This window comes from Lycium ferocissimum, chromosome 9 (assembly GCF_029784015.1).
Source record: "Lycium ferocissimum isolate CSIRO_LF1 chromosome 9, AGI_CSIRO_Lferr_CH_V1, whole genome shotgun sequence".
NCBI lineage: Eukaryota > Viridiplantae > Streptophyta > Magnoliopsida > Solanales > Solanaceae > Lycium > Lycium ferocissimum.
This window is the reverse complement of record NC_081350.1, coordinates 18,466,111-18,529,465: the sequence shown is the minus strand read 5'-3', so window position 1 is coordinate 18,529,465 and position 63,355 is coordinate 18,466,111. Positions and strand designations below refer to the sequence as shown.

Below are 63,355 nucleotides of genomic sequence, written 5' to 3'. Positions count from 1 at the left end.
GTCTTTAGTTCCTAAATGGCTTTTATAGGTCCCACATTCTTCATCTCTCGATGACTACCAAACACCACCCAACCCCCTCAATCTCCCCTACCGCCCTCCTCTTCCTTCGTTCATTTTCTTCTTCACCAGTAATAAAGTTTTTCAGATTGTCATATATTGTCAAGATAATAAAATTCTGATGGAGCTTTAGCAAATTGGAAAATATATAATTCATTAGAGTAGGGAGTTCTAACTATTCTCTATATAAGCACAAATTAAAAGCTACAATAACAATTCACGTGGTACCATTTTGAGATTGCGGATGAGCCATTTGAAAATATTCATTGTGCGGGCAGGGGCGCTCAATTTAATTGGTAGCCTAAAGTAAACCTTTACTAAGACGTTTTAAATTTTTTTATTAAAAAAATTATATATTATTTGAAATCTATATTTCTTAATTTTTTTTAGAAGGAAATTTCTTATTATTCCTTCCTGTATATGCTCTTACAATCAACTTCGATTAGCGACTTGTTCATATGCTAACGAGGAGTTAGCTGAGATCATACTCGGCTTCTCTTGGCCTACCTAACTAGGAGGGCAAAAGACATCAAAACCCCCCCGAACTATACCCGAAAAGTCGATATCACACCTAAACTATACTAACGACCTATTACACACCTTAACTTAGTAAAACTGAATTAAACTACCCCTCGACATCAAAACTCGGCGCGTTATTATCCACATTTTTGAGCGCGTTGGAGTCATTAAAAGACGAAGATAATTTTAAAAAAATGGAAAATAACTTGCTAAAACCTAATTAACATTACCGTTCACACCATTTTCATCCACCCTACATTTACTTCACCCACCCACATTTACCATACCCGTTTAGAACCCTAGGCCAAAGAACTCTCCTAAATTTGGTGAAGAACACGCCCAAATCGGAGCAAAAGACCAGTTGTTTTTGAATCAAAGGTAACTAAGTTCAACTTTATTTAGCTTGTTCTCTTGTATTTTTGCCCGTTTTCTCGTCTCTTTTTTTTTTTTTTTGTTGCATTTGTCTGTACTCTTTAATTTCGTATGGAGCACTTGTTAAGTTGATTTTTTTTTTGTTCTTTTTTCTGTTAAAGATTGTCATACAATGGCTAAAATAGGCTTAAGTAAGTTTTGTAAGCAAGAGGATGATCATGGTGTAAGTGAATTTTATTTCAAAAATTGAACTTTGAAGAAGTGAATTTGCCTTTGAAAAGTTGAAAGACTGATTGTTTTTAATTCATTTTATTACATTTTAGGGTGCTAGATCATGTGATTTTTATCTTTGGAAGGATGCTGACATTGATCCAAGATCCAAATTTGTTATTCCTAAATTGGTGGGAAGAATTGGTGAACTTGAAGCATCATTGGAGTCTTTTGGAAAAGATGATTACAAGCCTTCTCTGTCAACAAACTCCGTGGAAAGCAAAATTGATATGAACAACATAGAAATTCAACTAGAAAATTTTGGAGAAGACATTAAGAAGATGAAGGAAAAAGAGAAGAAGTGGAAGAGTAAGTTGGCTAAGTCCAAGAAAAGGAGAGAAAGTTCTTTTGATTTCATTATTGTGTATTTGTATTGTAGTAGTAAGTTTTCTATTTCAAAACTTTTTTTTTAGAGGTGTTTCAATGAAGTTGCCCTAAGCTCTTGTTGTAGTTTGGCATGTCGTTAGCGTGCACTTGTTAGTGTTGTAAACAACTTGTTAGTGTTGGAATTTTGTGAAATGAAATGGCAATGTTGGCCGTAATGTTGTTGTTGTGCAATTCTTAGTCTTGTGCAATTGCGTCTCAAAATTAGTAAGTATAAGGCATATAACGTGACAACATTTCATTTAACATTGAAAGAACTTTCATTAATCGAAGGCATAAAACATGAAAATAAATAAAGAGACCTATTCTATGATTACGATCTCCGTGCCTTCTTATTAACGAAGAAGCATATCGCCCGCCGACCTCGCAAGCTTGAAATTCCAAAACATTTCCTCTTTGCGGTCCGTTGTCATCAACAAACGCCTTCCATCCTTGGCAAAGACGCTTGTATGCACCCACTTTATATTGCATATAGTAGGCGTGAGCATTGTGAAGAACAACCGCTTCACGGTCATGGTTTGGAAGAAATTCGAAAGTATGGAAAGGAAATATGAAGTCATCCTTGTCCACGTATGATTTTGTTAACTTCTTCTCAAATGTTGTTAGGATGGTAGTCATTTTTGGTTTGAGGGGTTGTAATGAGAATTAGTGGAAGAAGTATGATTTAATAAGAAGCGATTTGGGTGAAGCATTAACCACCAACCACCTCACTTAAAGAAGCCAAAAGGAAATGGTCAAAATCTTGAATTCTGAAAACAGAGTACAATGACTTCAAAAAGTGTACCAAGACTTGACCAAAACTGAACAAAATCAGTGCCATTCGAACCCACGCGCAGTCAAAATTTTAAAAAAAATTCGCAAGGCAAGTTTAAATTTTATCTTTATTCCAAGATATACTGTGTGAAGAAATACCAAAGTTATCTGGACCGCATACTTATGCCTTATGGGCGTACTTGGCATAAGTATGCTGCCCGACATAACTTTGATAATTCCTTCACAAGTTTATATCTGATCCGCATAAAAGTTTGCCCTTTAAAAGTATTCCCCCATCGGCATAAACTTGTTAAGGATTTACCAAACTTATGCCGACGGGGGCATACTTATGCCTTATGGGCAAAAACTTTGCCTCAAGCATATATATGTATTTTTTCAAGCATATAAACCAAAGTTACATGGAAAAGTATTATGCTGCAACCAAATGTCCATCCCGTATACAAATTCACACTTTGCCGGCAATACAAAGTAGTTAGCAATTGTTGATAGACTTTAGAAATTTGGCATTCAAGTGCCACCTGATTGCATCTTCTCCGGCGTACCCAAGAAACATTTTCCCATCTTTATTTTGAATGCTCCATCACAAAAGGATCGTGGTATATTGTTGGTATGGCTTTAACTTTGTGCTGTAAAAGTTTTTTGGATGGAATAAAATAGACTTAATAGACTTTCAACAAAAAAAAAAAAAGTTTGCCTTATAAGGCAAAATTTAAATTTTGTATGCCCCCTCCGGCAGACTTTTAGTTATGTTTAACTAAAAGTCTGCCGGAGGGGGCAGACTTTGTCTTGAGGGGCAGACCCAAGAAACATTTTCCCAACCTTCTTTTGAATGCTCCATCACAAAAGGACTGTGGTACAGATTGTTGGTATGGCTTTAACTTTGTGCTGTAAAAGTTTTTTGGATGGAATAAAATAGACTTTCAACAAACAAAAAAAAAGTTTGCCTTATAAGGCAAAATTTAAATTTTGTATGCCCCCTCCGGCAGTACTTTTTAGTTATGTTTAACTAAAAGTTCATTTAGGGGCGTACTTTGTCTTGAGGGGCAGACTTTTAGTTATGCCGGATCCGGCATAACTTTAACTTTTTTTTAAAGATTGTATGCTGGATCCTAAGTAGATATGAAGGGTAAAATTTAAAGACCACAAATTTGAGGGGCAAAATTTAAAGACCACCCCAAACGAAGGGCAATCCGTGCAAAAAAATGACAAAACTGCCAACAATTAAGGCTAAAGAACTAACGTTAAATGCAGTCACAGCTGCATACCCATTGATCAAAAGAGAGTGACTTTACATAGACAAGAACTAACGTTAAAGTGCGATCCCACAACAATTCACCAATTCAAGTGCGATCACAATACCAAAACAAACTTAAATGCGGTCTCATATCTACCAAAACACTACATATAGTTAAGGCAAAATACATCAAATCACAACTTAAACTGCGTACCCAAAATATAGATTTGATGTATTTTTGCCCGTAGGTAACCCCAACCAAATGCAAATACCGCTAAACAAAGTATTTAAAAAACTACATAAACAAATTCACAAAGCAATCCAAAAACCAAAAACAACATGAGATAATGGTCAAATTCACAAGGCAAAGGTCTTTGGCTCATTTGTACAGCTTTAGTCCTGGTTTGACTCTGCTTTTTGTTCCTTCCTTGTTGAAGCTGCCTGGAGGTCATAGCTTGTCTTCCTTGCCCTAATTCTTTCACACAATCAAGCAATTCAATGTAACAAAATCTATCTAAATCCATACGTGTAAATTCAGTTACTTGTCCACCAACGTAGGGTTTTTTGCCAGTCGTTAAATTACCACCATGGTAAAATCGCAAAGTAATCAGTTCATAAGACATATTTCCACCTGAAAACAGTACAAATACTTCAATTTCATAGTCAATGAAATACACAACAACCAAATTGACATTTACATTTTCAAGCATTTACCCAGTCATTTACACTGTAAATTTGTAGAAAAATTAAAGACGCAAAAAAAAACCCTAGTTCTAATCGCACAATACAGAAACAAAATGAGACAATGGACTAACCTTTTAGTAGCACAAGGATTTTTGCCCTCCAAACGTCAACAAAAAACCCAACTTGGAATCGTCCAAGTTCGTACAATCACCAACACTTCGATTAAAGGTTTACGATGAAGAAAAACTAAAAAACTGTATGAAATCCGACAATATTGAGCAGGTAAACTATAAAAATAAATGATTTAGGACGAATATTGAACGATTTGTTGTTTGTGCTGTCGTTTGATTTTCTACATTTGGGCGTCTGATGTGTGTGGGTTTGGGTGGGTTAGGGTGATGAAACGGGTTTGGGGGTGTTAAAATGGGTATGGGGCGTTAAAAATGGGTTTGGGTATTAAAATGGCTTAATTATTTTAAATATATTATTATGACGTGATTATAAAATAAATTAGTTCATTTAATACGTGGCTTCATCCCGGGGCGAGCGTTGCCCACGACATTCACCGATTGGGAGTTTTGGTCCGTCGAGGGGTAGTTTAATTCAGTTTTACTAAGTTAAGGTGTGTAATAGGTCGTTAGTATAGTTTAGGTGTGATATCGACTTTTCGGGTATAGTTCGGGGGGGTTTTGATGTCTTTTGCCTAACTAGGAGTTAGCTGAAGTCACCAACTCTATGATGATTGATGCGGAACATGGATTAATCCCAAGTGGAAGAATTAATATGTTTGTGGGCCTGATCGACGCGGGGGTTAGGTGGGTGATAGGCCAAGGGCAATTCGCGGTGCCACTAATCTTCTTTTTGGGGTGGTCTTTAAATTTTGCCCTTCATATCTGAAATCTTTAAATTTTGCCCTTCGCTAAATCCCATAGGTTTCGAAGTTCGAACCCCCACAGTCAAAATTTAAAAAAAAAATTCGCAAGGCAAAGTTTAAATTTCGCTATGCCCCCATCGGCATATACTTGTGAAGGAATTAGCAAAGTTATGCCGGACCGACATACTTATGCCTTATGGGCAGACTTGGCATAAGTATGCCGGTTCCGGCATAACTTTGATAATTCCTTCATAAGTTTATGCGGATCCCATCCGTATAAAAGTTTGCCCATTAAAAGTATGCCCCCATCGGCATAAACTTGTTAAGGATTTACCAAACTTATGCCGATGGGGGCATACTTATGCCTTATGGGCAAACTTTGCCTTGAAGCATATATATGTATTTTTTCAAGCATATATACCAAAGTTACGTGGAAAAGTATTATGCTACAACCAAATGTCCATCCCAGATACAAATTCACACTTTGGCCGGCAATACAAGGTAGATTAGCAATCCGTTGATAGACTTGAAATATTTTCCCATCTTCGTGCAAGTACCCAAGAAATATTTTCCCATCTTTATTTTGAATGCTCCATCACAAAAGGATTGTGGTACAGATTGTTGGTATGGCTGGGTACACTAGAAGAATAAAATGCAAGATGAAATCACATGGATCTCACACATTGCTAGACACAAATCGAAAGCACGCTCCATTACTTCCGCATTTTTGGTATGCTAAGGGCATTGGTTTGGAGAGAAAGGAACCTACTCGATTTCAAAATACTCGCTTCTTCCCGATAGACTGCAGAGAGATTGCACAACATATTCACATCCAAGGCAGGAACAATTTCAAATGGCAGAGAGCTCTTGCTGCTATGAATTGCTATCCCTAGCTAAGTGTAGTTGATTAAAACTGGCTGTTGTTTTTTTAATGTAATAGTTGCTCCTAGTTTGACTTATACAAGTTAGTGAGTAGGAATTTTACCATGTACAGTTGAAGGTCAGCTTCAACTTTGTGCTGTACAAGTTTTTTGGATGGAATAAAATAGACTTTCAACCAAAAAAAAGTTTGCCTTATAAGGCAAAGTTTAAATTTTATATGCTTTTTTTTTTTAGTTATGTTTAACTAAAAGTCTGCCGGAGGGGGCAGACTTTGCCTTGAGGGGCAGACTTTTAGTTATGCCGGATCCGGCATAACTTTAACTTTTTCTTAAAGATTGTATGCTGGATCCGGCATACACTCCCCTAGTCCTGCTTGCGAAATTATTTTTTTATTTTATGCTTGAGCGGGGGTTCGAACCCGAAATTTCATGTATTCGCTCATCTTTCCAAGCAAAGGGCAAAATTTAAAGACCACAAATATGAAGGGCAAAATTTAAAGACCACAAATTTGAGTGGCAAAATTTAAAGACCACCCCAAACGAAGGGCAATCCGTGCAAAAAAATGTGATAGACCCCTGCAAAGGACGAAGCAAGTGTTTATGGTTCATTTCCTACTTGAAAAATAGCTTGGAGGACATCCGATTACTACTGAGTTTAGGGTCTTTCGCAGTCTATATATACATGATTTTTCGCATAATTATGTATCCTAAGAAACATCGGGTTTCCACGTAAAATTGTTTGTTCTTCTTTTTCGTCATCATTGCTTTAATTCTCATTGTCTCACAACAGTATATGTTAAAGAGAAGTTATAGCGTTATAACTAATATCATATGTCATGCTGAATAAGTATTTTATGATTATTCTCTGTACATTTAAGTAACGGAAAAGGGTCATATTTGCCCCTGTACTCTAAAAAAAGAGCTATGTTTGTCCTTTCTTATACTTTTTTGATATGTTTGCTCTTTCCATCCAATTTCAGGGCCAACTTTGCCCCTGAATCGTTTGCTCTTTCCATCCAATTTTAGGGCCAACTTTGCCCCTGAATCGTTAGTTCCCTTGTTGGATGGGAAGGGCAAATATATCAAAAAAGTATAACGAAGGACAAATATAGCTCTTTTCTCTGGGGCAAATATGGCCCTTTTCCGTTTAAGCAAAAACATAACAATGTCTAAAGAGGGTGAGAACGGAAACAAGATTAAAGCTGAATAATTGCAGTGCACATCAATCAGCATAGAAAGAAATATATATTGGAAAAGGATACTCTTTATATATGTTTAACTGTAGACACATAGAACTTGACAAAATGCTTTAATCCAAGGATGGTTCAATATCAAATTATAACCAATATCCAGTACCAAACATGAGCATTCTAACCAAGCTCCAATTGATTTCAATGATATGACTTTGCTCAAATAAAAAAAGAAATGATACACAAAAGAGTTCAAATCTGACTAAGCTTGTGCTAGAACTGATACCGTGGGAGATCCCAAGAGTCAGAAGGGCGGAAAGACAGCAAAAGAGGGAATTACGGTGGGAGTGTTAAAAAGGGAAGAAAATAAATGAACGCTGAAAATTAGGATGTAACAAATTAGTAACCAACCATTGCCAGCAAATCTATATCTATATATAATATAAATCGAGGCATAGACAAAGTGATGTGCCACCTCTCTATGACCACCATTCCTATTTATCATTTTTCCCTCCCCTACATCCTATTAATTTTAATTTTAACTTATATTAAAAAACCTAAATGTCTCTATTAAATTCCCTAAATGTAATGTTCTTTCCCCTTCCCTCTAATTAATTTGTATTCATGTATAGTAATGTGCAGCGGATATGAGATTAAAAAAAAAAAAAAAAAAAAAAAAAAAAAAACGTTATGGTTCATCCCACTTCCCCCTAATTAATCTTTATATTAATGTGTTAATGAGATAAAAGGACAAGAACTAATTAGTAATTACCTATGCATATTTTCTCAAGTAACCTCGCTCTTTCTTTGGATGTAAAGCTTTTTTTTTTTTTTTGTTAAACATGTTGTTTACTTTGCGACTGATGTATCTGCGGAAAATTTTGCTAATTTAATTGTATATTTCTGAGGATTATACGTGTTGTAGCTCGTAAGACTACTATCCATTTATGATTCATCCATTGTAGCTCCAAAGGTGCATTAGGAAATTCTCCATCATGAGGTTCACTGTACTATTTTTTTTTTTTTTTTAACTATGTATAGTAACAATATATTTTGTGAGATTCATGTGTTAATGGATATTTTATTTTGGTTGAGCTTATTTTTATGTGCTATCTTCCGAGCAACTTCAAATGTACCTGTTTCTTTAGAGGAAAGGTTAGCCAACGGTTTGGTTGAAAAGTATACACTTTTGCATCTCATAATTTTTTTATTTGTATTTATTAAATTTTGGTGATTTGTGTTATGCCCGCTGCATCGAGGAGCCTGGTACAGTCGGTATTATTTATCTCAACGTTGGATGCATTTAAGGTAATTATATGCACTCTAAATTCAGAAACTTTTTGTACTCCTATTAATTTTTTAAAAATTTCTTTTACAATGCATAGTTTTCTTGATTAGATTTCTTCTGAGAAACCAAAAATGAAATAAAAATTACATTAACTTTACCCAATCGCTCTACTTATTTTGGCTCTCCAAGATTTTGTTTAGCAAACGAAAATTATATATGTAGCGTTCTATGTTTTAATCACATCTTATCTTTTTTGGTTGATACTTGATGAAGACTGATCTTTTTTTATTTTATATTATATATGGGGGAGAGGGATTATAAGGGCTAGTAGCTCAGTTGGTTGGTTACCTGAACTCTCACCTTATTGGTGAGGGTTCGAATCCCCACATTGTAATCCCCTTCCTCATTTCTCCTTCCCCTACCCCCTATGTAATAAAAAAAACAATTTGAAAAAAAGGAAAAGAAAAGGGAATCGAATCTTCACAAAGAAGGCGAAAGTTTATATCGACAACAATCAGGCGATTGAGATTTCAATAATCTCACACTAAGTCATGCCTCTAAGTTTCTTCTTATTATTGTTTTGTCGCATGAATTGCTCTACTTAATAATTGCTTTGGCACTCAATAAAAAAACATTACCTTCATGGATGGTTATTCTTATGGTCTTTCATAAATATTGAATTTTCTATGGATCATTTTAAAAGTTTTGTCTTCATTATTACATCCAATAATATAATCATCAATCAAATACAATTCATAGTATATGCAATGAATAAGAACCAAAAGCATATAGTAGAACGAAAACTTAGAAAAAAAGAAATACTGAGGTGATAATTTCTTTTAATATATATCTTTCTTACTTTTAGTATATGTTCTATTATAGTTTAACTGAAATTACATCGTTGTTACCTTTTGTTGACTCTATCTTTTGCTCGATATCAGCTCATTATTTGAGAACCGTGAAAATTATACCATCGTGTAAATTATTTTGGATGCAAAAGAAAATACAAAATAACGAGATGCAAAGCAACAAGACTGATTGGTAGTTTTGAAACGAGTCGTAAAGGAATCAAGATTGTTGACATCATTAAACTATACGAGCAATCATGGAGTTTTGGTTTTTGCATTTTTCTTTCACTTGAAATATTAATGGACATGTAATTTAGAGGCCATTGTTTTTCGGTTCCAAAATACATATTAAAATTATAAACTATTTTAAATTATTTTTTGAATGACTAACTAATAATAACTTACTTTAGGTTTCGGAAACATAGTTTTGTGATTATTTTAGTATTCATGTAACTGAATTTTTTTTAAGAGAGAGACATCATTTCCCCCTGGAACTTGGCAGCAAAACTCACTTTAGCAACTAAACTTAACTGGTAATTATTTACCCCCCTAAACAACTTAACTGATAATTATTTACCCCCTTAACGGGTGACGTGGCAAGAAAGTGTACTCAATCTCTTAAAAGCGCGTGGGAGGAAAAAATAAACACTAAAAGTGATCCCAACCGTACGATGTCATCTTCTAATTGGATGATATATTAAGATTTTCTTAATATTTTATTTTCTATTTTAAATTAACTTTTTCCTTTTCTTTCTTATTCTTTTCCCTTCTCTTTCTGCGTTCTACTTCAACAGTTCCCACTATTTTTTCTTCTGCTTTGTTTCTTTGTATATAGATTTAATTTATGGGTTTGATTTGACACAAATAAAGAGATTAAATTTGTTGAGTTAACAAACCCAGCTCAAATTCGACCACCGTGAAACAGCTCATTCAAATGCATAAAGTTGACATTTGCATAAAATTGACATTTGCTTTGTTGCTTGTGTTGGTTCTCTCTCTAGTGTTGTTCGGGTTTTGTTATTAAGCTCTAGTTACTTTAATTTCTTATTACATATTCAAGGAACAATCTTCACTGTATGAAATTACAATTCTTGTCTTCCAGCAAAATATTATTGTTATCAATTGAATGCACCCACTGTCTGAAGAAGAGGGCGGGACGAATGGTTTACTATTGTTATTTGTGTTAACAATAACAATGACAATTGTTATTGTTATTCAAACGGTGGATTTGGAATTATGGGTTGCATTGTCTCAAAATTTGAATTCATACTTATGTTAATTGTTGTTAATTTGTAAACGAGATTAAGCATGTGAGTTGGAACATTATCTGCGTAAGAAGATTAAAATGCAAGCTCGATCCGAGGCATACTTTCTTAGAAATGCAAGTGAATATCTTTGGAGAGGGGACTTTTAGTTATATTTAGTTATGCCGGATCCGTGAGACTTTTAGTTGTGTTTAACTAAAAGTCGCCGGAGAAACACTTTTAGTTATGTTTAGTTATGCGGGTCCGTGACTTTTAGTTGTGTTTAACTAAAAGTACGCCGGAGAGAAAATGAACTTTTAGTTATGTTTAGTTATGCACATACGTCTCTCATATCGTTTCTTATATTCTTGTATTGTCCGGTTATTAGTATTAGGAAAACTTAATACATTGATCCGTGTGGTGATTTTCGAGTTCAAGAGGAGTTGAGTATTTTGGAAAGGAAAGCATCAACCGATAGAGGAAATAACAAAAGAAAATATGAAAATGCGAGTTAGCCGGATATCCTTGAATGCTTATTGCTTGGGTTGCTTGTCTCAAGTCGAATTCATACTTATGTTAATTGTTGTTAATTTGTAAACCGAGATTAAGCATGTGAGTTGGAACATTATCCGCATAAGAAGATTAAAATGCAAGCTCGATCGAGGCATACTTTCTTAGAAATGCAAGTTTTGAATATCTTGGAGGGCGATTTTTAGTTATATTTAGTTATGCCGGATCCGGCATACTTTTAGTTGTGTTTAACTAAAAGTCTGCCGGAGGGCAGACTTTTTAGTTATGTTTAGTTATCTGGGTCCGGAGCTTTTAGTTGTGTTTAACTAAAAAGTCCGCTGAGGAAAAGGCGATTTTAGTTATGTTTAGTTATGCTGTCATTTCTCATATCGTTTCTTATATTGTCTTTGTATTATTCGGTTATTAGTATTAGGAAAACTTAATACATTGATACGTGTGGTGATTTTCGTGTTCAAGAGGAGTTGAGTATTTTGGAAAGGAAAGCATCAACGATAGAGGAAATAACAAAAGAAAATATGAAAATGCGAGGAGTTAGCGATATCCTTGAATGCTTATTGTTTGGGCTCCTTCTACCGAAAGTTAATTATTTATTAGATTAGCTCATTGGTGGAGGAGAAATGAATCTACTCACTCCCCTATACTTCCTAAAGAACAAATGTAATGGAAGTTTGTACAATGAAACGTGCTTTCACCACAAGGATAGTTGTATTTCGTTCTTTCACTGTTTATGGCATTGCTAAAGAAGACGCAGTTAATGTACTTGCCTCGATATCCTAATGAAATTGTGTGTATATGAAGGCTTCAACCTAATCAATTTCTTGTTTGACACCTTAAGCGAGTGAAGTTCTGTGATGTAATACGGTGGACTTCGACTTCAATATGGTGGTGGTGGTGTTCTTCAATAATGAAGAAATCACAATGCAACAAGGTGGGGGTGGAGGGGAAGGAAGAAGGGGGGGCGGCGGCGGTGTTGGTGGCGGGGCGGCGGTGTTGGTGAGAATGAGGAGAAAGTAGAAGAAAGAGAAAAAATAATAAAAGAAAAATAAAAAATGAAGAGTTGGTAATTTTTGACGTGGCAATGACACGGCAATGATGTGGCAATGACGTGGCGCGAGTGTAATACACTCAATCGGTCCAGGCCGCTAAGGGGGGTAAATAATTATCGATTAAGTTGTTTAGGGGGGGTAAATAATTACCGGTTAAGTTTAGTTGCTAAAGTGAGTTTTGCTGCCAAGTTCCAGGGGGAAATGATGTCTTTTCTCTTATTTTTATTATATACTTTTAAAATATTTTATAGCCACGCGAAGCGCGAACAAATTCACTAATATTAGGATCTGACTGTGTAATAGAACTTTACGGGGTATCAGTGTATATATGTTAAACTTCAACCACTAATATGATTTGATTTTTTTAGCTACTTGTTTTGGTCGAGTTTGCTAAGTTTTTGGTGGTGGCGGTGCAGTTTGATTGATTAGAATTTGATGGATTGAGTTTTTTTAATATACTTTTTAGAAAAATTTAGGTACTTCCTCCGTCTCAAAATATTTGTCGCATATTTCATTTACACGCCTCTTAAGAAAGCATTTATAAGGATAGCATTTTGACTATTTTACCCTCTTGACATATTTCATGTAATTTTTCCTCAATAAATATCTATTCCATTAATGGTGAGAACCTCTTAAATGTTGCAAATTAATACAAGGGTAGAATGGGAAAAAGTTACTTAATTTTGTCTTGATTAAATGAAAACAAATATTTTAAGACAAGTATATTTAGTAAGGACGAAAAATATTTTGAGACGGAGGGAGTACAAGTTGAATGGTGGCTGACGACCAAATAGGGTACCCAAGTTTTTGATAAATTTTCTCATGATGTGGCTGCAAATAAGCCCAACTTTCAGATGAGCTGAATTAATAAAGGGATCATAAATGGATGGATCATTAACTTACTGAAACTTTGACAGATTATACGATTCATGGTTTTTATGGGATAAATTTAGGGTGGCTCAATGAAGTTGCTGGCCTAAAGCCAAATTTTAAAAAGAGGTTTCGAATATCATCTCGTGCGTTGCACGTGCATCTCGTATACTACACACTCATGCGCCACGTGCATCCGTGTATCCCATGTCAAAGCGTAAAAATTTAAAAGAAAAAAACACGCACATGAGAAATTAATAAAGAGGAGTATGGTTAGTGTTTACCAGCAAAATTGGTACCTCCATATAAAACAAAGATCAGAGCCTCCAAAGAAATCCAGAGCAGATACTGTTAGAACAAGGATAATAATATCTTCCAACTGCTCGAACTGAAATATCATCAAATTGTTAGAATACACGTGATATTAATACTAGAGAGCCAATAACGAACTTGCTTGGCTTAGAGGCACGTTAAAACGTTTCTTGAAGATAGTTGAAGTCTCACACGAGCAAACGGAAGAATAAATGACAACTCTATCTTCGGGATTCAGCTAAGCCACACAACAAGTAGCATTCAAGAATGTTGCTTTTCTATTCTTGAATCTGTGATTTCACCTTTTGATCAATGTTTTTCAAATATTTTCAAGGAAAAGCTTCTTGAAGTGCTTATATTCAAAGAAAAAACCACTATTTATAGGATAAAAGAATACATAACATAAGAGCCTTCATTAAATAAAATTTATAATAGGTTCATGAATTTTGAAATGAAAATGTATCTTCCTAAAGAACCTAAAACGTAAAAAATCAAATGAAGTGAAACTTGTGTATTCACACTCATTCTGAAAACTCTTATCAAATTTATTATTTCAAAATTAATTGAAACATTTGTTCCAACAGATGCAAGGACCTTAAAGAATTACAAATTGAAGCTAGAATAGTAGTGCATTTGATTCTGACTTAAATTTGTAATTCGTTTAGGTCCTTGAATCTGCTCCGAATTTCTTTGAAGGCTCTGATCTTTGTCATATATGGAGGCACATTTAAGAAGGCGGCCCCCACAGCCATCAAGGAGATCTGAAAGTTTGCAATGAAAGCAATGACAGAAAGGGGAATGATAAAGATATATCATGCTATTGTAATTTATTTTTCTTGTTTGAGACTGATCAATTTTGTTAGGAAACTTAATTCGTTTTTTGGATCATCCAAATTGCCACCTGTTTAAATGAGTCATTTGAAAAAAAAAAAAAAAAAAAAAAGATAGCTCAGTAAGGGGACGAAAATAGAATATTAAATACAAGTTTTCTTAAGAGATATGATAAAAGAAAAAGAATAATTTGAAATATAAGATTACCCTGAATGTATATACAGTCAAACCTCTCTATAACAACATCGTTGGGTTTAAAATATTTTGGTTGTTATAGAGAATTGATGTTATACACCTATAGCATTATTTGACATTTAAATAATTGTTGACTGTTATAGGCAAAAAAGATGCATAAAATCAAAAAAATTATTTTTTAATGTTATAAAAAATAGCAAAATATTTAAATTTTAAATCTCAAAGATATGCATAGTTCACTAACTATACATTAAAAAAAGTTAATACAATTTTAATAAATTCATAACTGAATGTATAAAGTTTTATAGCCTGTCTGGCCAATCTCAAAAGTGCTTATTTTTTCAAAAAGTGCTCATTTAAAAAAAAAAGTGAGGTGTTTGGCCAAGCTTTTGGTAGAAAATAAGTGCTTCTGAGAAGTAGTAAAATCAGTTTTTCAAAAGCTAAAAAATAGCTTTTGTCCAAAAGCACTTTTGAGAAAAATACACTTAGAAGCACTTTTTAAAATCATGGTCAAACACTAATTGTTGCTCAAAAGTGTCTTTTAAATTAATTGGCCAAACCGTAATGACCCGTTTGGTTGTTATAGTTCTTTCGGTGTTTTCGCCTGTTCTCGAGCATTGATTTAGCTCGCTTTTGACCCGAGGGGACTGCTGATATACTTCCCGGGGTGTCTAGACCGGATTCGGGCAACTTTGGTAAAATATAGGCTTTAAGTTAAAAAGGGTTGACCCGAAGTTGACTTTTGGGCAAACGGACCTTTTTCGGAGTTTCATCGATTTCGAGAGGTCCGGATGGTCGTTTAGAACCTGTAAGTGTATTGGGTTCGGTTCCCAATGCATTCGGATGCATTTCAGGACATTGGATGGGAAATGGGAATTAGGTATCGGGGGTTGACTCGGTCAACGAGGCCTCCGTTGGAAATTCTGAGACCACGAGCGCGTTCGCAGCATATTTTTGTATGGGTTTAGGTGGTCGGGTTGTGAGCAGATGACCTCGGGAATAACCCGGAATTTCAATTGAGGACTTAGAAAAAGGGAGGAAATCTGGTGTCTGGTGACCGCAAGGGCGGCACTAGAACCGCCCCAGCGACACCTGTGGCGGTGTAATGACCGATGGGGCGACTATGTGTAAGGTTGGCCAAACCATCGTAGCGGCGCCGCCGTAGCAAAAGATTCCGACCGCCGTGGCGGTGACGGGCAGTTGTATTTCATTAAATGTGTCTTAAATAAGTCTTAGACTCTCATTATTTCATATCTCGATATTGGAGCTTAGAGAAACTGTTCTTGGAGATAAATTGAAGAAACTCTTGGAGGTAAACCTTGCCTAATCCCTTACTCTCCCTTAATCACAATCATTTTAGATTCTTCCCTTTAACATTCCCTTAGAGATGGAATTTGGAAGAGGGTTTTTGGAAACTTTTCCTAAGGGTCATGTATGATTAATTGATGATATTAATGCTAAAATTTGATGAATCTAAGCCTATTGATCATATATTGTCCACTTTTAACATTGAATTTCGGATTTGGAGACTTAGGGTTTATACCCAATTTAGGGGTTTTTACTTAAAATCAGATTTAGACCAATTCTTGAGTTAAATCAACAATTAGTGGTTGGATTATGATCCCCTATTACTTAATTTGGTATTTTGCCTGCGAATTTCCCGTTTTGCCCTTGTGCGCCTGTTTCCCCAATTTTTAGGGTTAAAATGGACGTAGTTGATATCATAGCAATCTTAGTATCATTCTTCATGATTTCTAATATAGAATTCGATTATGCTTAGACTACTTTGGTTCTGAGCTTCAGAGGAAGGGCAAAGCAAAAGAGTAACTTATTGGTATTGTGGTTCGGCAGTCCAGGTTGGTTACGGTTTACCTTTGGTGAGACTTTGTATAGTGAATCACATATTTAGATTATGATGTCGGAGATAGCATGTGAACCTTCGGGTATGAAGTTGGGATGGCTATTGCCTTAGGTTGGGCTTTGATGTGTGTTGGGACTAGCAACCTCGTTATGCGTGCTTGATTGTTTGATTGTGTTGGCTTGACGCCATGTGTAGTTGGTAGATATCGAGTTCCGTTTATCATTCTGATTGAATAGAATTGACATACTATTGTTGGTATTTGTGCTCAATATATGTTGGCGTACCCACTGTTGGTACTTGAGTTATAGATATATGTTGTCGTACCCATTGTTAGTACTTGACTTGATATATGTTGGCATACCCGCTATTGGTATTGTGATGTGATGCGTTATTGGCGTACCCCGTTGAGGTACTTGCAATATTGAACTTGATTGTTGATGATTAACATATGCATTGCAAGCATTTCTCATATTTATCATGCATGGACGATACCCGGTGATGATTCGGTATCGTTAATTGAGCGAAACTAATATTTGATAAACTCTTTTACTTGAGTGATTATGAAAAGGCCGATGCCCGAAGATCTATTCCGAAATCGTTGATTTTATGAAACTAATATTCGATGAACTCTTTTACTTGAGTGATTGTGAGAAGGCCGATGTCTGAGGTTCAATTCCGGAATCGTTGATTTGTGAACTGATATTTGACAGACTCTTTTATTTGAGTGACTGTGAGGAGGCCAATGTCTGATGGTTATATTCGGGCATCGTTGTTGCATGGCCGATTCCGATGTTATCCCGGAATCATTGTTAGTGCATGGACTCCGCGGGTCCTCCAGGGTGGTGCCGGTGAGACTTCCCCTGTGAGCAATTAGCCAGGGTCCCGTCTGTCTATTGGGCAAAGATCCGGGACAGGTGGCACTTATACTTCGCGAGTCATGCTGGGTTGTGCTACCGAGTAGGGGTGGGCATAAACACCGAAAACCGAAAAACCGGACCGAACCGAATTAATTCGGTTTTTCGGTTTCGGTTTTTCGGTATTTCGGTTCGGTTTTCGTTTTTTTTTAATGACAATTTCGGTGTTCGGTTCGGTGTTCGGTTCTGGTTCATCGGTTCTTTGGTTTTTCAGTTAAACCGAAGTTTTTTTTTTTTTTTAAATTTACTACATGAATACAATTTTTTTTTTGGGAAAAAAACATAAGTAGACAATAATATTATAATATTTACATACTCTTAGCAACTAAATGTTATTAAACATTACATGACAAGTTAAATGTTTTATAGTAAATCAAATTGCTATATATAAGGAAACCCTTCGACGTGAATAACTCCAATACCTATTTGTTGTTCATAGTATAACTCGCTTTTATACAATTTCATACTTCCTCCTTATTCTCGCAAGATTTTTTTCCAAACTTTTTTTTCTTACCTTTTCTACTTCCTCCTTATTCTCAACTTCTTTCATTGTTCCATAAAAAATAAAATCTCGCTTTTCATTTAACACTATAGGATATTGAATACAAGTATACTAATAATTTGAGTGTTGATTTTTATTAGATATAGTATAATAAAAATGTTATACATAGAATAATATTCATATAATTTATTTCACCTATTATAATAAATTAGATATAACTCACATAATTTGGTTATACACTATATAAAATTTTATATACCTCGTATGATTTTATTATACGTTGTATAATACATTATATTTTGTATATAGAAGATATTATCTTGTATGTGTGGATGATCACTATGGTTGGATTCTAAAGTCATCAAACCTTCAAACATTTAGTCTAGCGTAAACCTCCGTAACTCGAAGCAATCAAGAAGGAAAAATGGAAATAAATGGAGAGATGTGTAATTGCTAAAAAAATCGAATTAAAAACCGAAACCGAACCGAACCGAACTTCAAAAAACCGAACCGAACCGAACTAATTCGGTGCGGTGTTCGGTGTCCACTTTCAAAAAACAGAAACCGAAAAACCGAATCGAACTTTGAAAAAATCGAACCGAAAAACCGAACGCCCACCCCTACTACCGAGACGTCGTATTTCCATTCGGAGTACATGTGTACACCTCATTTGCATGGCATGGCATGACATCGCATTCATACCATTATTGCACTGCATTGCAGTTTGACTTGTTTGAGATGTTGTGATGATTCTGTTGTGATGATTGTATTGTGATGACTCTATTGTGGTGATTGGTTGGATCGGATATACTCAAACTTATCCTATTTGGGTTTAGATGTTGCATAGGTGATGACAGATACTTGGTTGCGATTATATTGTCTCATGCTTAGTTGGTTTATTTGCTTATCTGTGTTATTTTCTTAATTGTGTTAACTATGCTTACTCGGCCTATGATGCCTACCAAAGATCGTTGTTTGTACCGACTCGCACTTGCCGCATTCTTCTTTATGAATGCAGAGTACCAGGTCGGATCTACTTCTGTGACCCGTAGCTGATCGACACTTCAGCTTCCTCTCGAGTTTCCAGGGTGAGCATGGCATCCGCTGACCTTGAAGACTCTTCTATTACTTATGTCTTACCTTCCATTCCGAGACATGATTTGAGACTTCTTATCTATTATTATTCAGACTTTTAGTATTCGGATTTAGATGCTCTTGTACGAATGAACCGAGCTTTGATCAAAGTGATTTCATTTACTCGCACTTGTTTATATTTTATCATATTGTGAGACTTACGTTGTTTTACTTCCTTCTGCTATCTTCTATTAATTGTAAATGTTGAGTTAAGGGTTCGCCTACCGAGGTGGGAAAGGTAGGTACCCGCACGGCTTAGTAAAATGGGTCGTGGCACAAACACAAACTACTTTCGCCAAATGTACTTTTGAAAAAAGCATTTTTTGAAATAAGCTAATTTTAGAAGCTTGGCCAAACATGTTATTAAGCTCTAAGGCACACATTTTAAATCTACTTGAAAATTAAATTATTTCAAGATTGATGGAAGAAATTTATAATCGTAGCTTGTTTCGTAGATTCCAATCTTTTAGTGGTGATGACACTTTTTTTCCATTTTGAAATTATTTATAACTAAAAATAGAAGACAATGATATTTTTAGATTACAAATATGTATTCATATGTAATATTCTGTCATTCGATGTCTTACACGTCTTGTTCGACCCAGCCGAAGCAGCTTTCTTTCTTCAGGTAGTGAAGTCACTCCGGTTCGTGTATGACTTGACGCTCTAAAGTCTGTATCTTGCCCCTAGTTACAACATCGTATTCGACTTCTATGGGGGGATAAAGTGGTCTCTTCATCCACTTGGCCCTTGAGCCGGCACGGTGTATGAGACCTATCTATATCTATATATAATATAAAGCTGGGAATGGATACGGTGATGTGGCACCTCTCAGAGATCAGAATTTGCATTTATCTTTTTTGTGGTTTTTTTGCCCTTTTCTCCTAATTTTTTTATTCAACTTATTCTTAATAACTAGTGAATGTATCCGCGCTTCGCGCAATCATAAAAGTAAATATTATTAAATTATGTTGTATTAGGAATTTCGGGATAGAGAAAAAACTATTAGTAATTATATATGTAGTTTGGAAACAACATTATTAGTTATTGCAAATAATAATATTTATTACTAATTATATTTAGAGACTTTTGGAATATACTAATGAAAAAGATTACTAATTTTATATAGAAGTAATTGTCGCCTTGTCTTGTTCAAATCCAACCAAGTATTGATTTCATAAATAAAATTAAATAGCATAAAATGTGAGTATCATTACTTATATTTAGATGGACTTTAATAAGAAAAGAAAAAAAATAGAAGTCTTTGGTCTAAGAAGTGCCACTTCAACTCTCCAGAATGAATAAATTCCATCGTGAAAAACAAATTTAAAAAAATATTTTTACTTTTCCTAAAACACAATCACTAAATTTTAGTACATAAAGTAATCTTTTGACATCCAATTTCCATTTCTTACCCTTATTTGTATCTTCAATTTTAAAAGAGAACTTCAATAAGCAAATTGGTTAGCGAGTTTATAATTCAAATTTCTTATTACGATTTTTAATATGGGACTCATTAATATCATTATTACAATTTTCTTAATTTTCTTTTAGCTTCAGTTGAACTTTTTAGAGAGCATGATTAGTATCCCCCCCCCCCCCACACAACCCCCCCCCCCCTTTTTTTTTTTTTTAAACCTTGGTTAAGCACTCCCCCAAAAAAAAAAAAAAAAAAAAAAAAAACTTAGGAAGCATATATATTTTTGCCAATTATCGAGGCTGATCCCCTTCATATAGGGATTTCTTAAAATGCAATAATAAACTCAAAATTAGAAAAAATGAACAAAAAGATAATGGAACATATTTTGCTAGCAAATAATTGCAATTTCAATAATGCTAATATAAAATGAAAAAGCATAATCTTGTTCATGTAAGAGACCGTAACTGCTTACTACTTCACATGTGGATTCAAAACCTATGCACCTAATTTCTCTATCTCGATTGATAATATTCTGTAATATCAGTAATATAACCTGTAAAGTTGAAATTCTGGTTATGCGACCGATCTTCAATCTTTTGGAACACTTCTAATATATAGTTACACAATAGTTTTTGTTGTAGTGCGGGCGCCTTGGAGCAAAGAGAGTTGATCTCATCATTTGGCAAAACACCAAACATACGAAAGAATTATTTGGATAAACCCAAATTATTTGTTGATTCTTTATTTCTTGCAACAGCTTTATTTAGCATCAAAGACTTCTATCTTCATCCCTATAAAGTTGGAAAAGAACCCACAAAACTCACTCAAAGAGAAAAAGAAAAATAGAAAGATTAACACAAAAGAGGGATTGAGGAGTCACCCAAATCCGAGAGAGGTAGAGCGTCTGAAATTGTTTATTTTTTTGTCTCTTTGTAGTCCAATTCATCAGCCCGCTTTCATAGGCATTGTTATTATCCATATGTCTTCTTGTTTCTCCTGTGATTAAAGATGAGAATTTTGTGAAGAGGAAGAAGTGCACAAGCAATAAGAAACGCTAGAAAAAAAAAAACATGTAGATACAACAAAAGATAAGGGAAAAATTATCGACATCCCATTATGAACTATAGATCAATCATTTTATTCATCGTTGACACGTAACTATATGAAGGTTATCTTGATCCAACAATTAGTCATGTCTTCGTACGAAAAAATGTTGAGCGAAAAGGACATTTAGTCTACTGGTATTGGTGAAAAGTGAAAACATAGGCATGGAGAAGAAAAGATGAGAATGAACCTAATAGTATATATTAATCCATTAATCCTCCACTATCACATTATTGACATTGATTAACAGTAAATAAAGCTTCAATATATCATCGGTTATCAGTTCTTATGCATTCTCTTACTAATAGTTATTGATCTTTCATTTCCTAAAAGTTTTTTTGCATTTACTTTAGTAATTGAGGAGATTATCTTTGAGAATTATTTAATGATATAAATATAAAATAGTATACAGTTACAATTATGACGCAGAGGACTAAATGTGCTCCTCATTTAGTTATGCAATTATCTCTTCCTCATTTAATAATATAATTATTTAGCCACTTTTAGATTTTTAAAAATAATTTAAATAAAAGTATTTGGGAAAAAAGGCAAAAAAACCACAAAAAAGATAAATAGCAATGATGGCCTTAGAGAGGTGTCACATCACCTTGTCTATGCCTAGCTTTATTATATATATAGATATCAAAGTGGCTAAATCTCTATTAAATTAAAAAGAAACCAGATTTTTAATTAAATATTAAATATGAAAGAGAAACAATAGAACCATTTAAATTTTTTTGCTGAAACCTTGCCTTATTGATCTCGTACCTCATTATTACCATAATGGTAACACAATAACTTCCTCCTGAAACGTTTTGTTTTTCATTATTATCCTCCTCTCCCCTCTTTAAATTCCATTTTTCTTCCTCATTTAACATATATATATATATATTTCCTACCTTTACTCTTCCTTTTTTCCAGTTTTTCCCTACTAAGATCTCCACTTCTATATTTCATTTAATCACACCTTTATGCAATTGTTTGCATAGACAAGCAACTTATTTTCCCTGTCAATCTACCTTCATTCTTCCATTTGTTTTAACAAACTCTAATATTTGTATTATATGATAGAATAATTGTTATTGCACATATTCATAAGCATATGCTAACATATACTTGGTTGCTTTTCGTGTTTGAAAGGCAAATAATTACAGCTTGAAATTTGGGCGTTAAAAGAAGAGGATGAAATTATAGAAGAAGATGAGATGGAGATCCTCCGGATGTAAACTGCATAAATATTCGTATTTATATGAGATAGTGTATTATACAAATTTATTCAATTTTTTTTAATTTATTCAAAAAAATTTATAAAGACATATTAGAAGAAGAAAAAGGAGACTTATCTTACTGAAGTAACAAGTTAGATGGGAGAAGGAAAGGGGAAGAGAAACGAAAAGAAAAAAAAGAAAAGAAGCTATTACGTGTTAATTTTCTCTTTTTTAATAATTTGTCAAGACAAAGAGAATTTCTTAATGATGGAAGAACTAGGGGGACAGAAGAAAAAAATGGGAAAAAGAAAAGATTTTTTTTTTTTACTTACTTTTTTCTTTTCTTAACCTAATCTGTCGAAGCCCTTTGATTTGTGTCTTCTTATGTGTTTCATCTTTTTAACTTCCTCTCTTTTCCTTATTCTTTTTTGTTGGTTTATTTTCCATTTCTCTTTTCTTTATCATAACTACAAGAAAACTTTAAAAAATACAAGGTCTAAATGTGTAAATTATATGTATGTGTTTGTGTGTCTGTGTGTTCCTCTTTTTTTCATCACATTAACTACCTAAAGTTTAAAATTATCTACTTTAAGTTTATAATATCTAATTATGAAAAACTACATCATATCTAAACTAGAATTTTAGAAGTTTCTGTCTATAGTATTTATGACTAAAAATGATGAAATGGGAGATGGAAAAAACTTATTTGTCTAAGGATCAGTTTGGTTATAAACGCATCGAGTTTCTAGAAAAAAATTAGATAATAAATATAATTCCTCATCCTACCATTACTTGAAATGTAGACATTGCGAGTGAAGTATGAAGAACACTGAAATTACCTTCATATTCCCTCTGTTATGGAATTGTCTTCATATTCTCGATTACATTTGAACAACATCACACACATGTAAAGACTCATTAAAGTTAGTAAAATTTCCTTATAAAATGGGATCCAAGTTTATCATGCCAGAAACTTTTTTGTTACTAAATGATTGTACATAAGTGAAATTATTAAGTACATATCGTTGTAGTCATAATTTTTTTTTTTTTTTTTTTTTTTTTTTGCCTTCAAATTAATTTTTTTGAAACCGATTAAGGAATTTTTAGAATTCATTAATTTGTTTTTCGCGAACAAAAATTCACTGGTTTGAAAGTAATCGGAACATGTAAACATGTTTCTTAAAAATTAATCAACTGAAAAGTACTTAAAACCAATTTGTAAAGACTTTACGTAAAGACTTTACAGGAAAACTAGATAAAAAGAAACGAAATTGAAAAAAAACTCACTATATGCATGACGCATTTAAAGCGATAAAGTCTTGATTATTGGCCAACTACATAAATGACCACTTAAATTTGGCTTCAACTTCTATGTTTACACTTCAATTAAAGTCGGTATCTATTACTAGTAAACACTTCAACATAATTTAAATTGTCACCTTTAAACCCGTCATACATATGTGACATACCAAGTTATTTCACTCAAAGAATTAATTGCTATCACTATCTCTCACCAGATTTTGTTCCTCTAAATTTCTTCTCCGAGTTATCTTATACATTCATCCCAATTTAAACAAAAATTACCTTTATCAATTCATTTTAAATTTGAATTACGTGCACGCCGAGAGGAAGAGTAAAACACAGAAATGATCTATCAAGGGAGAGTTGGAGAGTAAAGGAAAGTGTATTAAAAAATAAAGTTTCTTCTAGTCTATTTTCTTCTAGATTCTATGAGTCAATAAAAGAATCACAAAAAAACATAGTGGAGTAGTAAGTACATTTTCATTATTAATCAAAAGTCTCATATTTGAATCACATAACATAAGGCTATTCATGGTTTGGTTTTTTCTTGAAAGAAACCAAACCAATTAATAAGTCGGTCTTTCATCCCTTCAATTTTGGCGAGTTTGTCATTTCCTAAAAACAATATGTGACATACACTAGCAAACACATCTTCCAACTATGAACTATTATATTCCATCATAAACACGACTAAATCAACTATTTCCTCTGTTCACTTTTACTTGTCCAGTATTCTAAAAATAAATTTTCATTTTTACTTATCACTTTTAACGTATCAAGAAAAGACAATTTATTTTTCTTGTTTTACCCATAGTATTAAATACTCACTTCAAATCATTTTTCAAATCTAATAAAAATATGCGCCAACTAATATGGGTACATTGGTAAATTATGCACTTCATTTATTATTTTTAAACAGCGTGAAAAGTCCAAAGTGGACAAGTAAAAGTGAACGGAGAGAGTACTCTTTAGGAAAGGTTGTTATTCACTAAGATATCTTAATGATAATTCAATAAGAAAATAATGAATAATTAAGAACTCAACAAAAATAAGTTATTTTGAACATGGAATAAATGTTTGAACTTATCAAAATAAAGATTATAAATCTAGAATGTAAATGTAAAGAACTAAATTAGTGTAAAGGCAAATAAGTAAACTACAAACCAAGAGTGCAAATGATCAATTGTACTTAGGGATGGCACAATCAGCCCATGAAAGCATTTGAACCACCAGAAATCTTGTCTAAAAATTTTTAAAAAGATAATTTTTTTAATTTGATAGATTATATATAGTCATAATAAAGAATAAAATAATTTTATTAGGTACTAAAAAATTATAAAAAGACAAATAAAGAAATTAAAACTTAGTAAGAATTGGACGGATTAGGTTATGACCTGCTTTTAGCCCATTTTAACCATACCCATTTCAGCCCAAGTAACTTCTGGGCGGTCAATAACCCGTCTATTTATCAACTCAACCCATCTTGTTCCGCCCAAATTCAGCTCAACCCGCCCATTTGACACCCTTAATTGTACTATAAGATTTCAAAATAAATTAGATAATAATATACATATAGATGTGTAATTTAAAGTTTTAAATAGGCATTTATCTAGTCGGTTTGGCTCGAATATTATCGTTTATTTTTTGCTTAAAATTTATCGATTTTAAAATTAAAAATCAAATCAATTAAAAATTAATATCACCTTTTCCTCGCTTTGATTCAATTTTCGATTTGATTTAAATTTTAATACCCCAAAGTCCCAAACGAAATGTAATCGCCTTTAATAGAAGCACTTTAACCTTCAAAATAAGATTTTCGAAATATTCAAATTAATTGAATTTCAAAATAAATATCAAACAAAAAAGAAAGAAAAATCTAGAAGTCAATTAATTGCCTAGCTGCCCCTTCCCCACCAACACATTTATTCACGTTTGGAAGTACCTACCAACCAATTTGCAATCCTTACGGAAGTGCTAACGTCCAATTTCCCCTTTCCGTATTATTTTCTATTCGTTTTTCTTTTCCAAGACATACCACTGTAGTCACATGAGTCGGTCCACTAGTAAATATTACTCTCTCCTTGTTCAAAATAATTGAAATTTTAGAAATTGACTTATTTTTAAAAATTAAGAGGTGAATTTATTAAAATACTTGTAATTAAGAGGGTTTTGAAATTATAACAAATATTAAATTTGTTTATTGAATTAAGAATGCTTCAAGGATAAATTTGAAAAAACAATAGAATACCTTTTTGATAAACTATCACCTCAATTATTTTGGATTAAGTTTTAGAAACTAAATTTTAATTGTTTTAGACCGGAGGTAGTACTTGTTTATTATGGATAATAACGATAAGTCAAAAAAGAGTTTGATATAAGTTAGATTATGAGTAGATTATAACCGTGTGTGCTATGACGGAACTTATTTGCTAACCAAATAAGAAATTTCTAAACAAAGTAGTAAGAAGAATAGTATATGATAAAAACTCATAGTTTTTGCTAACCAAATCTCTCAAAAAAAAAAAATACTCTCTCCGCCTCAAAAAGATTATTTTATTTTCCTTATTAGTTTATTGCAAAAATATTGGCACATTTCTATATTTAGTAATAATTTAACTTTATGAGATGATTTACCGTCGCATAAATATCTAAGACTTGTTTTGAACCACATATTTTAAAAATCTTCCTTTATTTTTTTAAATTTTGTGTCATGTCAAATTAAAACAATATTTTTGTGACGGAGGGAGTATATATTTTGAAGAAACGTGATTCTCATTGCACTAAAAAGGTGAAAAACTGGCGGCTCAAAACAAGGACCCCAGACCTACATGTGGAGTATAACTAGGAGTGTCAAATGGGTGGGGTTTGTTTGGATTTGACCGGGTTAAAAATGATTTGAATAAAATGAGTTGTATTTCAATCCGCTCATATTTTATGTGGGTAAAATATGAGTTGGGTGATAAATGTGTGGGTTGGTCATGGTTTAACCCCATATTATATAACTGTAATATTATTTCATGTGTAATGTTTATAATTTTTTCATATATTTACAATTAAATATTATGAAATAGAAAATTCTGGAGTGGGGGTTTTGGAGGTGGGGGGGGGGGGGGGGGGGAGAGGTGGGGTTAAAAAAAATTCTCACTTTTTTTTTATTATTATTTTTTTTTAATAAAAGTAAGATAAAATATATGAAATATAGATAAAATATATGAAATAGAAAATATGGGCGGGGAAGAGGGTAGACGGGGTAAGAAAAAAATTCTCACTTTTTATAATTTTTTTTATAAAAGTAAGATAATATATATTATAGAAAATGTGCTTGAGGGGTTGGGGGGAGAGGGGGCGGGGGTGGTGGGGTAAGGTCGAGATTGGAGGTAAGAAAAAAGAAATAAAATATATGAAATAGAAAATTTCGGAGGGGAGGGGGGAGTGGTGGTAGTGGCGTGGGTGTGGGGTGAGGGGGAGTAGGGTGGGTAGGTGTGGGTGGTGGAGAGTGGAGTGCGTTGGTGTGTTTTTAATCGGTTCGGAAAAAATATTTTCCCTTAAATTTTTAAGGCAAATATTTTTTTCATATTTTGAGGAAAATGAGTTGTTATTGGGTGATTGGATCTAATGAGTTCATATATGAGTATCCATATTTTACCCATATTTGTCCATATTTTTATGGGTTAAAAAGATAGTTGGAACTCATATTTAACCAAATAAAAATATGAGTGACCCGACTCACTAAAATATGAATTAAATTGGCTAATTTTTTAAATATTGGTTGAAATTGCCACCTCTAAGTACAACTATAGAATCCCAACAATTTAATCCTTTTAAATGCAATCCCAATTTGCAGAGTGTATCACTCTTTACTTATAAATAGTGTGATCACTGTACCAATTTGAATACCATTTCCTCACTCACTCCATCTCTCTCAAGCATAGTGAAGTTGTGTATTCTGCACTGGTTAAGGTTTGTTTTCCTTATCTTTACTCTGTCTTAAATTGTTCTTTCTTAGCTTTTTTCAACTGCAACAACCACGACAACATACTTAGTGTTATCCCATAAGTGGAGTCTGATGAGGTCGAGAGCCTGTTTCAGATAAATCTTCGGCTCAAGGAATATTCTTAACCTCTTTTAGTTCCATAAATGGTTGTTTTGAGATGGGTTTTTCCTTCTTTTTCTCCCAGCTTAAAATTTTGAAATTTGTTTGCATGTGATTTACTGACACTTTTTGTTTCAATACAGTCAATTTGACTAATCAACAAAAATTTAAATATTCAAAAATTAGACTTGTACTTTTTCTCATGTCAATACTATAAAAAATACATTTAAAAATGTTCGTAAAAAAATATAGCTTGAATCTCGAAAGTGAAAAGTACCATATAAATTGTGAGAGAGGGAGTAAATGCTAAGATTGAGTGTAACTTTAGCTGTTGTACGTGTAGTCAGATTGATTGAAGTTTATTGTTTTTTTTCTGCAGGAGGTTGTTTGATTTTCTGTTGCTTTTCCTGAGTTTGTGGTGAGATATTCATGTGAAACACTCCTACTTGTTCTTGACTATTCTTGCCCCTTTGTTGTTGAACAACCTTAGGATATTGTAAAAATTCAATCTTGACAGCTCATACAAAACTGAATTTTTGGGAAAAGTCAACTTTATTAGGTAACCATCCAATCTTGTTTATAGACCCTTGAATTGTTGATTTTGGGTTGTCAGAATTTCATAAAGATGAATGAATCTAAGCCAGAAACACCGGTTAATCCACCTTCAAGAAAGCTTCCTGATTTCAAACAATCTGTGAAATTGAAGTATGTTAAACTTGGATACCATTACCTTATTACACACGGAATGTACCTGGTTTTATCACCTCTAGTTGTTATCCTTGTTGCTCAACTCTCTACATTTTCACCCAATGACCTTTATGTCCTTTGGGATCAGCTTAGGTTCAATCTCATTTCTGTTGTCATTTGCTCCACCCTTTTAGTCTTCTTATCTACTGCGTATTTCATTACCCGTCCTCGCCCGGTCTACCTCGTCAATTTCTCGTGCTATAAACCGGAAGATGCAAGGAAGTGCCCAAGGGAGAGTTTCTTGGAAATGTCTAAATCCGTTGGAACATTTTCGGATGGAAACCTTGAGTTTCAAAGGAAAATTGTTGAGAGGTCTGGTCTTGGTGATTCAACTTACCTCCCCGAAGCGGTGACTAGAGTACCGCCAAATCCTTGTATGGCGGAAGCAAGAAAAGAAGCCGAGGCTGTAATGTTTGGAGCCATTGACGAGCTTCTTGCTAAAACCGGAATTAAACCTAAGGATATTGGAATTTTAGTAGTGAATTGTAGCTTGTTTAACCCGACCCCTTCGTTGTCTGCAATGATTGTCAACCATTACAAACTTCGCGGGAACATTGTTAGCTACAATCTCGGTGGAATGGGTTGTAGTGCTGGTTTGATCTCTATCGATCTTGCGAAAGATCTTCTCCAAGTCCATCCCAACACTTATGCCTTGGTGCTTAGCATGGAAAACATCACTTTGAACTGGTATTTTGGTAATGAGAAATCCATGCTCCTTCCGAATTGCTTGTTCCGTATGGGAGGTGCTGCTGTGTTGCTTTCAAACAAAAGATCCGATCGAAGAAGATCAAAGTACCAGCTTGTCCATACTGTCAGAACCCACAAGGGTGCTGACGATAAGTGTTTTACGTGTGTTTACCAAATGGAAGATTCTGATGGAAAAGTTGGAGTTTCGCTGTCAAAGGAGCTGATGGCAGTAGCTGGCGATGCTTTGAAAACCAATATCACTACGTTGGGTCCGCTCGTGCTTCCTATGTCCGAGCAGTTTCTTTTCTTTGCCACTTTGGTGGGGAGGAAGCTATTGAAGACGAAGATTAGGCCTTATATACCTGATTTTAAGTTGGCATTCGAGCACTTCTGCATTCATGCTGGTGGAAGAGCTGTACTGGATGAACTAGAGAAAAACCTACAGCTTTCTGATTGGCACATGGAGCCTTCAAGAATGACACTTAACCGATTCGGGAACACTTCAAGCAGCTCCCTTTGGTACGAATTGGCCTACTCGGAAGCCAAAGGAAGGATCAGGAAGGGAGACCGAACGTGGCAGATAGCATTTGGTTCAGGATTTAAGTGTAACAGTGCAGTTTGGAAGGCTTTGAGAAGTATAAATCCAGCCAAGGAGAAGAATCCCTGGATGGATGAAATTCACCAGTTCCCTGTTGATGTTCCAAAGGTTGCTAGAATCTAGTTAAAAACTCAATGGAACTTACATTTAGTTAAAGTGTTTCTTAAATGTGTAAAGTTGAATTCATTAGTAGTACTATGGTTATAGGAGGCATGTTTAGAGCAGTCGTTTTGTTGCCTCCAAAGATAGTCATTAGCTGATCCAATTTGTTTTTGAGTTTCTAAAATATTTATGAATACTGGAGTAGTTGTTTTCAATATTTTACGAGTATCTAAGCAAGCATACTTCCCATTACTTTAGGGACAGTGGTGTTTGTTCGATATCTGTTAATTGATATTCGTGAAAATTTCTTATCCATCATTGTTATCCTGGATTGAAGAACTGGGCTCATGTTAATGGGATTCATTTTGTAATGTTAATTATTTTGTTGAATTATTTCATCAACGTGTTTATGTTGGAGAACAGTTGCGGATATGATTGATTTCATAATGGTTTTGTTCCATTAATCATTTAACTCATCCTACCCCACGAAAAAGAATCTCCAATAGGAAAAATAGAGAAAAGGATTCTAATTGTTTTCGAGGACAATATGATATTGTCGTCATATACCAAGAAAATAATTTTCTTTCTTCCTTCCTTTTTTATATAAACCAATTGAAACGTTTGTATTTCCCTTGTTTACTAGCAAGTAGGGGTGCAGGGATGAAAAGGGAAGTGCTTACCATATGAAAGTTGCAAGTGAAGATGGAAATGAAAGTTGCAAGTGAAGATGGAAACGAGAATTTTAGGCTCTATTCACTTCCTAAAAGAAACAATGAAATATGTCAAAAAGTATTAACTTTGTTCTTAACTTCTTATTCTTCAATTTATGTACAATACTTTTGGTTCAAGAAGACAACCCGAAGAGTTATGATACTTTATGTTTTGATGATTTGACAAATCTCATTCGAGAGGTGCCTTGTGTTGTGATAATTTGACAAACTTTATTCGAGGAACCAGATGCGATCGGGTTCACTCGATAGGGAAATTGATGAGTTATGACACTCTGTGTTGTGACGATTTTTAATCCCTTGAGCAAGGAGTTTTTCATGTAAATATCTTGTGTTATTTACTTCTGTCATACTCAAGGGAATAGATAGAGTACCTGGTTCTCTATACTGTTTGGTGGACTCGTATATTTTATCACAACCTCTCTGGGAAAAAGAAATATTCTGAACATAAGTAGTTGCCGACAAGCCAAATTTCAACTCTCCCCGCCCCCCACCTAATATTGGTATGGGTTATTTAATAGCTGGTTTGGAGGTGAATTCTGCAGGCATTAAATTCTGCATAAGTAATATTCTCTCCGTTTCAATTTGATTGTCTTCTTTTCCTTTTTAGTCTGTTTAAAAAAAGAATGTATCTTTCCTTTTCGACAACTCTTTAGTTACAACTTTCTGCATTGCATGTTTAAGATCACAAGATTAAAGGGTATTTTGGTGCATTCTACATATCTTTAATTTAAAATCATAAGATGAAAAAGTTTTTTTTACTTTTTTAGACTTCGTGTCAAGTCAAAACAAGACAAATAAATTGAAACGGGAGGAGTATACCACATTTGGTAGCTGGTTAGGAGGTAAGTTATTCATGTATAAAATTAATATGGTGTTTGGTTTTCAATTTAAAAACTCTCATAATGAATAGTACTATCAGTTATGAGGGAATCTATGTATTATTTTATGCAGGATAGAAGGTGGAATAAGTGTTATATAAAAGACTAATCTTTGCATACGATAATATATTAAAAAATTTCATAACTATTCCATATATTACTAATACCTTGATAACTCTAAATGGCTCCCAAATGATCCCTTAGTATAGATGGATCTCGAGAGCTTTGGTTCAATAAATGCACTATGCAGGAGAAGAATTAAGCCCTTTTTATCTCATTCTTATGTCTCAATTTATGTAGCATCATTTGACTAGGGCGGAATTTAAGAAAGAAATGAAGACTTTTGAAATTTGTGGTAAAAAACAAGTCTTAGATATTTGTGTGGCCATAAATTATCTCATAAAATTAAATTATTTTTTAATGTAGAAATGAGACATTGTTTTTGATGCAGACTAAAAAAAAAAAAAAAGTGTGACACATAAATTGAAACAGAGATAGTAATATTATTTATTAGTACAATTTCTAAACCATAATTATAGAGGTGAATATGCTCGCGCTTAGCTAGAACGTGAAAGGTCGTATTAAATACTATACAAAATAATATTTTTTTCAGTATTGTTAAAGATTAGTTTTAATTTTCTAATTCAAATATATTATATTTCAAATTTTAATCCATATTATTGTTAGCATTTAATTTTACACTTTTCTCTAAAAAATTTATTACTAAGAGTTTTTAGTCTTTTAGATATACTTGATTTTGTATAATTTGTATAGGCAATCCGATTTTTTATATTTATTTTTGACATGTAAAAAGGGGGTAAAAATCATTTCTCCCGTCAATTTTTATCTTGCTTCACTTCTAAATTTTTAAATCTTTTTCTCTTTTAAATCTATATTATCGACTTGCCTATAAAACAAATAAATCTTATTAGGCTCTTAGAATGAAGAGGGGAAAAAAGCATTAGAGACTATCATAGAAAGCATTATTGAGATGGGGCAATTTGCAGGATTACCCTTCGCTGGGGTGATCTTTGATTTTTCCCCTCAAAATGGTAGTCATTAAATTTTGTCCTTCAGGCAGAATTTGGGCCTTAAGGTAGAATTTGCATGGGCAGAAATTCTATTTGTGCCCATGCAAATTCTGCCTTAAGCATGGACAGATTTGCAAAATTCTGGCTTGTGAATTTTTTTATTTTTTACTGAGGTGGGGTTCGAACCCACAACCTCGGGGTATTAGGCGAAAGGAAAAACTTAAAGACCACCAATTTGAAGGACAAAAATTAAAGATCACACCAAATGAAGGGCAATCCGCGCAAAAAAAAAAAAATGAGATGTTCTTCAAATAATTTAAGCGTCTGAAACATAAGAGACGAGAAAAGGGGATATATATCTTTTGTAATTGTAATGTTCACACGGGTTATTTATTATCTTCTACCAGCATAAATATTAAATGACTTTATCCACCAAAACTTAAATAGATGAAAAGAAATTACATAATATTCTGAATAAAATAGACATCTTGGTCATATAAAGGCATATATCACGTCACCTTTGTAGACCAAAATTATGTATGATTGTACATACGAGTGCACTAAACACGCATCTGTAGAAAGATTAATTGACAGAGACAATATGGAAGTGCAATTTCTTGTAAGAATTGGTGAAATGCCTTTCCACTTTTGTCACCTTCTCGATGGATCATGATTGGACTTTTCCTTTCATTTATGTTCAAGAAAGCTTCCGGCCCTCTCCAGACTCCACCTACCATAGTGGATATCTTGAATGAGAAAATGACCATTCTAACTGTTACGCGGCGCCTTCCTGAGACTTCTTGGAAGGGCGACGTAAGGCTAAACCGATAATTCCAAGGTTCTTGTCCGCCAACCGGGTCCCCTCCGCACGCTAGACGCAGAGCCCGTCGTCGCCGTGCGGGAAAACCAATGTCAAGAGCAATTGAGAGAAACAGAAAAAAGTGAATTGAGAATGAGAAAGAAAGAGAGCTTGTTTGCATTAACGAAAGCTATTACAATGAGAGCAAGCGGTGTCGAGGAGAGACACCAGTACAGAGAATTGATTGCTTGCTTGAAAGTTTTGATTGCTTGATCCCCCCTAATAATGCTTTAAAAATAAAAACCCAAGTTACAGGACTAGACATAAATTTGCTAGAGAATCACAACCAAAAATACATAAAGTAAACTATTCTATATTTACAACAAAAGAGATATTTACAACAAAAGAGACCTAACTAGAGCAGGTCCATGTGCACCCTCGGTCGTGGCACTGTCGTGCGCGCAGGGCACAGGGCGCGCGCACACTGGGGCGCTGGCACTGTAGCAGGGCTGCACTGTCACTGGGCGCTGGGCACGCGTTGGGGCACGGCCAGCGTAGGGGCGCGAACGAGGGACATTGATGGGGTGACATAGGCAGAAGCAACCTTGTCACTTGGGGCGTCCGAGACCACGGGGCCGTCTATGGCGCTGGGCGCTAAGAGGCTTGTCATGGCACCATGGGGCGCATCCAAAGGGTCATGGGGCATGGCTGGAAGCCGCCCATGACATTCTCCCCCACCTGAGTTGGCGACGTCCTCGGCGCCTTACTTGCAAGATATTCATCGATCAGGTGCTTGTAGGCTTTGAGGCTGGTGCCCCTCTCCCACGTATTCTCTTCTGCATCACATCCCAGCCATTTCACCAGGAACTCTTGGTGATCTTTCCTTGAGGCATGTATGACTCGATCGTTGAGGATGGCTTCTACTACCCTTTTCCCAGTTGCTTGTGGGCCTCGAATGCTGGGTATTGTGAGTTGGCTTCGTGAAGGGTCTTCTGTGTCTTCTCGAAAAGGCTTTAAAAGATCGACATGGAACACAAGATGAATCTTCCACCAAGTCAGGGGTATCCACCGTATGCTACCTTTCCAATGCGCCTCTCAATGGACAGAGGTCCAATGTATTTTTAACGTGAGTGGGGGTCATGGACCCCTGCAAATAGGTATCTCTTTGGGATCTTCACCATCACCTTGTCCCCAACCTGATATTCCACAAAGCGACGATTCTGATCGCCATGTCTCTTCATCCGTTTTTGTACCTTCACCAGATAGCTCCGCATTATCTCTAAATTCTGCTTCCATTTTTTCGAGAAGCCAGCTGCTCGTGGAGATTTTGCCATGTTTGGGGCATTCACAGTGTGTGGGAGTAGCGGTTGCTTTCCGGTAACAATTTCAAAAGCGCTCTTGTTTGTGCTAGAGCTCTTCTGTGAGTTGAAACACAGTTGGGCCTCATCCAATAGCTTCACCCAATTCTTCTGCGAGCCGGTAACAAAGTGCCACAGATATTCCTCCAACATGCCATTGAACCGCTCCGTCTGACCATCGGATTGCGGGTGAAAACTCGAGCTGTGACTCAGTTTAGACCCTAAGCACTTAAAGAGCTGGGTCCAAAAGTTGCTGGTGAAGCGAGAGTCGCGATCACTAACAATATCCTTAGGCAGACCCCAATATTTGACAACATGGGCAAAGAAGAGTCGAGCTGTCTCCTCTGCTGATATATACTTGGGTGCCGCAATAAAAGTGGCATACTTAGAGAACCGATCAACCACGACCAAGATTGTTGTGAGATCTCCAACCTTGGGCAAGCCGGTGATGAAATCCAATGAAACGCTTTCTCAAGGCCTCTTTGGGACAGGTAATGGCTCCAACAGGCCCGCTTGTTTTAGGCGGTCAGACTTGTCTTTCTGGCATACTAGGCACGTCTTCACATACTGAGCAACATCATCTGCCATCTCACCAATAATACGCACGGCGTACGGTGCCATGGTACGTTCTTCTCTGGGTGGCCTTGCCCACAGTGTCGTGACATTCCATCGGAGAGTCCTCCGTATCTCTCCTTTAGGAACATAAAGGCGGTTTCCTTTTGCCTTCAGGAACCCATCCTCCATGTAGAACTGGCGGGTTTTTCCTTGACCTGCTAAGTCGACCAAGTACTGTGCAGAAGGGTCCTTGGTGAGAAGGTCCTGGATTTGATCTTTTATGGTGGTAGCCACCTCACTCCCCCTAAGGGTGGCAAGCAGGCATACCGATGCTAGATCAGCCCTTCGACTTAATGCATCCGCAACATGGTTGGTCTTCCCGCTTCGGTATTCCAGATTGAAGTGAAATTCCGCTAGGAGTTCTTGCCATCTGGCCTGGCGGCCATTTAGTTTTGGCTGGGTCATGAAGTGACTGACAGCCGTGTTGTCCGTCTTCACCACGAATGGGGACCTCAGAAGATAGTGCCTCCAAAGGCGCAAGCAATGGACGACAGCCAATAATTCTTTCTCGTGGGCGGCATAGCGCCGTTCCGCATCCTTCAGCTTTCGACTTTCGTATGCCACCGGGTGCCCCTCTTGTAGCAAGACTCCGCCCAAGGCGTAGTCAGAGGCATCTGTTTGTACTTCGAATGGCTTGGTCAAGTCGGGCAAGGCCAAAACAGGGCTGCTAGACATAGCCACTTTTAGTGAGTTGAAGGCGTCGCTCTCTTTGCGATCGTCCCAAGGTGTGTTCTTCTTGAGGAGCTCTGTCAGCGGCAATGCAATAAGAGAGTAGTTCTTGAAGAACCGTCGGTAAAGTTGCATAGGCCAAGGAACGCCCTCAAGGCATGGATGTCCTTGGGTGCCGGCCAATCTGTAACAGCCTTGATCTTTTGTTGGTCCATCTTGATGCGACCCTCTTCAACAACATGCCCGAGGAAGTCAATCTGTTTTTGGGCAAAGGAGCATTTAGATAACTTCACGTACAATTCATGCTCTCGCAACCGAGTTAGGACTTTCCTCAGGTGCTCCAGGTGTTCGCCCAACGTTTTGCTGTACACCACTATGTCATCCAGGTATACCACCACAAATTCGTCAATGTATTCTCGAAAGACCTAGTTCATTAGAGTGCAAAACGTGGCTGGAGCATTGGTCAAGCCGAACGGCATGACCAGGAAGTCGAACGAGCCATATCTTGTCACACATGTCGTCTTGGACTCGTCTCCTTCAGCAATGCGGACTTGCCAATAACCTGTCTTCAGGTCTATTTTGGTGAACACTGTGGCACCGCCCAGTCTGTCAAACAAGTCCGCCATTAGTGGTATGGGGTATTTGTTCTTCACGGTGATCTTGTTGAGAGCCCGATAGTCAACACAGAGCCTTAGGGTACCATCATGCTTCTTTTGGAATAGCACAGGTGACCCATAAGGTGACTTGGAGGACACAATGATCCCCGTATCCAAAGATCTCCGTCAACTGTCTCCGAAGCTCAGTGAGTTCGGGTTGTGACATTCTGTAGGGTGCTCGGGCAGGTGACTTCGCACCCGGCACCAGTTCAATTTCATGATCGATCGTCCGCCTAGGCGGGAGTCGCTTCGGCATGTCTTGCGGCATAACATCCTCAAACTCCTTCATGAGCTCCTTCACAGGCGTTGGAATGGGGCCTGAAGAGCGCTCAATCTCTTCAATGCAAAGGGTAGCTAGGAACGTGGGTTCTTGTCGATGGACCCCCTTCTTCAGCTGCAGTGCAGAGATATTTCCTGAGGCCATCTTTATGGTTGTGCATGGGACAATGCGTGTGGTTTGGCCCCGTTTGCTCCCATCATCAGAAGCACATCCGCGTAGGGTATGGGAATGATGTTAGTTTGTCTCATGAATTCCAACCCCACTATCAAGTCGAAGTCGTCAATGATCACTTCCCGCAAGTCGAACTTTCCTTCATATGGACCCATCTTCACCGGCACTCCTTTGGCTATTCCACCCACCAATTGGGGCGGTGAGTTGATAGCTTTGACACGACCCTTGCCCTTTCCCACAACTAGGCCAAGGCGTTCTACTTCTGTGGTGGCCAGATAGTTATGCGTAGCACCTGTGTCTATCATGGCCTTAATAGATTTGCCGTTTACCCTCAAGTCGACAAATATCAGGGTCTTCTCCTTTCTGGGAGGAGGCCCGTTGCCTGCCTTTGTCTTTCCTTTCTTGGCAGTTAAGCTTGGGTCTTTCTCTTTGCATATGCCAAGACCGGTGCCCTCTACGGATTAGAAATGGAACAAACAAGTGCATCAAGGCACCTACTTGTTCCGTTCGATCCGCATCATCCTCATCATCGTCCGTCCCATCATCCAGAATTTGATGTGCGTTCATCTGTGCCTGTGGGCATTCGTTGTTCCAATGTGGTCCGCCGCAATGACGACATCCTGAGGGGGGCTTCCGCCCCCGATCATTATTATGAGACGCAGCACTATTGCTGCCTGAGGAGGAACCTTTAGATTTGGTTGCACTACGATCTCCTCCACTTTACGCCGGGGCCGGCCGCTATGAGCTTGGCTCCTTGAATCCCCCACGGACTGGTGGTTGAGGTCTATCCCTTCGAGCTTCCACTTGGTAGTCACCAAGGCATTCCGCAGCTTGGATAGCTTTGGGTAGGGAGTCGACCCTCTGTCTTTGTATCTCCATACGGGCGTAGGGCTTCAAGCCCTCCATGAACGTGAAAAACTTGTCTTTGTCACTCATGTCCCTTATGTTCAGCATGAGCGCCGAGAACTCTCGCACATACTCTCGGACTGACTTCGCTTGCCTGAGTTCCCGAAGCTTCCTCGTGCATTATACTCGACGTTCTCGGGAAGAAGAGCGTAAGCGTATGGTCGCTTAGTTCCTCCCATGTCTCAAGAGTATCCTCCCCCCGATGGCTTCATACTTCACACGCCACGCAGTTTGGCATCGCCTTGTAAATACATGGCGTTAGCTTGTTACCTTCTTCGACTCTTCCGGTTCTCCCACGGCGTCGAAGTGCGCTTCGATGTCGAAGATGAAATTTTCAAGCTCTTTGGCATTTCGAGCGCCCTGATAGGGCTTTGGTTCAGGAATCTTGAGTTTCTGGGCCGCGGCATTGTTTGCCACTCCCCCATTAGGATTGCCCCCTCCTCGGAGGAGGCCTTGTAGAGCAGCATTGATTTCTGTAGAGCCGTTTGGGCGGCTGCATCCGTGTCACCAGCAATATGTACAATGTCTTGTTCGGCCTGCCGCATCCTGCGGTCCAGGTCATCCAATCTATCATTCACGGGTCGTAGTCTGTTAACCGCAGTTTCCAAAATCAAGAGGCGGTCTCCATGGTTCACCATGGTCCGAAAATGATGACAATAGCAATTTGTTCCCTCGTCCGATGTCGAGCCTAGGCTCTGATACCAACTGTTACGCGGCGCCTTCCCCGAGACTTTGGAAGGGCGACGTAAGGCTAAGCAACCGATAATTCCAAGGTTACGTCCCGCCAACCGGGTCCCCTCCGCACGCTAGACGAGACCTCGGTGCCGTGCGGGAAAACCAATGTCAAGAGCAATTGAGAGAACAGAAAAGTGAATTGAGAATGAGAAAGAAAGAGAGCTTGTTTGCATTAATGAAAGCTATTACAATGAGAGCAAGCGGTGTCGAGGGGGAGAGACACCAGTACAGAGAATTGATTGCTTGCTTGAAAGTTTTGATTGCTTGATCCCCCCTAATAATGCTTTAAAAATAAAAACCCAAGTTACAGGACTAGACATAAATGAAATATTTTATATCTATTTCTGTAACAGAAAATTAGTTTATTTTAATTTTAAATTAAAATTTGAATAAATAGATGTGTCTGTTCACGAAATAAGGTGTTTTTTCTGAATAGAAAATTAGTTTATTTTAATTTTAAATTAAATTTTGAATAAATAGATGTGTCTGTTTACGAAATAAGGTGTTTTTTTTGAAAGGGTCTGATTTGATAAGGTATCTTTTCTGAAAGGGTTTGATGGTTGCCCATATAAACAAGAATTTCCAACGAAATAGTATAGGAAGATCTGCAAGTATATTTTGGGTTTGTTGTATCCTCAAGAGAATCGTTTGTATTTCCTCAAATCAGTATACGAGCGATAACTCTTTAAGGACAATCGATTTTCACTCAAAGCCGTTCTTTGTTTTATTCTCTGTTAATTAATTTTTTCTTTCATTTACGTGGCTTTATCATAAACACTAGGATGACATCAATGTATCTTTTTGTAAAATAATTAGAAAACTATTTCTTATTTTAGCTTATCAACCGACGTTCTTGTTCCCTGTATTGCACAAGTGATGTTAACTTGCAACACCCATTTTTCAAATAAAATAAATACGAAAATATCAGAATATTGAAAATAAGTTAGCAACCTATAAATGATATTTTTGAACAATTAGAAGTACGTAATTTCTTCTTAAATTTCACTTTTACCATGTGAAAACAAAATGCAACAAAGAGGGTCCATTTTAAAATCTATGAAGAAAGATTGCATAGACTTGACTTGAGGAAGGATCCTACTTGCATATTATACAGTCACATTCACTCCTCTAGCCAACTCTTGATCAACCTACATATTGGTAAGATTTTTAAATGTCCAAAAATGCATCCACAGAAAGCGAATAATGTATTTGGAGCTATCATAGTAACTTTAAATTTCATAGAGACGTTGTATTATAGGAAAAGGGAGTATTTTTCGATTTTAATAATGGCAGTCCTTAAAGCTTGAATGGAAATGGTTTTTAAATTTCCGAAAATTGATATGGTTAAGTTCCCAAATTATTTTTTCAGTTCCCCATCTAGAGGTATATTTCAGTTTATAATTCTTTGCAAACAACAGGCGGGGATAGCTCAGTTGGGAGAGCGTCAGACTGAAGATCTGAAGGTCACGTGTTCGATCCACGTTCACCGCATAATAATTCTTTTGGATTCTATTTAACTTGAGACAGCTGTTTGTTTTATATTCAGTGCACATTTACTAAATAATAATTCTTCAATTTTAATTAATCCCTATACTTGGCAATTTGATAATTTTCACCATCTGCACGATCTTTCCTCAAAGAGGAGTGATGCACTCTCTGCTACGTGCTCCCTTTTAATGTATCTTTTTATATTTTTAAATTTACTAGTTTTTTTTAATCATATATTTAGGTCAAACTTATAAAAAAAAAAATGTAGGGATAAACTGCATTATTTAGGTTAAATTTGTTTATTTGGATACACATAATTGGGTTTCACCCAACTTTTGTATTTACATATTCAGAGGGAAAAAAAAAATATAGTCTAAAAACTGATTTATTATTTTGACCAAAAAAAAGTTAATTGTATAAAACTAATGGAGTTCTGGGAATTGCGGACGTTCTACCAAAAATAATTTTACCAATTTTTCTTTTTTACCATTGGCAATATTATTTTCTCTACCTTTGTTCTTTTTATTAAAATGATTCTCCTGGGTAATATCGTAGTGGCTAATAAAATACAGGTATCCAACATTGTTTCTAATGAGCTATTATAAGAGTATTTTAAGGGATGAAACCTCCTCGGAAGATTTGAATAATACATTCAATTATGTTTTTACTAGAAGAATTTCTTTTGTCAACTTTTACCTTAGTTTTGATTTGTACTATTGTTAATTTATAATAAGTGTCTTTATGATTTAACTAAACATTACTAGTTTGACCGTCCTTTTTGGTGTACCCAGATTTTTTATTTATATAAATACCCTCTTCAAAGTTTGAGCACCTTAGTGAAATTCTGGCCACACCACTAACATGAACGCCCCTAATTGAAATAAATAAACAATTATATATAATTATATGACAATTAAAGATTGAAAAATATTTTACCGGAAAATTGATTTGTCTGTTTTTCGGCAACCTCACGAACCTAATTTTTTTAATCCATGCTCGATCTTTATCAATTATCACGTAAATGTCGAAGGAATGAAAACTATCAAAGTACCAAGTTTTAGTGAATAACTAGGATAAAAAGTAATTTAAATATACACCAGATAAATAATAAATTCAAGGTATCAAAATATTAGATCCGGCTCCTCTCCATTTCTCTTCTCTCCATTTTCCCCAAGTTCTAGCTTAGATTAGGGACACATGACATACATAGGTTAAAATTAATGGCTAAGATTTCATTAACTAAAGCAAGATTCTAACCATGATTAGAATAATAAATATTTTCTTTATTTACTTTCAAAATTTTGACAATCCCACAATTTTAGCTAAAACATTATCTCTTCCATAAATATATTAAAAATCTTTTCTCACTCTTTCCTACTTAAGAACATCATCTGTTTTGTTGGTTAAAGGCTTAAAGCACATAACTTTTATATTTTGTTGTTAATCTTCAGTGTACGTTCGTAGTTATTTAATAATAAGAATATTGGAATTTAATTTTTACTTTTAATTTTACAAATATTATGTGTTATTCTTCTAAATTTTCTTATATCATACACTGGATTTATTTTTAAGGGACATCCATTAATTTAATTTGCCCACTAAATTTACGTATAATATATCTCCTTTTTTTGGTACAATAATATCTCATGTTTGAATGGGAAGAGAAGAGCTCGTATGTTGATAAATTTCTTTTGGGACACAGAGTTAATTTAAATTTCCATGTTTGAATGAGAAGATAATTTATATTGGTGGAAGAGATAATGTTTTAGCTAGAATTGTAGGGTTGTCGAAATTTCGAAGTAAATAAAGAAATAATTTGTTATTCTAATCATGATTAGGATCTTGATTTAATTAATTAAATCTTAGCCATTAATTTTAACCTATACTATGTGTCCCTAATCTAAACTAGAGAAATGGAGAGGAGCCGAATCCCAAAATATTAAATGAATCATCTTTTTATAATCCAAAATTGTCGAAGCATATCTTAACTTGTTAGTAGACACTCCAAGCGATTTCATTTGCTTTTGAAACCTTCACGTGTCCAAGCGATTTCATTTGCTTTTGTGTTAGAGTACAGAAACCCCATGTCAACCATGAAAAAGAAAAGAAGAGAAGAAATGACGAAGAGAGAAAGAGAAGATGCGGTGAAGAAGATGAACACAAAAATGAGTCAAACTACTCAGTTCCCACTTCAAGATGAACTAGAATGTTCTTATCCACGTGGGGATATCTCAGCCACACATAACACATTTGATGGATCAAATTTCCACCCTTGGATGAACAATACACAGCTGTAAATATACTCACATGACCAAAGACGTGAGGGAATAAAGTTTGTTACACATTGAACAAATTAGACTAGGACAAATTTTATGAATCGATTTTCTATTTTTCCTTATTTTCTTATTTATCTCTAGTGTATAAATATCTGTACAGTTTTTTTGATGAAGGATATACAGAAAATTTCCCAAATTGGAGTGTCTTCTTCTTCAATTTATTACATGGTATCAGAGCAGGTGTAAGCTTGATTCCAGATCTGTATCAAATATCAAATTCACCTTCAAATCCTTAGTAAGCCGAAATGCCTGAAACAGAACCAACTGAAGGGTTAAATACTGTTGTAAAGGCAATCACATATGATAATAATCATCCTTATCACTTGAACAGTTCAGATTCACCTGGTATGACTCTAGTCAACACTGTTTTTTATGGAAGAGGATACCTAGGTTGGAGGAGATCCATCCTTCTATCCTTATCAGCCAAGAGGAAACTTGGTTTTATCAATGGAGCATGTAAAGCTCCAGATCTGAAATCTGTAGAGTATGAGCAATGGAGCTGTGTTAATGACATGATCATATGTTGGATATCAAATGCACTGTCAAAAGACATTGCTGACAGTGTGATGAGCTCTAAAACTGCAAAAGAGCTTTGGGACAGCCTAGAAAAGAGATTTGGTAAGTCAAATGGTGCCAAGCTCTATCACTTACAAAAGGAACTATCAGGTCTAGTGCAAGGTAACAGCGACATTGCCGGATATTTTACTAAACTTAAGAGACTATGGGATGAACTGGATGGTTTGAATGTTATTGTTTGTTGTACATGTGTGTGTGTTTGTGATGGAAAGGAGAAATTAACTAAATCACTAGAGGATCAGAGGCTAATCCAGTTTCTAATGGGTTTAAATGACGTGTATGCTCAGGCAAGGGGAAACATACTTATGATGAATCCCTTGCCTGGAATAGATATTGCGTATTCTTTACTTTTACAAGATGAGAACCAAAGGGAAGTGTATGCAAATGCACATTTCACCTCAGATTCTGCATCTTTCATGGTGGCTGGACAACCTAAGCAGCCTAACAACCAACTTTTTGCTGAGTTTGCAGCATTCATGGCTAATGGACAGGCAAGAAATACACAAAAATTCAAAAACCAACCAGTGAAAACAACAAACACACCTCGAAATTCAACAAGATTTACTAAAGGTTTGTTAAACCACAACAGAGGTTCAGAAACAAGAAGAAATATAATCCCAATGTATCTTGCACCTATTGTGGGAAAACAGGACACACACATGATGATTGCTATAGATTACATGGATACCTTGAAGATTTTGAGTTTACTAATTCCAAAACCTATCAAACTTCAATCAAGGCAAATGCAGGGTTGACACATGAGGAAGGTGAAACCATTGGTGGACAGAATTTTGAGGTGAATGATAACAATTTTGGAGACCAAATTAGCAAAGAGCAAATTGCGAGACGATGCGTATGTATAAGCACAAGAAATGACACAAACAGAAAATCAGAATTAATGCAAATGCAAGAAAATGTACCATTCTTAAGTACTCGTGATCGTTGTTCACTAGTATTAAGTCAAACACTTGGATCATTGACTCAGGCGCATCAGAACACATGTGTTTTGACCCTAATTCTTTCTTGTTTCTTATTCCACTCCCTGAACCTTTGAACATTAGTTTACCTAATTCTTTCAAGGTAAGTGTTACTCATATAGGGAGTATTTCCATCCTACCAGGTCATGTCATAACTGATGTGCTTGTGTACCGTATTTCAAATACAATCTCAAGCTCATAAATTTTGTGTTCGGGCCTAAATATGATATTCTATTCACCTCCACCGGTCGTTTGTTGTTCGTGGCCTTTCATTGAAGAGTCCTCAAGTTTTTGGTGAAGTTAGAGAGGGACTTTACTTACTAGAGCCTAATAGTACTAGTTCTAGGAGTACTTTTTCAAATGATGTATTTTCAATTCCAAAAGGAAGAAATTCCATTTCGTAATGCTTTCTACTTCTATTCCAAAGGCATGTTAATGCTGTTCCTAATGTAAAGCTTTGGCATGTAAGGTTGGGTCACCTACCTTTTTCAGCAATGAAACATTTGAATTTCCTTCATTGTACTTCCAATTCTGATTTTATTTGTGATGTTTGTCCAAAGGCTAAACAAACTAAACACCCTTTCCCCGTTAGTAGTATTAAATCTAAGCATATATTTGACCTTATTCACATTGACACTTGGGGTCCTTACAAGTCTAATACTTACAATGGTTTTAGATTTTTTCTTACCATAGTAGATGACTACAGTAGAGGGACCTAGACATTTTTACTGAGTACTAAAAGTAATGCGTTTCCTGTGCTAAAAAGTTTTTTCCATGGTTGAAAGGCGTTTAATGTGAAAGTTAAAGTGATAAGGTCCGATAATGCTTTCGAATTGAAAGGGACACACGTAGTGCCTTTTCTTGCTTCACAAGGGATCCTGCATCAATTGTCTTGTGTAGGTTCCCCTCAACAAAATGGAATTGTTGAGAGGAAACACAGACATCTCTTGGAGATTGCTAGGGGTTTAATGTTCCAATCCAAATTACCCATATCCTATTGGGGAGAATCTATTTTAACTGCTACCCACATCATTAATAGGCTGCCATCCAAAGGTGCTTAAAGGAAAGACCCCTTATGAGGTTCTTTTTCAGCAGCAGCCTAGCTATGCCCACTTAAGGAATTTTGGGTGCCTATGCTATGCTTCGACTTTGACACAGGGAAGAACTAAATTTGATGTAAGGGCAAAATCGCCTGTGTTTTGCTCGGTTATCCCCTACAACAAAAAGGGTATAAACTGTTGGCTCTGATACAAGGAAGATGTTTGTATCAAGGGATGTAAAATTTCATGAATCATATTTCCCCTTTCGCCATCTGATACTTCAGCCAACCCAATTTTTCCAAATTCTCCTCTGTTTTCAGACCATCCTTATATCCCCTCATCTCACACTGTTTCAGACTCGAAAAATCAGGTTATGCCAAATTCTCCTCTGCACTCAGATTCTCCCCCCACACCTATTTCACATTTATCTCCAGTTTCAAGTCCTACACTATCTCATTCCCCACTACCCACTCCAACACAAACCAGTTCTGAGCCTATTCCTACTTACCCACTTCAAGATTCTTCTCATCACAATATCCCAGGATCTTCTACACCTACTTCTACTTTTCCTTCTCTACCAATTCCTTCTAATCCAACTAGACAATCCAGTAGATTATCTCATCAGCCTGCTTACTTAAAAGACTACATCTGCAACAAAGGTGGTTTTCACTGATTTAGATAATACTTGTTTTGTTCAACCACACAAACCTAATAGTTATGCTTTTTCTTCTTTGACTCCTAACAATCAACAAATTGTTCATTCTCTTTCTACCATTAGTGAACCTAGCTGTTATAGTCAAGCTTGTCAACATCCGGGATGGAGAGCAGCCATGGAATCAGAAATCCAGGCTTTAGCACACAATAAAACCTGGGAGGTGGTTGATTTGCCTAAAGGGAAAAAGGCCTTACCTTGTAAACGGGTTTACAAAGTGAAACACCTTTCGTACGGTAGATTGAACGGTTAAAAGCCGGGTGCGGTGGTGGTAAGGGGGGATGTTCAAAGGGAAGGAATCGACTATGGTGAGACCTTTTCACCAGTCGTGAAGATGACAACTATACGTTGTTTACTTACAATTGCAGCTAAAAAGGATTGGACAGTTTCACAATTGGACGTCAACAACGCATTCCTACATGGTGACCTCCAAGAAGAGGTCTTTATGAGATTTCCAGCAGGATTGACTCCCCCCAGTCCCAAACATGTGTGTCTTTTGAAAAAGTCCCTATATGGGTTAAAACAAGCTTCACGGCAGTGGTATGCTCGGCTTGCAGGGGATTTAAGCTACAAGGGTTATTCTTCATCATTAAATAACTATTCTTTATTTTTCAAACAAACAGGGCCTCTCATTTCCATTTTAGCAGTATATGTCGACGATATTTTACTGACAGGGGATGACTTGGGTGAAATTAAGGATATCACATGCTTCCTCAACACAGAATTCAAAGTAAAGAATTTGGGGGACATTCACTATTTCCTTGGAATGGAGATCTTACGAGAAAAGAATGGCTTTATTGTAAATCAAAGGAAATTTACCTTAGACCTGCTTCAAGAATTTGATGTGTCCCATTTACCGACGGCTACTTCTCCCTTGGACCTGTCTTCCAAGCTTCGAGCAGACAATGGTCCTCGCATGGATAATCCTACTATTTATCGCCATTTGGTCGGCAAGTTGAATTACCTAACCAATACTCGACCGGATCTCTCCTTTGCTGTTCTTGCCCTCAGTCAATATATGCAACGACCTTGTCTTCCGCATTTCTCTGCTGCTTTACGGGTATTACGGTATTTAAGTTCCGATCCGGGTCAAGGGATTCTCCTCTCTTCAAATCCATCATTCTCTTTGCTTGCTTTTTGCGATGCGGACTGGGCGTCTTGCAAAGATTCTCGTAAATCCGTTAGTGGGTTCTTCATCACCCTCGGAGGAGCTCCGATCTCGTGGAAATCAAAGAAACAAATTTCGATTTCCTTGTCTTCTGCAGAGGCAGAATACAGATCCATGAGACGCGTCACTGCTGAACTAACTTGGCTAATCCGTCTTCTTGAAGACCTCTCTGTTCCCATTTCACTCCCAATCCCTCTTCACTCCGATAGCCAAGCCGCCATTCACATAGCCCGTAACCCGGTTTTCCACGAACGAACCAAACACGTCGAATTGGACTGCCATTTTGTCCGTCAGCAGTTCCTTTCTGGGTTAATCACACTTTCTTTTGTTCCTTCTCAAGATCAGCTAGCAGATCTATTTACCAAACCACTTTCTGGGGTTTCTCACAGAACAATTTTGAACAAGTTGGGGGTCATACCATTCCCCTCCACCTTGAGGGGGGATGTTAGAGTACAGAAACCCCATGTCAACCATGAAAAAGAAAAGAAGAGAAGAAATGACGAAGAGAGAAAGAGAAGATGCGGTGAAGAAGATGAACACAAAAATGAGTCAAACTACTCAGTTCCCACTTCAAGATGAACTAGAATGTTCTTATCACGTGGGGATATCTCAGCCACACATAACACATTTGATGGATCAAATTTCCACCCTTGGATGAACAATACACAGCTGTAAATATACTCACATGACCAAAGACGTGAGGGAATAAAGTTTGTTACACATTGAACAAATTAGACTAGGACAGCTGTAATCAGATTTTCTATTTTTCCTTATTTTCTTATTTATCTCTAGTGTATAAATATCTGTACAGTTTTTTTGATGAAGGATATACAGAAAATTTCCCAAATTGGAGTGTCTTCTTCTTCAATTTATTACATTTTGAAACCTTCACGTGTCCTTCAAACATGTTTTGCTCCATGCAACACTATAAGCTTCTACCGACTTCCTAACACAAAGCTTAAATACTTCAATGGAGAGATTCAGAGGTATATTATATACATGTGTTGTCCCACATTATATTTATTTCTTTATTTTAATTATATACTGTAATATATTTCTTTATCTTTAAGTTTCACACTTTTTAGTTATCCGAGTTGTTTCTTCCCCCTTCGCTTCCCCATGTCTTGAAGTTCATCTTCATTTTAGGTAAATTTTACAATTTAATTTTCTATTTTGGTGAAGTTTGATTAAGGAGTTAACCATCAAACAGTTCCATAATCTACTTACTGATCTGTGGCATTATCTGATCAATGTATTTATATATCCTAATTAGATAAATAAGTACCTAATATTTGTTTCCGAAATTTTAAATTACTTGATCTTCTTCTTTTTTGCTACAGTGTATGTCTGTTTTAGCGCATTCTAGTATAGTTGCAGGACAGTTAAAAAATGTCCCTTTAAATATTTGTAGGGATTTATAAAATGCTGGTGAAATAAGTGCATCGTGAAGCATATTGATGATCAGATGCTTACAGAGGCCAGCAATATCGAGATAAATTTACCGATCCCCTTGCCTAGCAAGTTCAATTCCTACTTTTCAAATCTTGCTTACTGTGGATCGATCAATACATTCCAACAAGGATCATTGAGGGGGTGTGTGTGTGTGTGTGTGTGTGTGTGTGTGTGTGTGTGTGTTTTGGGTCTATTACAGATATTTAGTTGTTAATTTGTTTTGTTATCAAATTGCAACTTTTCTAATTAATTTAGATAATGTGCAGTTAATCAAACCAACATTACATGTGTTGCGAGTTGCAGCTGCGCCCCCCACAAGCAAAGCAATTACCTGCACTGAATAATGATATTGATGTAGCTTCTCAACCAAATGAGATGTGATATATGTTGCTGTGAACAAATTTTGAAGTTGTTTTTAAAGGACGAATAATCTAAAGGCGTTCGACTGTTCGTAATGCAGCAATTATCCTTGACGAGTAAAAATACGATGTTTGGTCACAATAATTGTGACTCACAATTAATGAAGATGCATATGTCGAAAGAGAGAAGCTCTCTAATATTCGCAACAAAACTGACCATTCCGTTGAGTCAGAAGATGGATATAAAAAGTGGTATGCTAAAACAAAAAGTAAAAAAGGGGTTGATAATATATGTGCCACCTGAAAATTATGAAAAGGTATTTACGCATACTTACTACACGATTAAATATGGACCACTTTAATTTTTTTGTAAAAATGGTGAATTACAAGTCTTTGAATTAGATTACCGTGATAAAATAGTGACGATGAAATATGGACCACTTTATTTTTTTTGTAAAACTGGTGAATTACAAGTCTTTGAATTAGATTACCGTGATAAAATAGTCATGAAATATCCCGATGACGTTGTAATTATAGAAACTCCATTGAACAGTGCACAAATGGAATACACAGAAAATTTCCATAATCTAGCAATCCTGTTACTCACTCTTCTGTTTCCACCTCAAACCCTCATGATTCTAACTCTACACCACCTTCCTCACCTTCTGTTTCTAACTCAAATCTTCCTATTCTCAATCCTACTCCAATTTCTTCACCTTCACACTCTATTTCTCCTTCTTTTCATCCCTCTTCTGCACCTTCTTCTCCTGATCATTTTCAGTAACCTGGAGTTGCACCTATTGAAACTATTCCTCATCGTACCAGATAGTCCTCTAGGGGGTACATCAACCACCTAAATATCTGAATGATTATATTTGCAACTCAGTCATTCTTACTGATCTCACTCAACATTGTTTTTCTTCATCTGTCTCTCCTATTACTCTACCTATTTTTGCATTGTCTCATTCAAATCAATCACTACCAAATTATGTTTTTTACATTTCTGAAACTTCAAGTTATTCCCAAGCCGTTTTACATCCTGGTTGGCAGGAAGCAATGGCCAAGGAGTTTGAAGCTCTTGAACACAACGAGACTTGGGATATGGTTCCTTTACCTAAAGGCAAGAAAGCCTTGACTTGCAAATGGGTTTATAAAATCAAGGGCAAAATACATCAAAACACCCCTGAACTATACCCGAAAAGTCAATATCACACCTAAACTATACGAGCAACCTATTACACACCTAATATATTTAAAAGTGATATTTTTTGCTCCCTGATACATTATGACCAGTTGCATTAGGGGAGAGTGTACACACTCTCTCCCCACGTCAGTCCACGTCAGTACCACGTCAGTCCACGTCAATGCCACGTCAAAAAATCCTCTAATTTTTATTTATTTTATTTATTCTTTCACAATTTTGCTTTTTTTTACTTTATTAACAAAATTAAAAATTTTAAAAACTAATTTTCCCTCTTTCATTTCACCACCCCCGCCCTTCCCTTCCACCTTCACGCTACCCCCACCCCCCAAATCCTTCGCACCACCAGTACCACCGTCACGCCGCCCCCAAATTCTTCCACTCTTCACTTCGAAGTACCCAAACTGATCTCTAAAACATATCTCTGAAACCCGACGACTGTGGTTTATTGCTCCTAAAATCAAAGAAAATGTTGTTATTTTCTTTCTCTGTTTACCTACAACCCAATTGCAGAAGAACTCATTTTGCTTAGCCACTAGAACTGGTCCAAGACCATCAATTCTTTCTCATAATAATGTCCAAAACACTAAATTGAAACCAATATCTAAAAATTGAATTCAACAATTTTTTTAAGAAAAAAAGACCTTTGATTGTGCAGGAAGACGCCTAAGTTGCTATGAAGAAGAAGAAGGCATGTTGTGTTATGACAAGTTTTTAGAAGTAAATTTAAGGTAAAACTACTGGCTCTTTGCAAAACCCAAGCATTGAATTCCTCTAATCCAACAGATCCAACATTTGGTTCTATTGAACCCGCCCCTTTTGGCTACCGTTTGTGCTCACAAATTTGTACCCATTGTCACGAAAAAATTTAATATATGAACCGTGTGGAAGAAAAAACAAGAGGAATTAGAGGAGGAAACAAGAGAGAAGACAAGAGTGGAAAAGGGACGGTGGCAAGGGATTTAGAGGAGGAAACGTAATCCCTTCATCCCATATATTTCGTTACTATTTAGGTGGCAAGGATTTAGAGGAGTAAACAAGAGGAAGACGGAGGAAAAGAGACGGGTGGGGGTTGGAAGGAACGGATGGGTGGGGAAATGAAGAAGAAAGGAACGCGTGGGGAGGGGTGGGGAAACGAAGAAGAAAGGTATGGGGGGGGTTGGGGGTGGGGTGGGATTAAAAAAAATATAAATTAAGTATTAAAAAAAGAAAAAATGAATTAATTTTAAATAAAACGCGCCTATTTTTTAATTATTTTTATATTTTATGCCACATCACGCTCTCGTGAGTAAAAAATATCACTTTTGAATATATTAGGTGTGTAATAGGTCGCTCGTATAGTTTAGGTGTGATATCGACTTTTCGAGTATAGTTCAGGGGTATTTTGATGTAATAAACCTAAAATCAAGTACAAACAAGATGGTACTGTTGAGAGGTTCAAAGCAAGGTTGGTTGTGAGAGGAGATATACAAAGAGAGGGTATTGATTTTACAGAAACGTACTCTCATGTTGTCAAGATGACCACAATTAGGTGCCTATTAGCAGTAGCAGTTAAAAGAAATTGGGAGATTTCACAATTAGATGTGAATAATGCCTTCCTGCATAGTGATTTGCAGGAAGAGGTATACATGAAATTTCCTATTAGAATGACTGCTCCATCACCTCTACATGTTTGCAAACTCAAGGAATCTTTATATGGTCTACATCAAGCTTCTAGATAGTGGTATGCTCGACTCACTGCAGCTCTAAGCTTCAAGGGTTACTCACACTCTCTCAATGACTATTCACTCTTTTTTAAAAGGGATAAGGGAAGGGTGATGGGTATAAATTATTCATGTAATTTCAATATAAAAATATAATATTTTAAAAATAAAACATGAATAATTTATATTATATTTTCACACTTTTCTAACAAATCTTGCAGGAAAAGAATACATGAAAAAAGAGAAGAAGCAAGAACTAAAAGCCAAGAAAGGAGGATGCATTCGTGACAACTTCACCAAAAACTACACAAAGTCAAGAGAAACAAAATGATGACAAATTCTCACCAAAATTTCATGATAAATTGCCATGCCAATTTCTCAAGATTGCATGATAATTTGCCATGCCAATTTCTCATCAAGAAAATATTATTATATTGAATTTCTCTTGCAATGTCTCTCCAAGACTTCTAGGAATTTTTCTATAAATAGGCATATGTTTTGTAGAAGAAAAGGGAACCCATCTTTCATCTTATTTGCATCCAAGAGTGAAGAGGACACAAGAACTAGTCTTGGTGTCTCTCTTGGCTCTTTCTTGTAGAAAAATATATTCTCTCAGTCTTTATTTGTATTTAGTTTTCTACTCCATAATGGAGTACGTTTCCTTGGTTGGGATACTAGATGAAGCTTGATGAAGCTATTATAATAAATATCTTTATTTTATTATCTTCTTATGTTGAGATTTTCTCTTTATCATCTTTATACACCAAGGTATTTGATATTAATTATATCTATTATTGGATATAATTATATCTCTTTACGAAAATCTTTATCTTGTTATTTTATTTCTTATTCGGGAGAAGAGAATGACTTAAACAAGTTTATTGATTTAAATGATCTTTATCTTATTTTTTTTAAGTCCTAATTCTCACGGAGGGATTAACTCGAATAAGTTATTGATATAAATGATCTTTATCTTAGTTCTTTCAGTCCTAATTCTCACGGAGGGATTGACTCAAATAAGTTTATTGATTTAAGGGATCTTTGTCTTATTTCTTTCAGTCCTAATTCTCACGGAGGGATTGACTCAAATAAGTTTATTGATTTAGCAAAAGCTAATCAAAAGAGGCTTTTGTTCACTTGGTGCACTCAATTAAGATAATTCTTGTTTGAAGCCATTACTTTAATTGGTTAACTACACTAATTGAAAGAGGTGTTATTAATTAATTATTGTTTAATGTCACTAATTAATTGTCAATAAATTAATAGTATAAGCAAGAGTGGTGCTATTAACATATTGTCGTTATGTGGAGTGATTGTATTAGAAATAAACAATCATTCTTTAAACGGAGAAATAAGTAATAAACTTTTGATTTTATTATAATAATTTTATCTTGCCGATTCAAAATATCCCAACCTCTTATCTTTTATTAGAAAAATCCAAAAATATTTATTATTTTATTATTATAATTTTCAATACTTTTGAACAACTCTCTTTTCATCAATTTGATCCTCTCAAATAGTAACAAAAATAATACAAATCTGTAGCCTAGGTGGTTCCGATCTCTGTGGGACGATATCTTAAACTCTACTATAATTTGACAGAAAGATTTTGCAAAAAAATACCTATGCACATTGGTCTCGTCAAAATGTCTCTATCCTAGTAGTTTATGTGGATGATGTTTTACTTACTGGTTATGATCCGTCAAAACTCGAATCCCTCAAACAATTTCTCAACTCTGAATTTCAAATTAAGTATTTAGGTTCAGCACATTACTTTTTGGGAATGAAAATCATAAGGGAACCACAGGGTTTAATTTTGGGGCAAAGAAAATTCACCTTAGATCTGCTCAATGAATTTGGTTGCACTGATCTAAAGTCAGTCTCCTCTCCTTTGGATCCGATCATCGCGTGGGAAGGAACACCATTATCAAATCCCACCATCTACAGAATGTTGTTGGGGAAATTGAATTTTCTCACCCATACTAGACCGTATTTGAGCTTTGCCGTGCAACACCTCAGCCAATTCATGCTGTTGACACCCAATTTTGTCCCGTCTTTCTTCCGAAATATCTATTTGCGCTTCTAATATTTTTGATAATTTAAGAACAATTATTTATATTATATTTTATTACAATTTAACTTTTATTAATATCGTCGTTCGTTATCCAACTATAGTCATTGGCTATTATCATTTTTATTACCCACTATCATTATTATTATTATTATTATTATTATTATTATTATTATTATTATTATTATTATTATTATTATTATTATTATTATTATTATTTTCATTATGTTGCAATCACTTAATATTATGATCGTCGTGATCAGTTTTAACATTTCTATTTGTCGTCTTGCACAAAACGCATCGCATTTATTGTATACAATTAAACAATAGCATTTATTTATTTTTAAACTTTTAAATATTATCGCGCAACTATTATGATATCGTATAGTTTTCACTGCCATGTAACTACTGGTAATTATACTTTGCATTGCATAATTTATTCACTTAAGCATATATTAATGTATGATTTATTAAAAGATGTTAAATCATTTTAAAAGGGCCAGCCCATTTTTTTAGGCCCAACGACGGACCCATCATCAGCCCAACAATACAAACACGTTCGGCCCTTTTCCATTTCTTCTAAAACAAAACACAGAACCTAATCCCTAATTCTTCAGCTAACAACACCTTCCTCTCTCTCTCTTCCATTTTCACACCCATGTCAGCCGCGGCTCAGCCAGAGCCAGACCTTGTCTATCCCATTTCGCGCAAAACTTGTCCCTACGCCTGCCTGTCTATGTGCTCCGTTGAAGGCTTTTCCAAAGACCAAAAATGGTCGAACCATTTTCGGGTAAGGTCAAGGTCAGGCCACGTGAAAATCTGCTCAAAATATTGTCCGTATGCAGATTTTACAGTTCCTTTTGATTCGTTTTCAAATACTAGTTGATGTAAAATCCCGCCTAAAATTGCGAATCTGAAAACCCTACTTGTATCCTATAAATATGAGCATTTTAGAGTCAAGAAGAAAGGTTTTCTTTTCTGCCTCCTCCCCTTCCGAACTTCCAAATCTGCTATTTTATGCTAGTTTATCCCAAAATATTGGTTTCAAAATTATTTTCATTTTTCAAATCTCCGTCCACTTTCAGCCGTGGAGGAGATTCATTTGGTTCTAATCGTGCCATTTTGTTCCTGAGCGAGTTTGGATTGCGTCGGATCGAAGACCCCCGCACCAGTTCGCTGCACTTGAAAAAGGTAGTTGTTCTTCCTTTTAACTATTTTCCTTAATCTCTGATTTGTTTGTGTGTTTGTTAGTTTAGTTTAGCTATGTGTTAATAGGTATTAGCATGTTTATGTTTAGTTTAATAGTTTATACATGCTTAGTTAGCTTAGTTTAGTTATTCGCCTGTATAAGCATGTTTATTTATCCTGTTTTATGGCTGTTAGTTAGTAGTAGTGTTAGCATAACTGCCTGTTAGTTTAGTTTAATCATTTATATGTTATGTGTGTGTTTACTTAGCTTTTTTTTCTGCTTTGTTAGTTAAGTGTGGTTTGGTATGATGGCATTTCATAGTTCAGCCTAATCCCTGTTTAGTAGGCTTATAGGCCCTAGTCAGTCTCAAAATCATGCCTAACCTTGTATTTTTTTTTGCTAGCTTGTTTTTTTTTTAGTCCAGTTTAGTTCCTGTCCCAACTGAACATGAGTTAAATCAATTTTTCCATGTCATTAGCATGCCTACAGCTTTTGTTCAGCCTGAATATTATCTAAAACCCCTGTTCTGGTCGGATACTTGTTGATCCATTAGCATGATTAAAGGCTGTCATATTTGATTAGGATTAGTTATATGTCCATTTGATAATAAGTCTGCCCAGCTTACTCTATAAACATCATGTGTTCACTAATTCATTTAGGACTGTCATAGGTTTCGTATGAATTTAAACATCTGCTTGTCTGTGTGTATGCGATCACGAATCTGCTTAACTCATTTATTGGCTATCACTTTTGGTTTTTAAGCATGAGTAAGGTCTGTTGTTCATTCTTAAATGATCTCAAAACAGTTAGCTACTTTGAAAGATAGTCATCGTATTTCGTAATACTCTGTCCTTTTTTTTTTCTTTTTTTTTTTCTGTATTTTTTATAGTTTTTGTTTCTGTATTGTTTGGCTTTCTTATTGTTTTGTTATGGTATTTGATTGTTGTTTCTTGTTTAGTTAGCTGTATCCTGTTAGTTATAGTACTTAAATTCCTGTTTCCTGTTTAGTTGATATTATGTTCAACATAGTGTTTGATTTCCTTTTCTTGTTTAGCTAGTCTTACCCTATTGGTTGTGGTATTTGATGCTTGTTTAGTTCAGTGTCATCATGTTAGTTATGGTATTTAAGTTCTTGTTTCATGTTTAAGCTTAGCTACTATCATGTTTTGTTTTCCTTTTCCTGGTTTAATTTAGTTCTGTCCTGTTTTTTTATAGTACCTGATCGCATGTTCCTTGTTTGGATAGGTTTGTCCTATTTAGTGAAAAATGTTTCATTCTTGCCTCTGTTCAGCATACCTAATGTGAATTTTAGCTTCTTTGCCTCATGTGAGATCAATTCTATCATGCTTAGTCTATAGTTGCTTAAACTCTCGTTTCTAGGTTCAGTTTGGTCCATCCTGTTTAATTATAGTGTTCAGTTGTTCAATGGTTCAGTTTAAGTTCATTATGCTAGTTATAATGTTTAGCTTGCCTTATTTGTTTGTTTAGCTCACTATGTCTAGTTATGATGTTTGGCTTCTTTGCTTGTTTGGTTGGGTTCACTATGTTTAGTTATAATGGTAGTGTCCCTGCTTTGTTTTACTCAGCTTACTGTGTTGCCTAGTCCTTCTGTTCCCTTGTTTGGGTTCCTCATGTCTGGTTGCTATATTCAAGTTCCTTATTCCTGTGTTTAACTTAGTTCAGCATGCTTAGTATTAGTGCTCAGTGTCACTATTTTCCCTGTTTAAACTCCTCATGATTAGGCAATGCTTAATCTCCCATTTCGGTTATGCCATCATATGTACGTCAACTAGTTGGTTTGCTTTCTTAACCTATTGTGATTGACCTTTGTTGAATTGTATTTTTATTTTGAGATTCGGGCCAAGGCGCTACTGCATTTTTTTTTTTTTTTGTCAATTTCCTAAGGTAGCCATCGGTCGCTACTATCTGTTGAAATGAGGATAAAGGAATATGCTTCTTTTATAATCTGAATGTGTCAAAGTCTCACATGCTAAATGAAATGTTATGGAACTTTTGTCGAAATATATGTTCAGTTTGATAATTTTCGTACTTTAAACTATACGGCTGATTTGTAGGAAAATTTGTTTAGTTCCCGTTTTTTTTATATATGTATCTCGCATTCTAATTCTTTATTATTCTTTTCTTTTGCATGTACACTTTGGGAGCGACATGGAGTCTTCATAAAAGACTCTCACCGCCGCAAGCAATCTCGTTTGAGACTAATGTTTGCCGCCATTAAATCCAAGACTTGCATTTACATCTCCAGCGACGCCTCTCATGCTCTCGAAAACGCACCCAAATAGAACACAACGGAGGGGAAGAAACAACGGAATTCCCCTCCTATCGCGTCAATCAATTCTATGCTTTATATATTTCTTATAGATCTTTTGACTTGCTAGAGTATTTTTACTTCATAGGTATTGTTAAGTTAAGAGTACTTCAATAGTTAATCTTATGGGGTAGTTTAGAGACGATGGATTTAGAGTTCAAGAAATTTTGAAATGACGTCTCAAAGAGTTCGTTAATTTAATCTATTTTCATAGGTTGAGGATTTAAGTTATTAATTTTACAGAAGCTTATCTCTAAATACACTTTAGATCAATAGCAAATTTTTTTTTTTACTCAATCACACCAACTGAAATTTAAATAAAGAAATGTCTTTGAGCATTAATAACAAATTTTGGATAATAACTTTACATTTTTTTAATTGAGCAACCCTTTTGTGAACTAAAGTTATCACCTTTACTCAACTCCTCTTAAACAAAAGTGGCATTTCATCCTTAAGTTGTTAAACGTTTTTTTTTTTTCTGTTTAAATAATTTTCTCAACGTATGAGTCAAATTATTGCTAACTTCAAACCCGAAACTCTTAAGTTTCTTTAAAGCAATTATTTATGTACAACCCCTTAAATTCATACAAGATGTTGGAAAATACTTTTATTTGAAAACGAGTGACGCTAAGATATATGGTTTATAAAAAATGATTTCAGTTCTTTGAAGGTAATTATTTCCTTGTTCAAATTTAGAAATGCACTACTATTTGCAAAGCTCTTTACCTAATTATCTATATTTTTTTTTAGAAAATATCTTTTTCTCAAATTATTTATAAGGTAGTAATTTATTATATTTTCTCTTATTTTCTAATATTAACCTAAGTTTGATCGGTAACCGTATTTAGCGGATCCTAATGGATGCCTAAGACCTTCCCATTAGGATATGTAGAACCCTTACCTAGAGTTTATTAGGTTAGTAAGACCTTTAAAAAGTAGAGTTTAGTTTATTTTCATTTTAAGTTAATATTAGGTGTCCTAATTCACCATTAAAAATAATTAGGTGGCGACTCCTTAAGTCAAATAATATAGGAATCACCAATATGTTGTACTCCGCTTTGACCCGGTCTAAATGGGGTATAACACATGCAGTCCTCTCAACAACCGCATTTTGATGTCTCAGATATTTTCTACTTGATCCGGTATTGGGCATTTTCCTTTCTTCTTCATCTTCTTTCGATCTACTAGCATTTTGCGACTCAGATTGGGGATGATGCCCTGGCACTCGCCGCTCTATCAGTGGATTTTACATTGCTCTCCGGGGTTCTCCGATGCAAAAGCAGAATATCGCTCCATGCAATGAGTGGTGGCTGAAATCACATGGTTAGTTCGTCTCTTCGATGATTTAGGGGTTCCTTCTCCGATTCCGGTACCGCTTCACTCCGATAGCCAAGCCGCCACCAAAAATCCCGTCTTTTACTAATGCACCGAACACGTGGACTTAGATTGCCACTTTGTGCGACAACAGTATCTTACCGGACTCATTTCTTTGAACTATCTACCTTGAATTGCTCAATTAGCCGATGTCTTCACAAAGCCCCTTTCTGGGCCCGTTCCCGGATCTTTTCTCGACAATTTGGGAATTGTTTCACCACCCTTCAACTTAGGGGGGGGGGGGGGGTTGGAACATATGAATCATCCGTCTCAAACAAAGATCTTTCATCTCTCAATTGTTCAAGCACACATCACAAAAAAGAAGAGGAATAAGACAATGAATAGAATTCGAGCACTCATGAGCTCTCAATGAAAGCAAAGTCTTCAGGGCCAATTCTTTCTTAACTAAAATTAAGTATTAGGCCTTAGCTGATGTGGGCTTGTCAACTGGTCAGAAGCCCAAGCTGACAAACTTTGGAAACAAGTAAATAACATAGAGTACATGTATAAAATTTGTATAACATAGAATTCTCTTTGAATCTTTTATTTTGTCTTGTACTTGTTTGTTACAAATTGATAGTGATAGGTAATAGGATTGATGACAAGTGTACATCTAGAATTAGTTTTTCCATTTCTTCTTCTTGTATAAATACAGTGTACAGTGCACATATGGAATATGCAGAAAATTTCCATAATCTTAAGTATTTCTTTCTCTATTTTCCAATAATGTTGGAATGAAGAAGATAAAGACCCCTAGTTACTTTACCAAGAACCAGCAGGCTCTTCATTGAAGGGCCCTGCAAATTTGTATACGGAAATGAAAACCAAGAATGGAGAAAATTATAATTGAAAAACTAAAGCTCTAGTTGAATCGACCACGGTTGGCAGTGACAATGTCCTCTAAATTTTGAGGAACTTCAGCTCCAATTTTCACATGTTGAAGTATCTGACAAAGACTATGGTATTGGCCTTGTGTCATTGGCTTAGCACTAGATGATTGTCCACCTTCTTCTCATAGGTAAGCAACATTACTTCTTGCAGGGCCTCCACATTTCTTGGATCTGGTGAACTTAAAATCACTAGGAAACCCTATCAACCTATAACAATTGTCAATAGTGTGATTGTGTTTCTTTGATAAGTACAAAATAAGTTAGAAATTGCGGCCGGTGTTCTTAACCCTCGAAATTGTACTTTTTTTAGTTGAATTTTTGTCCATGATGAACATTTTGAAGAACTAGCACCATAATTTTGTCCTCCAAATGTTTGTTTAGAAGCATAAAAGGCTTTTGCAGCAGGGTGTTGAGTAATCTGAATCTCCCTTTATTTTTCATCTCTAATAAGAAGAGAATATGCATAGTTGACTGAAGGTAAAGGGGACAACAACAACAAATTTCTCCTTGCACCAGCATATGAATCATTCAATCCCATAAGGAACTGAATAAGTCTAGCATCTTGCTCAGATATGTGAGTTTTAGCCTTACCTACACAACTGCAATCACAGGTGCAAGATTGACAAGTATCAAGGTTGTCAAGCTCATCCCATAGCCTTTTGATTCTTTTGTAGTAGTACCCAAATATCACGTTCTTTGTGCAAACTCACATCTCCTTTTGTAGTTAATCTGTTGTGGCCCTGACCTGCATGTCCAAACCTATTTCTAGCCTTCTTCCCAAATAGTTTTAGTTGTTTTTGAGTAAAGGACACTCTCAGCTATTTCCTTTGAAAGAGAGTTCAATAGCCAAGAGATGACCATATCATTGCATCTAGACTAAGACCTGAACAGATCTGAAGAAGTCCTTGGCTGAAGAAGGGTTCCATCAGTGAAACCAATCTTATTCTTAGCTGACAAGGCTATGAGGATACCTCTTCTCCAACCTCCATAATCTTCAACATCAAAAGGAGTATTGACAGGGATCATGTTAGGTGAATCAGAGAGGTGTATGTAGAAAGGGTGAGTGGAATCAATGGTTCCATTTTCAGATAAAGTAACTGCAGTGTTATCAGTTTAATTAGAAATAACACCATCAGGAAGTTTCAGTTGTTTGAGTGCTTTCAGTAGTGGGATCTGCTATTTCAGCAGCGAAGGATCACAGAAGAAGAAAAGCAAAACCAAAAAAGAAAAGGAAAAGGATTGTATCCTTATTGCTTTGATACCATATTGGAAAATAGAGAAAGAAATACTTAAGATTATGGAAATTTTTTGTGTATTCCATTTGTGCACTGTACAATATTTATACAAGAAGAAGGAATGGAAAAATTAATCCTAGATGTACACTTGTCATCAATCCTATTACCTATCACTATCAATTAGTTACAAACTAGTATAAGGCAAAGAAAATAATCAAAGAGGATTATATGTTATACAAATTTTATACACGTACTCTATCCTATTTACTTGTTTCCAAAGTTTGTCAACTTGGGCTTTTGACCAATTGACAAGCCCACATCCGCTAAGGCCCAATACTTAATTTTAGTCAAGAAAGAATCATTTTTTTGCACGGATCGCCCTTCTTTTGGGGTGGTCTTTAAATTTTTCCCCTCATATTTGCAGTGCTTTAAATTATCATCATATTCTTTGCCTTTTAATTTTTTGCCCTTCTCGTTGCAACTTTGAGCTTTCGCGCCGAAATCGTGAGGTTCGAGTTCGAACCCCCGCTCTAAGCATAAATTAAAAAAAAAATTGCAAAGGCAAAGTTTGGGTCGCGTGTATGCGGACCGGCATACTCTTGTTAAGGAATAACAAAATTTATCTTTGTGACCGATACTACATGCCTTATGGGGATTTGGCATAAGTATCTTTGGGTCCGGATAACTTCTGATAATTCCTTCACCGGGTATGTCGGCGGGGGCATACTTTTAATGGGCAAACTTTTATGCGGACCGTATGCCTTGTGAAGAAATTCTGAAAGCATATGCGGACCATGATACTTATGCTAAGTACGCATTTAAAGGCATAAAGATGCCGGTCCGCATAACTTCGTAATTAAGCTTCATGGTGCGCGCGGAGATCTTTTAATGGAGGCAAACTTTTATGCGGACCGGCGCATAAACTCAGAAGGAAGGTATCAAGGAATTATGCGACCGGCATACTTATACCAAGTCTTCCCATGCAAAGGATAAGTATCCGGTCCGCATAACTTTGGTAATTTCTTCACAAATGTATGCCTATAGTATACTAAATTTAAAAAATCGCCTTGCGAATTTTTTTTAAAATTTTTAATTGTGTGTGGGCCGAACGCTAACCGTGGGTTTTAAATTTGGCTTTAAAAATTTAAAGATTTCAAATATGAGGGGCAAAATTTAAAGACCACTCCAAAAGAAGGGCAATTCGCAGAATTGCCCAGAAAGAATTGGGCCCGAAGACTTTGCTTTCATTGAAAGCTCATCAGTGCTCGAATTCAATTCATTGTCTTCTTCCTCTTCTTCTTTGTGGTGTGAGCTTGAACAATTGAGAGATGAAAGAGGTTTGATGGAGACGGATGATTTAGATGTTTCAACATTTACGAGTACATATTTCTCTAGATGGCTTGGATAATGATTTTACATATTTTTCTAGCTGGCTTGGATAGTGATTTTGAGCAAGTTAGTGGAGAGATTTTTTGTTTGAAAACATTGGTGACTCGAAATCGGCCCAAAACAAACAAAGGTGCCGAAAATCAGTGTTCAAGTGATCAGATTGGGCATACATAGTTGAGCACCTCGAAAAAGTATCCAAGATTACTCCATTGCAACTGTTGCTAAGACAAATAGCAATAATAATGGCACTGAAAGGATCATATATGGTAGCAACTCCAAACACTTGCAATAAGGCCTCAAATATTTCGACAATTCATTAATAATTGATTATGGTGCTACAAGTCATATGAAATTTGATTAAATATCCTCCAATAGAAAAGCATTTCTACTCCTAACAGTACGAATCTACAATTATAAAACATGTCTGGACGTTTGTTTTTTCCACTATTAAGCTATAACCCTTTATTCGTTTTTCCTAGAGTCTTATCTTGTGTGTTGTTCTTTTTCCCAACTTTTGTGCTTTCAAGGACATTCAAACAAAACAAATATTGATTGGTATAAGGTGAGAAAAATTATATTACTTGAATTTGACGTCAAAAGATTTTGACTACTTACGTAAAGCCTAATATTGGGAAGATGTCACGCCCCAATGACATTTTACAGTGATCATCTTCTTCCACCCCTTCAACCTACTGCCCCACACCCTCGCTCTCTGATCCCTTGCCCCACCTTTATCTATTATACATAAACGTTCTTAGGACGATATTCGATGTTACTTATCAAATATTAGAAAACTAATAAAAATATTACTTGTGTCGCACAAAAATATTTTCGTATATTTTCGTGTTGGGAATAAAAGAGACCATAAAAATAATATTCACGGTATTAGTGATAAACGCGGAACACTAACTTATGGTTAAATTAGCAAGAATAAAATGCAGCAATAATGACACCAAGATTT

At 35.7% G+C, this 63,355-nt stretch overlaps 1 protein-coding gene, 2 long non-coding RNA genes and 1 other non-coding gene across 4 annotated transcripts in view; 2 read left to right on the top strand and 2 right to left on the bottom strand.

The window, feature by feature from the left end:
* Positions 1 to 20,932: 20,932 nt before the first annotated feature.
* LOC132069270 (uncharacterized) lies at positions 20,933 to 21,974 on the bottom strand. The gene is made up of 2 exons (XR_009417722.1): positions 21,116 to 21,974; positions 20,933 to 21,026 (listed from the first exon to the last, which is right to left on the bottom strand). It is a non-coding gene; the product is annotated as an uncharacterized LOC132069270 (long non-coding RNA).
* Positions 21,975 to 27,653: 5,679 nt separating this feature from the next.
* On the top strand, positions 27,654 to 30,293 carry LOC132029783 (3-ketoacyl-CoA synthase 11-like). The gene is made up of 2 exons (XM_059419137.1): positions 27,654 to 27,809; positions 28,322 to 30,293. The coding sequence occupies exon 2, from the start codon at positions 28,568 to 28,570 to the stop codon at positions 30,095 to 30,097; it is 1,530 nt and encodes a 509-aa protein (XP_059275120.1). The 5' UTR covers positions 27,654 to 27,809; positions 28,322 to 28,567; the 3' UTR covers positions 30,098 to 30,293.
* A 10,030-nt stretch (positions 30,294 to 40,323) lies between these two features.
* Positions 40,324 to 40,396, top strand: TRNAF-GAA (transfer RNA phenylalanine (anticodon GAA)). Its single transcript has one exon. It is a non-coding gene; the product is annotated as a tRNA-Phe (tRNA).
* Positions 40,397 to 63,330: 22,934 nt separating this feature from the next.
* LOC132069269 (uncharacterized) overlaps positions 63,331 to 63,355 on the bottom strand; it is a 5,046-nt gene continuing 5,021 nt past the window's right edge. Inside the window, exon 2 of the long non-coding RNA XR_009417721.1 lies at positions 63,331 to 63,355. This exon is cut by the window's right edge and continues 189 nt beyond it. This is a non-coding gene — a long non-coding RNA (uncharacterized LOC132069269).

Coding starts and splice junctions, on each gene's coding strand:
- LOC132029783 (XM_059419137.1), top strand. CDS start 28,568: ATGAATGAATCTAAGCCAGAAACACCGGTTAATCCACCTTCAAGAAAG.